Source organism: Parasteatoda tepidariorum, chromosome 1, assembly GCF_982258835.1.
Source record: "Parasteatoda tepidariorum strain Cologne lab strain chromosome 1, Ptep-v5.0, whole genome shotgun sequence".
NCBI classification, from domain to species: domain Eukaryota; kingdom Metazoa; phylum Arthropoda; class Arachnida; order Araneae; family Theridiidae; genus Parasteatoda; species Parasteatoda tepidariorum.
Genome location: NC_141755.1, coordinates 98,911,882 through 98,972,829, shown reverse-complemented (window position 1 = coordinate 98,972,829; position 60,948 = coordinate 98,911,882). Strand labels below are relative to the sequence as shown.

Here is a 60,948-nt window from a genome sequence, read left to right as displayed (position 1 = left end):
AATGAAGCTATAATGGTAAATCGCCTGCTGAATTTATGTTTGAAAATATCAAGCTTTCGATTAAAATCGTCTGCGGTCGCCTAGCAACACTTACTGTTGCCAAGGCCAGAAATATAAATAGCAACCCTCGTATACTATATCGATTATTTTGAAAATGACTTATTCAATTAATGATCAAATTTTCGATTAAAAAAATAAATAAAAGTAAATAAATAGAAAAAATTATAGAAAAACTGAAACTGACCTACTTACATAGGGCATTAGTATTTTGATTAATGAAGAAATAAAAGAAGAAAAATAGCATTGATTTTAACCTTACATTTAGGTTTAAAATTACTTGTAGAACAATAAAAAAAAAATGGAACATGTAGTTTACTTTAATGTTATGGGAAGAAAAACTTGCCAGGGGAGTCGTCACGGATATTGCAATCCCAGTTTTACAAGAATATACTGTAGTTTAAAATTTAGGTAGAACTACATAACAATAAATTAGACTTTTTTAGACAATCAGTATTCCCTTTAAAATAAAACTTTTTAAAATTGAATTTTCAAACAACTATCATGATTGGAAATTTAGGTCGTGCGTAACTCAAGTTTGTTATTCTTATTTTTGAAAAATTATAAAGTTTATTTCTGATTCTTCCTTAAATTTACAAGAAGATGAGAGAAAAAAATATCTAAAATATTTCCTTCTTTGAAATTACCCTTTTTTTCCTGTATCGCATAGATAACAAACATTTCGACAAAAATTAAGGTTGTTGAGATATTTTATGTTTTATAACTGAAATTAATGACAAGAGGAAAATTTCGATTCGAAAAAGCCATAGAAAAATTGTCCTTCGCATTTTTTTATTTTAAATGCGTCGCATTATAATCTATCGATCAATGATGTTTACGTTTTTAAAACAAAGAATTTTATGGAATATTCTAGAAGTATGCCATCGTTACCTGTCTCAGTGATATCTGATTTCTTACCAGAAAATCAATTTTTTTATCCACTTTTTTTCCTTCTTTTCAATTTAACTTGGTTTCAGTTTTAAGAAGGTTTCATTTCACAAAATTCAAATGGTGTTGACACTTGACAGTTTGGGGTTGTTGGAAAATATTAAAACTCGTTTGACAAAATCTTATTAAACGAATTGATAGTGAATGTTTTTTATTTGAGAGCTTTGAATCCAAAGAATAAATTTCACACTTAATTAGATTTAAAGGTAGATTTTTCAAGCTCCGTTCTCGCTTCTCTTACTAACATTGCTTGGCAATCTTTTTTGCTTGCAGCTTACATCTCAATTAAAAACTCTGCAATTAAAAGGGGAGATTTCTGTATCGTGATCTGTGGTAAAATAAACGCCAAGTCTTGGCAACTTCAGGGCAGCGACTCGCGAGAAACTAAACAAAACATCATAGAAATGTGGAAAAGTACCAATTTGAAAGGTATAACTCGCAGCCATCCCCGGGCAAACATCTACATGTTCTTTTTTTTTTGTTTCTTAATTTGCAAGTTTAAAATCCATTTAGCACCTTGGCGATTGTAATTGAATCGGCTTATCATGATACGGAAATATCACCCACAACTTTTTCGTTGTGTTTATCCTGAATTGGTTCCACAGAATTGGTTTCCTATTGTTTTGATATATGATATGAACCTAATAATTTTGCTAGGTAACCAATGTAGCGTCATTGTTAACTTGTTTTTGAACTTAATTGTTTAATACAAAAAAAAAAAATTTAGTTGCTTATTTGCCACTAAATGGATCATTTAGCAATAGTGAGGAAAATTAATTCCTATTACTGCTTTAAACTTTTAGATAGTAATTTTGAATTGATTGCTTTTATGGCATGCTAGGAACGAACAGAATTTTATATAAAATTTATTATAAATGCAAATATAAGTTATTAAAAAGAGAAAAAAAAACTTATTTACCGTTTAATGATTGAGAAACGTTGACTAAATATCTTTATCATGAAATGTTGTTTAATGAGATAATATGACGTGAAAACTTTTTAATATAATTTAAGGGCTAAGCAGTGCCTGGTTTATCATAAGGCCTGAGAGGATCAGGGCCTTCACATTTCTGGGGGTCCCCTAAATGTTACAAATTATTCATTTTTGTGTTTTTCTTAAGATTTGTCTATTAGAGTAATGAGTTAACAAAAATTTAAATATATATAAACTCAAATTTACGTATGTATCGTAATTTATTTGCTTTATAAACAATTTAAAATCGCTTCAATTAAACAACATATAAATTCAGTTTAAAGTAACGACTTTGGGGCCCATGATAGTTCTGTGTCTAGGGCCCCCGCATTTCTAGATCAGGCTCTGCGGCTAAGTCCCTTGTTCGCCCTCGTTCACCAACCCCGATAAATGCTCCGCATTCAATTGTTATTTCTAGCATAATAATACAGTTTTTTCTACGGAAGTTTAAATTGTTTACTTTAAATGTGGGTATCAAAAGAATTGTGTTTACTTCCGCTTGTGCCCCACAAAATACTTAATTTATGATTCAATTAAGATCTGTTAGTGAACAGAAATAATTTTGCTCATTAATCATTTTTTAAAATAACATTTGAAATTAACATTTAAAATTAAAAGTATTTTTTTTTTTTAAATTGGTGAATTCGCAACCGTTGTTTAATAGTTTTGCTTAAGAAAACAGGGTGAACATTAAAAAAAAAATGTGACGAATCAAAATTACATTACATTGTGCATGAAACTGATCGTTAAGTTCTTAATCATTTAACGAATCTCTGTAACGGTAATTTATAGTAGTATATAAATGTAATTTACACCAAAAAATAATAATCGTAAAACGATTCATAAGTTTAGAGACGGATTTAAATTAGTTTATCTTAAAATGCTGCATAATAAGATAGGTAATATTATAGAATTGTGATATAATAAAGAAAAAAAACTTGTAATTTTAAACTCCTCATTTAGAAAACATTCAAAATCAGAAACGTATCAGTAGAATATCAGAATATATTAATGGAATTTTTTTAATTTAGGTTTTCTCTTTTCACTAGCATTTTAATTAAAAAGTTTCATAAAAATAACGAAAATATTAAATAAATAATGGGTAATTAATCAAATTTTAATTTAATTACAAGTTTCGAAAATCGTAAGTGATAAAAGTTTGGGATCCCCTATTATCGATTTGGGAACCAGCTTAAGCAATAAAATAAATACTACTATGGAATTATCTTTAACAATTTTGCTTGTTAATTAACCTTGTTTGTAAGCACTTCCTAAAGGCCACATTCTTATCCGGTCACAGAATTGATATGAAAAAAAATTAAAACTGATAGTTAATTTAGTAAATTTGCTTAACCTTCAAAACGCTCTCTCTGGAATAATAAATAAACACCGGAAATGTTTGGAACTCTTTTTCCAGACGAAGAAGTTTAACTTTATTTTTATAATGTATCTTATCGAATATCGTTCTTTGGAAGTATCATACGTTGACCCGGAAAAGTCAAAAACTACACACAAGAGACCTACTCATCCTTGAAAGATACCCAAATATTTCGTTGTACACAAAAATGAGCGCAGTCACTGAACTTTTCAAAAATTGTTTTCATTATTAGTGTATCGAAAATAGAAAAAAAAAATTTTGTTAACTGCTGTTGTTTGTGTTTATGGTCTACGCATTAAGCTGTGAAGAAAAAGGAAATTTTAACAACTCTTCCTGACCTGACAGTTTTTTCCTACAAATAGAACGATGTTTTCCTCACGACCCCTCTGCGTAATTTCGAATGTGAAGGAAAATTATTGCACGATTATTAACAGCACAGCATGCAAATTTTTTAAAATTACCGTAATCTGGTGTTAAGCCACGCTAAGCTGACCACCACAGCCGAAGTCTTTCCACAGCATTTATAAGCCTCCACATATTTCATATATTGTTTTCTATTTGAAGAAGATTTCGTTTTTTTCTCATCTACTGTTTCGTTTTACACATCCTACAAGAAATTCTCCATGTAAAGTGCTTTGGCAGTAGCCCGTGTTGAAAACTATCCACAAGCAAAGTAGAGTATAAAATAAAAGAATTCTGATGACTCGGGCAGTATTGTGTACTATTACAATGTCATGAAAAAGGAAGATTTCTCCTCCATTAGACAGCAAGGTGGAGGCACGTTAATTGTGTGGGAAGGCTCCAGATCTGATGATAAACCTTACCTGTCCTCTTCCTCAGGCTGCGTGGATGCTACCGATAATTAAAAAATGCTTGAAGATGATTAACTAACATTTGAAGGGAGAATTGTGAACAAAGTCGTATTTTCCAGCAAGATAATATCGTTAAATCTGGGATAAAGATATATTAGCAAATAAAATATAACTTTATAACTTATGATTATTTTTTGCTTATACGAACCAAAGAAATGTGGATTTTTTTCGTTAATTAAGAAACCACATTATGTGATTTTCTCGCCAACGGAAACATATGGAAACAATTTCATTCTCGTTTGATGTTAGATAGAAAAATGAAGGGTTTAGATAATTTTGACCAACTGAAAATATAAATAGTATTTCAACAAGAATTACAGAACTAATAATCAAACTAGCTAACAATTATTCTAATAATTATACAGGCAACTAAACCTTCAGAGCTATTCCCTTTTCTACGTATTTGGAAAAAGTATTAATAAATAACGCTAAAAAAATTTCCGATAATAGAATTTTTGAAGTTGGATTTTAGAAGAAATTTGAGACATTTCAAAAACATCGTGAGAAATAGAAAAATAGTTTAAAATAAAAAAAATCATAATTGTTTTTAATAATAATAATTAATTTTTCTGCTAAAAATAACTAAGTTATAATATAATAAGTTTTCCGTATTGCGCAGTCAAATTTATTTTTAGGTTATATCTGATACTTTCACTGAAAAAAAATTAATTAATGATAAATTACTTTCATGGTTTAGTCTAGAAAGACAATTTAGAATAAATTTATTTTAAGACGCAGTTATTGTTTCGAGAACTAGTGAATCATGACTTAATTAATTATAAAAAGGAACGATTTCAAAAATCATCCGAAGAATACATTTGTCCCGCAGTCATTTTTTTTAAATAATGCAATATTTTATATTTACTTGCAATATTTTTGCATTTCAAATTACAACTTAGCATTATTTAAAAAATTTTAATTTGTTTCTTTAAAATAAAGCTTCACAATTAGTCTTTTAAGGAGAGGTTCACCTCGGATTAAAAAAAATAAATCATAATTTCAACAATGATTTTTGATATAATTTTACAACAAAAAAAATTAAAAAAATAAATTCCAATAAATTATTATTACACATGAATTGATTTTTTCATTAATGTTGAACATTGACATTAACTTTGAAAAAAAATTATATTTTATTTCTTAGAAAATGTGTTTCGCGGAGTCCTAGGGAAGACATTCCCTTCCGTGGAAATGATTTTCCACCAGTAAATCAATTTACTAATGTTTCGAGTATTTTCATGAAATTATGTAATTAAATGGCATAGAAAACAGCAAAATTTTAAATAATGCTGATAACAATAATATTATTAAAAAGCTGTGGATCTGTAAAAAATTTTATTAGTATTTCGAATTTTTCAATTCAAAACAAATTAACCAAATTCAATAATAAGGAAATATGTTTGCCGGATCACTTTTCGTAACATTTATTGCAATTCTTATTCGTCTTCATTTCGACGAAAATTACAATTCAGCTTATTTTATTCGTTTTCAGCTTATTATTTTAGCAAAGCAAAAATTTTATTCTACACATTAAATATTTTAAAAACATGTAGTGTGTAGTCTTTCTTTTTTCAATATGCTCACAAGCAAAAAAAATTTTACTTATAAAATCGGGTCGATCATTTAGAGTGTCACAGCCAAAATAATGAAAAGAATTTAGAAAATTATAATTAGAATAATATTATTTTAACTATTTTTTAATTAAATATGATATTTTGCTTGCTGTTATTTAACTACGTCAGTAGTTATTTAATAACGAAAAATTATTTTCGAATAAACGAACTTTTTTAAAATATATTTTCATTGTATTAGGGTCCGGCACAGATTTGAAAAAATTTCAACAATGATTTTGTATTTAATGAGAAATTTTGTTTTCCATTTCCATATTTTGAACGTGGAAGATTTTATTTACTTGCATGGTTTGTCTTACTCTGATATCTATGTTTTGAACACGTATATTTTGCATGGACAGAATTTTTACACGCTGAGGTGTATGGTCTAGAAATTTTTTGTGGAAGATTTTCTTTAAATTATTCGAAACATTACGATTATAAATTAAAGCGCAAATACCGGAATCATCTTTTCTATACTGGGAATTTTTTCCAATAGGGGTATGATCGTGAAATATTTTGTGGATGATTTTCGTGAAGATTTTCTTTAACCCTTTAATGGGCCCTTTATTTCAAGTAAAGATAAATTAAGGTATTTTTGGAATTGAAATTGTTTTAAGAACAGTAACTGATATATATATAAAAAAAAACTCATTTAGTTTATAAAAATGCCATTTTTTTGGTGGTAAATATATTTAACATGACCTATTAGGAACTTACTGACTTTTATTTTTCTTTATTTATAAAATAAATTCCTTAAATGCTACAAACTTCAAAAGGAATTATGTATTTTATAACTTTTATACTTTTTTAAAAGTGACAAATGGTTACCAATTTTATTCAAACTCACTTCAAGAAAGCTGAAGCTATTGAAAAATGGAAACCTAAATTAAAAGTGGTAAAACGTGGTGGTAAGTATACTTACCACGGCCTTCAAAAGGGTTAAATTATTCGAAATATTATGATTATAAATTAAAGTGCAAATAAGTACAGAAATGGACATACGGAGTATGGACACTGTGTACATGACAACGCGAATTAAAGTTCAGAAATGGACATTAATTTGTCCATTTCTGAACCGTAGCACAAGGTATTCTTTATTTGGATATTATGGTTGCGTGACATGAAACACTTTTTAACAGCTGCATTATTTTTCAATTCTAACTGGTTTTAAACGGCAACTCTAACCAGTTTAAACCGAGTTTTTTTCTTCTTCGCAAATGTGGTTTATAGTGGATTGATTTATACTCTCAGATTCAAGTCGGCAAAGTAGTAAATTCTCATCCCATGTGATACAAATGTGGAAAAATGCATAGATGTGCAAATTAGAGAAAGTCTCTTGTCATCTTTATGCCTCGCTTCATCCTGATCATGAACCCAGGGACTGGGGACACACGGAGTAGTTCTCCGAAATTCCATTTGGGCTTTTTTCTCTCAATGGGAAATAATGGCTCTGTAGTAGAAATTATGGGAAGAAACGGAAAATAATTTATGTTTGTACCATTTACTCAGGTATGAAAAGTTTTATGTCTTCATTGTTTGGACGTCTATGGCGACGATTTCCGCCCATTGTCAAGAATAAAGTGACTTTCACTTTCAAAATGGAAGTCGAGAGTAGATAACTTTTCAGAGCTTCCAACAGGAGAAAAAAAAAAACCCATAAAGGAGAACTTCTCCGTTGAACCAGAATGAATGGATCGCAGATAGGTTTGGTTAACTGAATTGAATTGAATTGAATGTAGGGTTTAGTGGCGCAAGGTCCAGATGAGGACATGCTGCGCCAAACAATACGGTAAAATCATTTAAAAACCTAAGTGCATACAAAATTTAATTGTAACACATTTATAATCTGTTAACTGAATAGAAAGCAGAATTTAAAAAAAAAATTTAATCGGGAGGTTGTCGGACTATGAGCCCAGGGGTCACAACGATTGATTGTTATCCCTCACATAGTATAACACCCCTTTTAAGCAAATTATTTATTTATATTTATTTATAACCGTCTTTGAACAGCAGACCTAATTTTTGGGTTTACGACTACTAATGTTCAACTCCCTGTCCTTGTAATTTTGAACCCAATACAGAAGACAAGGAGACTCCTAAATCAAGTATTGGAAGAAATTTGCTTTCGTGAAGGACTTTTTGATGGAATTAACCAGCATTTGCGTTACATGGAGAGGAAAACCTTTCACGGTTAGCTCGACGGCTGGGGGATTCTGACCCATGATCCGTCTACCACTGATGATATTTTACGTCAGTACTGTGATCGGTGCAAGTCGGATGCGGATTTCGTATCGACAAGCCGTCGCTGGGATTCGAACCCGGTTCACCTCATTGCAAGGCGAACCATCTCTCTCCTGAGCCGTCACGGCTCTAGCAAATGATATTTTGAATTTTGTAACTGTCGTTGAACAGCCGACCCAATTTTGGGGTTTACGGCTACTAATCTTCAACTCCGAATCCTTGTAATTTTGATCCCAATCCAGAAGACAAGGATCCAACTCTTGGATCAAGAGTTGGGAGAAATTTGCTTTCGTGGAGGACTTTTTAATGGAACTAACCCGCATTTGCGTTACATGGAGAGAAAGGCCACGAAAATCTCCCACGATTAGCCTGTTGGCAAAGGGACTCTAACCCATGATCCGTTTACCACTGAGGTTATTTCATGCCAACACTGTGGTCGGTGCAAGCCAGATGCGGATTCGTATCAACCAACCATCGCTGGGATTCGAACCATCTCTCCCCTTAGCCATCACGGCTCTAGAAAATTATATTTTGCAACCGTCGTTGAACAGCCGACTCAATTTTGAGGGTTTACGGCTACTAATGTTCAACTCCGAATCCATGTAATTTTAATCCCAATAAAGAAGACAAGGGAACTCCTGGATCAAGAATTGGGAGACATTTGCCTTCCTGGAGGAGTTATTGATGGAACTAACCAGCATTTGCGTTACACGGAGAGGAAAACCATAAAAAATATCCAACAGTTACCTGACGGCAAGGGGACTCTAACCCATGATTCCTCGACCACTGAGGTTATTTCGCGTCTGCACTGTGGTCTGCAAGCCGGATGCGGATTTCGTATCGACCAGCCATCGCTGGGACTCAAATCCGGTTCACCTCATTGGATGGTAGACGCTCTATAACCTGATCCATCGCGGCTCTAGCAAATTATATGTCAGCTTAAGTTTTGCCCATCTTAAACCAATGTGTCTAGTTACAATATGTTTTGTGATTTTTAATGTCTGAAAAGTTACACGCCTTATCTAAATACTTAAATATTCGTAAAAATTGAAAAGTATTTGTTCTTTTTAACGATTTTCATCTAAGTACGGAAATAGTGGCGATTTTTTAATTTTTTTTTTTTTTAATATTTAATCTATTTTTCTGTAATGCTCGCATTATAAGTCTGTAAATTAAGCGTCTTACTTCGCATGAAAAAAGTGTTTCGCCACTTTTGATCACGAGAAAAAATATTAACTCATTCTTGTTCGTGAAAGCGGTAGTATGTCACTCATGTGTGTATTTTCCTAATAATGTTAGTTTTGCCTTTTGAAAATGTTTTACGAAAAATGCTTATGGAGAAATATAGGAGATTGTGTTCAGGAAAAAGATAAAAACATTGTAATTTTAATGAAAATGAGTGATATTTTATACGTATTGTTGTTTGAATTTAAAGGGATTGGCACATCTGGAGAAGATGCCTATCCAGATTGAATGAATGAAAAGTTAAAAGAGTTTAAAAAGACATAAAAATGCAGAACTAAAAACATAAAAGTTGTAAGAAATTTTGAAACCAACTGCATAGGGGCAGATTTGATGTAAAAACACTGGTAGGGATTGTTAAAAGCACCGACCCATACTATAATTCAACCCAAAAGGAGATAAACAATTTAAAATACAATAATGATTATAAATAAATAAAATGTATTGCATTAAATCCTTTAATCAATGTTTTACAAAATTAAATTTTAAAATTCGATCCTATAAAATTTTTTTTAAAAAATAATAAATAAAGTTTTTTTATTCTCTTCTGAGAGCAAAGAAACACCGAAAACGTTACATATGAAAAATAACTATATAATGCTTATTTTATTGATTCCAACTTTGCCTGAAAAGCTTTCGAGAAATGTAATGTGGTGATTTTATTAATTTAGTTTTGAATTTTTAATAGCCTGATTGTTAACTCGGGCGTTTTTTGAGTGAAAGACAAGTAAGTAGGTAATTAAAATGAGAAGAAAAGGAAATAGTTAATAAAAATATATCTACATATATATATATATATATATATATATATATATATATATATATATATATATATATATATATATATATATATATATATATATATATATATATATATATATATATATATATATATTTGCATTTTCAATCGTTTCGGAATTAGATTATGAGATTTGAAATAAAAATAATTTTTTAAAGACTCAAGTAATATTATCTGATAATTGGGTATAATATGAAAAAAACACAACTACTTCAACTTCGAAAATTTTACTAGGAATAACATTTACCTTTTAGTTTTATTAATAAGCTGAGTTTTAAATATGTTTACTAAAATCATAAACTTAGATAAAACAACAAAATAAATTATTTCAAGAGGAACTAGACTAATACAATTCCAACCTGCAGAGTAGCGACTTATAACAACACACTTCATTTAATGTTTACTTGTTGCTAGAAATCAGGTTCGCAGAAAATGCTGTTTACTAGTTAAATTTAGTAGGAATAACACGACCTGTGACGTAGGCTATAGTATACCCAATTTAGAACACTTTCCTTCTATCAAAACAAGTAATATAAAATTTAAAAAAATTAAAATCAATTCCAACTTACGTCAACGAAGAAAAATTTTATTTTAGCTACTTTTTATTAAATAATTACAATTATTTCTCCCACATAAAACTAAAATTAATTAATTATATTTAATGTATGAATTAATATTTGAAGAAAACTGTATTAACATCAAGTGGCATCCAGTACAAGTTTTCAAATAATGTAAAGTAAGTACTAAAGTAAGTACAATTTCAAATAATGTACTATAAAGTAAGGCTCCTATACTATTTCAGGGGCTCTACTATAAAAGTATATATTTGGTGACGTGGGCCACACGTGCTACCACGTAATGTTCTTTATTCAATTTATCTGACACATCGAATGCAAAATAATTAAATATTTAAATGGGTGCAATAAGCTATTTTTTTGTTCAAATAGAGCTATAAGTTAGAAATGATCACTGATGTTATCTTTAAAATACGTGAAAAACTTGAATCGCTTTTAGTAAAGTTTATAATAATAACTAGAGCCCAGATTTTGATGACCTAAAAAATCTCAACTAATGCCCTTAAAAAGTGCAAAAAATGCCCTTAAAAAGGACAAAAAATGCCCTTAAAAATCCAAAAATTGCGCAAAAAATGCCTTAAATAAAGTAAAAATATTGAATTAAAAAATGTTTTTCTCTTTAAAACTATTATGAGTCATTCAAAAAATATAAAGCAATGCAATACTTGTTCTACGTTCATTAAAGTTTGAAAAATATGTTTTATATCCTAAAATAACAAAAAAAGGAAAATATATTGACACCAAAATATTTTTATTTTGTATAGAAACTTTAATGGATATAACAACTTCCATCTCATAATATTACTAAATATCAGAATTACATTGGATTATTAAATGTTTTTTGATAATTTGAAATGTAAACGAGCGTCTCTTGTCTGAAAGTAAATTTTCATTCCTGCAGAAGCTTCTTTCAACGTCTACTGATGTTATAAGTGCGTACTTGAAAAAGACGGTCTCACTTACTGACAATTCTTCTTCAATTTGAAAAGATTTTGCTTCACCTGTTAATATTCTGTAGATTTTCTTCATTGTTTGGAAGCCAGTGTAATAATGAAAATTGATACAAAATAATAAAAATTGGAAACAATTAACAAAAAACTTTAAAAAATGCATTAAAATGCAAAATACGCCCCAATATTTAAAGAAAAATGCCCTATAAATCTAAAAAAATGCTCCAAAAGACAAAAAAATGTCCAAAAATGCAAAAAAATGCAAATGTCATCAAAATCCGGGCCTTAATAATAACTAACACTTAACCCATCAGAAAATTCCATTTCATTTTTCGCTCATCCCTATTTAATTAATGAATTAATATTTGAAAACAATTGTATTAACATCAAGTGTCATTTACTATAAGTTTAAAAAAAATGTTTTTGAACTTGAGTGGATCAATAAAAAGTAATTTATTAACGATTGAAAATGTGAACAAGATATAGGGAAAATGTGAACTAATAGTAGAAATTGAAAAAAAAATAGCGGTTGATTATTTGATTTCTTTAGTTGTGGAATGAAAGATGGGGATTCATTAAAGCTGCACCAACAAAAGTTGCATTATAAATAATAGTCTGAGAATGTGGGAATAAAGCGTGGGGAAATAATCATTCCTTTCATTGTTCGGGTTTAAGTGAATGAAATGGAAGCGCTAAATTATGTTGTTGCATACAACGAAATTTGATAAGTCTTTCTCACCATTTCATGTAGCTTTCTTTTTTTCCTTTAAAAAATTAAAACACGACTAGAATGCCTCGTTTATCGCTGCAAATTCTAAGTAATATAAAGTTTGGAAAAAGCTAGAGAATGAATACTGAAATAAAATTAACAAGCAATGCATTTAGTCATGATAATTTCAAAGCATTATTTTTTCCCCTGACACTTTTTACAACTACCATACACTTAAAAATTATACTTTTTATATTTAAGTTCATTCGGTTTGTGAATAGAAATATAAAAGAACATGTGGATTATTTTTCACTCACAGAGAGTTCAGTATTAATCGATTCTAATATATATTTTTAGAATTTTCTTCAAAAATGGAATGAAAACTAAAAGTATACGCATCAGGAGTATAGAAACACCTACAATTTTTATCGGGCAATCAAGCAGGTTCCGCTTTCTTCAATAGTGAATTTTCAGTCTCGATTTATTCAATAGTGAGTCAACAGATTTCGTTAGTTTTTTTAACTGTTTTGTCTCAACGAAAATATTGATTTGAGGCCCTCAATATGTATGCTTCGTTATATTCCTTTTGGAAAAAGATTATAAAAAATTATATCAAAGGTGGTCATCACAGAACACCTAATATGTTAGTTACATTTAATGAGTAAGGAATGGAAGATCCCTTTTCGAAAATGAGATTTTTTTTCTCGACCGAGTTGATTTTCGCAACGTATTATGCAAAAGCGTGCTTTTCGCTTTGTTCTATTCAACATTTTCACAATTGGGTATACTATAGCCTACGTCACAGGTTGTGTTATTCCTACTAAATTTAACCCATGAACGGCATTTTCTGCGAGTCTAACTTCAAGCCACAAATAAACAAACGAAGTGTTTGATTGTTTAAATAGCTGCTCGCCAGATTTTATTGCATTATAAAGAAAAGTAATTGATATTCGATTTTTGATTAATAATTGATTTATGTGGATAGTGGCATAGAATTTAGCATTGCGTCATGGTAAATGTTATTCCTACTAAGTGGAAGTAGTTGTGTTTTTTTTATATTATACCCAATTCATTCAACCAGAATCCATTTCGGCTTACCGTCGGTCCATGGGTATGAAAGCGCCAATCATTTTACATGTTTGATGAAATACTTGCGAGTCCGCACGTGCGTCTACTGAGCTGGATTCGGCGAGATTATTGCACTCGCATGTGCAACTCTGCTGCATTTTCCAAGATATTCTCAATTATATACTTCATTTTTCACCCTCTGATATCGAACCGAAAAATCTTTTCATCATTTTCTAATGGCTAATATAATCAAGAAAAAGAGTTCTTTGTCAGAAACCAGTTATTTTATCATGATCATGTAAAGTCTTTGAAAATTATTTTTCCTTTTGTTAATGTAAATAGTGCTTAAAAAGTACTTAAAAGGTGCTTATTTTTTGTTGAAAGATTCGGCTGCGCACTCTGAAAGGCGATTAAAATATACATTTAAAAAATAATAGCTCGAAAGCTATTGAATTTTATTTTAATAAAATTACTATGTTATTTTTAAAAAAATCGTTACCTATTTTAAGCATGCTCTTTATCTGCAATTTTATTCACTCTTGTACGTGGTTGTTTCGGAAGGGGTGGACGGCTGTGCTACCAGAAAATATTTTATCATAAAATGTGTGAAAGATAACGTCACAAAAGTTTCGAAACAGACACATATTCTAATTTTTCTTCTAAGAAGTTATAATGTTTATTGTTCTTGCAGGTGTAACTTAGTGCAATTCAAGGGTAATACATTGCAGCCCATAATCACATTTTCTCTATCAGTTCAACGATCTTTTCTTTCTTAAACACCGTACATGAAATGAATCACCAATTTATCCAAAAATCCAGTCATTCTTATTCATATATAAATATCGCAGGTGTCCTGTAGTTTATTGCTGGACGGACCGAATTTCAAAGGTTTTTAAAATGCCTAGAATAAAACCAAATATCCTAATTTTTTCCCCATTATATTAATATTGTTTAGTTTTAAACAACGAGATCCGAAGGTTTTCTTTTTGTGTAATAAGTATGATAATCTCATCGTAATCTGGATTACTTGGACCCATTTTTTCTAGTTTCGGTTATATTTCCTTTTTTAATATATATGGCAGTTATGAGTACGGTACATCACAATTATTATAATTAGTATGTGACAATTATTACAATATTTTTGTAATTGCTAACAAGGGAAAGAAAATATTAGCGGGTTATCGATAGCAGAATTTAAATTGGGTTACTTGTCCAATACTTATGTTTATTGTATTCTTTGAAATGTAATAAGCAATGGTTGGTAGGTACTTAATTTACATCGCACTAGTGCTGCACAATGAGCTATTGGCGGCGGTCTGGGAAACATCCCTGAAGATGATCCGAAGATATGCCAAGTGCAATAATTGCAATTTTGATCCTCTGCAGATGGCTCCCCTGCTTTGGTAGTCCGGAGATCTGAGCGCGAAGTCAAGCACTTTACGGTAGAACAGTTTAACGAGGACCGATACCGCGCACCCTCGGCCCCTACGCAGGCTGATCAAAGTGATCACCCACCCGCCTACTGACCGCAACCAGTGATGCTTGACATTGGAGGTCTACTGGGAATCGTGTCTTTACGATTCGTCCACTGCGGAACTAGAAAACACTGAATAAATTGGCTACGAAGTTATGTCCTACGGGAAATATGTTTCTTTTTCGGACATTTCGCTGTAGTTATTGCATTGTTAAGGTGACCAGATTTATAAACACCGACTTAAAGAAATATCAACAGAGAGTCCTCGAAAATTTTACTATTTGAAGGCACGCATATATTTATGGTAGATATCAATTTATATGTGCAACGAAGATACGAAGTTTTTTTTTTAATTGATAACTTATATCAGGTGTAGAACCACCTTCATGAAATTTGATATCATTACTAAACAGTTTTTCAATTGCGTACAGTATTCTACATTTGAACGCGTGCTAAGGGACTCAGTACACGAGTATTAAAATCTGTTTATTTTTTGCTGAAATTGTTTAGACGAGTATGGCGTTTTCATCTGTTCGTTTAAGCATGGCGCCTTTTTGCTTTTCGTTTGCATTCTCTGCAAGATAAAATCATCTTGTTAAAAAAAACATGCATTTCTGATTTTCTTTCCTTTTTTTTTTGATATTTCACATAAAAAAGATTATTTTCGGAGAGATTTGAGGACACATGTACAAATTTGGGAACATTTTCTGTCCTGAAAGAGTTTGAAAATATTTAAGGACATTAAATGAAATTCGCTCAAGATTGAAGGCACGTGGTCACTTTATACAGTGTTCTAATAGTTCATTAGAAAAAGCAGACAATCTTTTGTGCCCAGTCAAGATTTGTGTCTAGTCAAAATTCGACTTCACATTAGTGAAAAGTTATAATAAACTAATCAAAGTTGAAAATAGGGTTGGTTTTACAAAGATATGAAAGAAATAAGTATGTAAAAGTTACAAAACATAACCCTAATATTAAGCCTTATTATGAGGGTAACTAAAAGTAATTTAGGCTATTAACACGCGAGCACACGTTTGGTTGAAAATTAGAGCAAAGGTAATTTTGATTGAAATTTTTTTTAATGGCATGAAGAACGATTCGTAACATTTAAAATCTAAAACTTTCTAACCCTATTGTAATTATGTATTGAACATTAAATAAGTTTTGTTTATTTTTTAAGATAAGCTATGTGTAAAACTGTGTCTAGTAAGCATATGCAACTAAAATAGTGACTGTAAATTTGTAGAATACTATTATGGAATAACTTTTCACACCGTTACTATAAAATGTATTGGACTATTTATCGCCTTATTATAATAAACAAAAATAAAGTATGAAATTTTGAGAAAATGAAGTTGAAACTGCAATGGTAATCGAACAAAATGATAAGGTTTAAATTTTTTTCCAATAGAATCGGGAACTAAATACTGATTCAGGGTGCGTAGTCAAATCTCTCCACAAAAAATAAGCACATTTTAAGCACTCAAAAAATATTTTTAAGCACCATATACATTAACAAAATGCAAAATAATTTTCAAAGACTTTACATGATCATCAGAAAATAACTAGTTTCTGACAGGGAACTCCTTTTCTTGATTATATTAGCCATTAGAAAATGATGGAGAGATTTTTCGGTTTGATATCAGAGGATGAAAAATGAAGTATGAAATTGAGAATATCTTGCAAAATGCAGCAGAGTTTGCCAATGAGAGTGCAATAATCTCACCGAACGCAGCTCAGTAGACGCACATGCGGACTCGCAAGTATTTCATCAAACATATAAAATGATTGCGCTTTTATAAGCTGTACGCCGAAATAGATTGAGTTTGAATGAATTGTGAAAAACGTTGAATAGAACAATGTGAAAAGCACGCATTTGCATAATACGTGGCGAAAATCGACATAGAAAAGAAGAAAAAAATCTCATTTTCGAAAAGCGAAAATTAAGCACCTTTTAAAAACACAAAAAGAAAAAAGTATTTTTAAGCGCTTTTGAAAAACGAAAATAAGCACCTTTAAGCACTTTTTAAAAACGCTACACTCCGTGTAGTTAATGCAATAAAGCAGTTTGGAATCTTTCATTTGAATAATTTATAATGTAAATGTGTAATTGTTTATCATCAAGGGTAGCAATCAAATCATTTTTGTAGCTATCAAAGGATTGGCGAGTAAAGCGGTCATAATCCGTAGTACTAAGGAAAAAAATCGTCCTTAGATGTTACTCCCGTAGGACAAAGAAATTTTTTATTTTCTGAGGACATAATAAAAAAATTTATGGGAATAACAAGCACGTTTTCTCACCATTTAATCAGTTGTATAAAACTTTAAATGGATATTTTATTCCAATAATAAAAGAAGAAGCAATTTCTTAAGTGTGTGCAATATCATGGCAGCTGACAATAATAAAATTCAGTCAAAATAAGAAAAGATTTTTTCCCATCAACAAGGGAATCAAATTTGACGTTCGAATTAGAGATGAAACGTGATGCATTTTATAAAGTCATTGATTTGCTAAAGCCAAAGAGAAAAGAAAGCGAAGAAATTCACAAATGAAAATACAGAAAAATACATGCAATAGTTTCTGTACAATAAGCAAAAAAAACTTCCTCTGCGTTTAAACACTAAATGATAGTTGAGAAGTGTGAGGGGGGTTTGGCGGGAACCCCAAGAGGCAAAAGATTAAATTCAGCCAGATTTCCAATTATTGGGATAAAGTGGGATACTAGAAAGATCATTAACTAAATTTTTAAAATTATTTTCTCTTCCATCATTTGGTGATCAGACACTGGGGAATGTTCTTTGCTTATAGAACTGAAACTATAGTATAGTTTGTCTAAAGTAAGAACTCCCCTACCTGTTCGTCCGGACCCGTGTCGGTGACTATAGTAACGAGGTATAACGATTTCAAGTAGAGGTGTGGGGTTATTGTTTGGGACAGGTTTTGGCGCAGATCGCCGAGAGAAAGGGAATCTTTTTCTTCGTTCTATTGTGTTAGCCCTAGAGTGAAGAGAAGTTATCTTCCCTAAAATGCGCTGTTCTTGTTTCCATAGCAGCAGACGACCGCAGATTTTGTGTCGGGGGAGTCCTTATGGTAGACAAACTATACAACCATATCTGCACTTTCATTTTGTGCTTTATTTACGTTTTTTTCCGTTTTGTTTTAGTCTCCAAAGCACAAAGTATACCCTACCTTTTTTAGAATGGGACGGGTATTGTTTTTAATGAAAAAATCCAAATTAAAAGTTATAATTATATTTTATTTATTACTTAATCATTATACTATTGTATAAGGAGGAGGAGGACCTCACTTACTCATAGCTGCTCGTATTGTGAGTCTCGCTTGCAATCGGACTAAATTCTCTGTCTTCTCCCTATTTCCTCTTTTTATGGAGTTTATTTATTTCAAGGGGTCAAACGTGATCTTATCCGAAGGTCGACAAATCAAACATAATCGTGTGACAAATTTCTAGAAAGTTAAAAGTTCAACTGACCATTGTAATTTGATTGCGAGATGAGACCACGGGATCTTAATCAACTGTTTAATTAAGAAAAGATTTAACAAGTTTGACCACGAGAATTGTCACAAGGCAACGTCGTAACAAGATCACTGATTTGCATTGAAAATTAGATAAGAGATAATTACCAAATTCTAGCTAAAAATTATAAAGTAAGATTAATTATAAGATTACGTGTGACATAATGTGGGAGTGAGTAAAAAAAATATCTTTGTTAAAGTTCATTTCAGAAAAAATTATAATTGAATCATGTTTTTTTTTTTTTTAAATTTATTTTCGAAAATCTACTGAATTTTGTCATTGCTCCGAAATATAAAGGCAATTTCATTAATTTTAGCCTTTGTTCCTAAAAAACTGAAGTTTCAAATTGAAAAACGACTTCAGAAATCTATTTACAAAACAAATTGTGTTTTTTTTTCACTAATGGGCAATTCCATGTGTGACGGAATGACATTTTGACTTGCAAAATAACAATTAATTGAAGTTTCTATGTATCTAATTTTAAATAAAATATTTTTTTTTCTCATGATTATCATTATTATTGGCATAATGCGCTTCATAAACTAAAAAAAAACAGGATTTTCTATCTTTTTTACTTTTACGAACTTTTTATTTGCGTGACGGAATGACATTTTGGCAACCAAGCTTTTGGCATGCCGCTTAGAACTGGTAGTTTCTGCGAATTTTGCAGCTATTATTTTTCTGAACTATTTTATACTTTTAGTATAATGTGTAAGCAATGTAAAATGTGAATTTGGAAATTTTACCTCAGGTTGGCTAGCAGTTATTAACATCTATTTGCTGTGACGGAATGACAAAAAGTTTAGTAGAAGAAAGCCTTCATTTAAAAAATGTTTTATTAATATGTAAATGATAAACAGAATGTAACAGATAAACAGGATTAATATTTATGTAAGAATTAGTAAAAATTTCAACAGAATTAGGTTGTCTCTGAAGAGGTTTTATATCTAACTTGCCAATGTCACATCTTATCTTCGTTCTCAGGAAATTTATGCATTATTAAGACATGTGACGGAATGACGTAAAAGAAGTTACTTTTATTTTTTATATTAAACTTAAAATGTTTAAATTTTGTTCTATATGCATATGTTTATCAAAATATTGCAAAAGAAAGATACATTTCTTTTATTTCATAAGTATTTTTCAAGAAAACAATTTGAGCACAAATGTGAACAATTCACTTGTCAGCTATGTGATTACTTTAGAATACTGCCAGATTCAAAAAATTTAAAATTATCAAAAATGAAACGGCAATATGTAGACTTTGGCTATTTTTGAACATATTTTTAAAATTAAAATATGCAATTCATAAAAAATAAAAAAAAATTCACTTAAAAGTTGACACTTCCGTGGAATTGCCCTAATAATTACGACTTTTCAGGTTAGATATTCTTAAGCAGTAAGTATAGTTTCAAATTTGTAGATTAATTTCAATATATTTCTTTGAAAATTATTGACGAATTTTCTGATATTTTAGCATTTGGTGAATCATATCAAATTTACATCATTAAAGATTTTTACTAATTCATATTGGAAATCAAAGGTTGGACCTTCCAGAATAACTTCATTTGTGTTCAATGGTCAGGAACGAAAGTAGTAAAAAAAAATTTTAAAGAACAGATTTTTAACAATTTTTTTTTTATTTATTTAACGTATATAAAAGAAATAAATGAATATCTTAGTTCTCTTCATAAGAAATTTCAGATTAGAATAATTGAAGGGGCAATGTTAATAATAAACCACATTTTCACATTATTTGGGAAAGCACTTCTGCAGTTACACCAGGATATTATTATTGGCTATAAATTCATTGTGTAAAGAGCTGTTATGTATTAGATGTTTGTAACCTACCTATACTAAAACATAAGCAAGAAAACAACAGAGTTGAGTGTCACAAGTGGAAAAATTGATGCTTATTATCACTTAATTGTTCAAATACTAGCCCTTCAATTATTGTGATATTCGCATACCAGGCACCTTTGTAACTCGTGTTCAATTTACTGTAGACTTACAATATTTTCTAGTCTTTTTAAAAAAAATTTAAGTTAAAAAAAATTTGTATATTGTGTCGTGAATAGTTCTGATTGATTTGAGAATGAAAACGATACAAACCAACGATAAGGTCGGTGGGGTTTTAAAAAAAAAACAAAATCCGTTTAAGAAAACTTTATTGAGATGATTAGAAAGATCCTCCAATTTGCACGTAGGATTCAGATCGTTTATTTATGTTTTTGAAACTCCCTATATCGATCTTTTATTTTAATAACGTTTTTTCATTATTTTAATTTTAACGGAGTGGCCCTCAAAATGTTACTTTTTCCATTCGCTCTTGAAATTACACATTCTTTTACATCTGTAAATTGTTTTAATTTATATTGACAACATTTGAAATGCATTGAATTGTTTAAATTCTAAGAGTAAAATTAAGATGCTATAGGTCATATGCTAATTTAATAATTTTGTAAACAGCCATTTTTTTTTTAATCCTATCAGCCTCTCTCAGAAGCCAGTGTTTCCCAAAGTATGGTACGCGTACCCCCAAGGGTACGGGAACAGTTTAGCAGGGGCACACTTTCTTATGCGAAATATCTTGCAACGAAAATTTCAAAAAAAAAATTTTTTGCCATGAAAATTTACGATTACGTATTTTTCTATTGGCTATTTTTTTTCAGAGTTAACAGTTAATAATTAGTGGTGTCAACAGCCAGTTGTGAATTTTAATTTTTGAGCAATTTTTTTACAGCAATATAATACATTCATTTTTTTTTTTTATTTATTAGTGGTACGCACCGTTACGAAAAGGTTAGAAAGGGTACACCAAAGTCATAAGTTTGGGAAACACTGCTTTAGGTCATTAGGAAAATACATCATTCATTGCTAAACGTTTCTTAATTAGCCTAAAGGCAAATAAGCCTTATTGCAATATGCCTAAAAACATCAAGATGTAAAAAAAATATGCAAAATGTACAGAGCCAGATTATACAGTTGACTTACCATCAATATAGGTTTGGATTATTTCCTCTCTACAATTATTTGTTTGAAATTTTGTATTCAAATAAATGTGTTGATAACTTTAAAATAACGACAAATATTTAACTATAACTTAATATTTATTCACACAAAGAAAAACAATAACACTATTTACATCATGCTTACTTACATATTTACAAGTGATTTCAAATCACATAAAATCAAAGACTGCATTACTTTTCATCAGACTAGGCATTAGGAAAACTTAAAATTGCAGCACTTACTCCAATTTTTGCAATATAATAACTAACAGAATATATTCGTCATCGAAAATTAATTGGCCACTAAATAATTAAGTATATAATAATTATATTCATTGATCAACATGCAATTTGCATAACTTTATAAGTTGAGCTTGGCAAGTGATATGATTAGAACTGTTACGAACACTATGATTTAAGATTAAATGAAATTTACATAGATAATAAATAAATTAATGATGGTAGAACAATAGGAAGCACTTTGAGGTATATTAAACTGTACAGTTTCTCAACTACATTTCAAAAAATGATGATTTTAAAATATTATAAATATATCAACAACATTTAACGTCATTATTAATACTAGTAAAAATACTTAACATACATATGGCAATATGTATCACAGAAAAATTAATGCCTTTAATATAAACATCTAATATTTAGTTCTATTGATTTTACAAGATTGCTTTATACTCATTCAATGAAAGATATTTTAATTATCATTAATCAATAATGTATAATTAATTTTAAATACAACAATCAATGCAATGAGCTTTTTTATTGAAGAGATTCTTTTTAATACGGCAATGTAATGGGATTAATTAATTTGTTTAATTATTTTTTTAAATTTAATTCATAAAAATTTAATTTATATTTTGAAATAATGACTTAAAATTAATTATGAATTAATTCTATTTCAGTCGTTAAGTTAAATTACTTATAAAATAAATACTCATTGCAGTTTTAATTTGCATTTTGAAATCATGGTGTGCAATTAATTTAATTTTAATGAATTTATATTAGGTGTCAAAAATTTTTTTTACCAATTGATTTGTGAAAGCGTCAAACAAATAAGTAATGAACGTCATGTTAAAAGAAAAAAAAAGTTAAACATATTGTGAACTAACACCAGTTAGTTTACTGATCTAGATATTGTTAGGTTTGAAGTAATAATTATAGCTTAATAAAACATTTTAAGGTGTTAATTGTCATAAATGATACAATAAGACTTATACACATTTAAGAAACATTATTTGCCATAAATGGAGTAGTAAGACTTAAACATACATTTGAGACATGCTAATTATCATATAAATAATATAGGTATTACAAAAAGTGACTGATTATTCAAGATGACTTTGGTTGGCATTATTAACGATGCAAGATTTGATGGTTTTTCACTGCTGAAGAATAAATTAAGCGCTTATTTGGCGATATTTTTCCAGTAATCACGTAATGAGTGGAATATCGTCTGATTCATTACTTCTTGCATCATCAAAGAACAAGTCCTCATCAGAATAGGATGAAGCAGTCTCTTCACCATTAGAGTTCAGCGACGTACTGAGCATCCTAAACCTCGAAAACAGTTCCTCGTCTTCTGGAGACGATGACAAAGAAGATGCTTCTGAACTGCTGTACATGTACAGATCGTCGTAGCTGGAAGGCGTTCCGACATCAAGATCATCTTCAAGATCGTCCTCGTCTATGACACCGAGTTTTGGGGCGATTTTGGACATTTCTATGGGAGGTCGGAAGTTGATGCTACCTCGGTAGAGGAGGAGTTTTCGTCGAGGCATCGATGGGCAATCGTAGACAGCATTGGCAAGAGATAACCTCGCTTTTTGTCTGTTAAGCTGTAAAGGAAACAAAAGAAAATGTCGTAAGAAATATGTGATGAATTGCAACCATGATTTAGCCTTAAATTATCTTCCTTCGGTAGACAGACAGTTTAAGATAACTTTTTTACAATTATCGAACAAAAATCGGTTTAACATTGAATCATAAAATCTGCACCTTGGACGACACTAAGATAAATTGAACTATGTTACCCTTTATGTTTGATAGTCTCATATAACTAATTTTAAGAAGTACGATGATGTTCAACTAAGCATCATATTATGGTTGCGACAAATTTGAACCATATTATGTAATGTATAACATTTTGTTATAAAATGGAATTAAGCAATTGCCTAAATTAAAATAAAAGCGTATAGAACGTAGCTCGTGTAAGTAAGCGTTTGGAACAAAGTTTAATATGATTAAATAGTTGTACATCTGAAATTATAGAATTTTTCAATTAACTTCCATCGAATTTATTTTTAAACCAATTTTTATCTCCACACATGAAAAACAAAACTTCATTCAAATTCATAGTGTACTTTCTAAAAGATCTATTCAAATATATCATATACTTCCTAAAAATCTCCATTTAATAAAATTCAAACTTGTTGAAAATCGCATTAAAAATACACTCGATATACTTTCTCTGCTCCGACGATTACGGGAGTGTTCAATAAACAAAACGGCATGCAAAACGTTGACCTTCGTTATCCTTGAGCCTGTACGGGAAGAAACACTTGTTCCTCTTTTAATTTTATTTCTTCCAGATCAATTGCTTAACCATAACTCTACCGATCTAGGACACGTGTTCGTCCTTAATCAAAATCAACTCCTACTCGAACAGGTTATTAATCCTCCACAAGTTCTGTTTTTGCTGCTGGAATTCGAATTCCAAAGATACCTGACGCCAGGAATATTAAAACGATTATTTTTTTTCATTTGCTTGTTTTCTTTTACGCAATTCATTCGAAATGAATGAAGTTAATAACATAGAAGTATTAAGAGAGGCGCCAGCATGGCGGGAACGATTTTGCCTTCACTTCCATTTTTTTCTTATTCTTTTAAAGGGTTGATTAAATTCTTATCAATAATATTTATTACAAGGTTTAATGACAGACGATTTATTAATATTTATAATTCACAGAGGAATTTAAACGTATGCAGTGCTATATGTTTGTAATCGGCTTTTATGGAACTTTTAATTTTAATAAATTTATATAATTATGAATTAAATTTTAACGAGGTGATATATATTAGTTAAAATTTATTTTATAATTGTATAATTTTATTAAAGAAACACTCTTTTTGAAAAGTGAACAAATATTTGCTTAATTATCGAGATTTCAAGAGGAATATATTATTTCATTTAAGGTAACTAATTTTCATTTCTTACAAAAACGTGAATTCTTAATTAATAATCATAAGATAATAAATCTTAGCGTATACACTTAATTAAATACGTGGTTTTAATTATCTGATAATATGAAAGCTGATAAATTAATATTACATGATCACTTTACATTATTTGAAAGTATTATAAGTAAGAAAATTTTTTAGTTCTAAGTTATAAGAGGACTATATGATATTAATTTGAAAAGAAATAAATTACAATCCTTCATTTTAGTAAGAAATTTTTACTTCTTACTCAACAAAAATAATAACAATAAGTCATGAATTCTAACATATTAAAATTTAATAATTAAAATGTATATTTATTTTCTAAGTAAAAAATGAAGTTAATTTCCTTAATAATTAATGTTATATAACATATCAATAATACGTTAAAAAATACATAATATATTCTCTTTCACACTAAAATTAATATTTATTCTCAAATAAACAAGAGTTATTTTAATACAGGAATTAAATAAATTAAATTGACTTTCTTATCTATAAAGATATTAGTAATTATTAATATATATATAAAACTATTATTGTCTTTTGAAAAAGTACTGTTATTTATTAAAAACAATATGCAAAAAATGCCTACATTATAGTAAATTATTTAGTTTCACTAATTCTGTCACAAAAATTTCATAATGAAATTATGCGCAGAAGTGGTTTATAAAAAACTGAAAATGTTTAGGTTAAATGATCATAGGCGTTTCTTTGAATAAGCACTACCCCTGTAAAAGTGTTTCACTGCATGCACTAGTTCACCGCCGTGAAATAACTGACCGATGATATGGAGTGGGGAGTTTTTATTTTTTGCGGAATATTTACTTTTAATAAAAACTTGAATAATACTAAAACCCTTTATTTTTATTTACTTCATTCAAATATGAATTAATTTTTAGAGTAGGGAGGAACAGAAATTTAAATAATTTTCTATTTAACTGTACTGATTGTAAATTTCAGACACATTATGAAATCGTTCATAATTTATTATGTAAAATCATATTTAATATAATAAGAATATTAATGCATAATAAGAAATTTAAATCACTTAAACAACTTTAAATGAACCCATTTTTGAGCCAATTTCTAACTTATAATAATTAAAGCTATTTTAAATATACAATCTACTTAAATATTTAGTTGATGAAATAAATATTTAAGAAATCGTTCATTTGTTTACAAATATTTAACATCAAATATAAGAAATTACGAAGAAATGAATCTATGTTAATGTCGGTGAAATGTAACATCTTAAATACCAACTTAAATGACATTTGTACCACATAAAGCAAATAATTAAATCCTTATTTACATTTAAAAAAAAAAATTTACGTAACATTTCAGTTAAGTATTATTTTCAAGTACACATTAGTAAATTAAGTTTTTTTTTTAAATATTAGTAGAAATTTAATGTTTAAGTTATAAATACGAATTAAATTACAATAATAAATACAAACAATAACTTCATACAATAAACAATTAAAATGCAAACGATAACTCACCTTTTCGCGCCTAAATTCTTGCAGAGCAAGGGCCAATCTTTCTTTCAATTGCTCAGTCAATTCCTTGGCATTTTCAACTTTTAAGCACAAAGCTGCATGACATCTTAACTCCTGCTTCATCTTCGGTCTTTCATGCCTGTAAATCCAACAAAAAAGTCCAGGATATTCAGCTGGAGCTTCACAGTGTGAGATCCTGTAAGCCCAATATTCAGTCACTCCAAAGTTTTTCGTGACGGCCTTAATTCCAGAACTGCAAATGGTCAGTTCCATGGGGGTCTGGACTTTAGCCGGATTGCTGGTGTAAGCTTTCCACAGGGTGGACAATGGCTTGTCAGTACATCCTTCCCCTTTAGCGTAGGAAGTGAGGATATTACCCAGATAAAGGACTTTGAAAGTTGGGTCGTATTCGGTGATGCTAACGGATCTTTTTTTCCAAAATTTCAAAAACGCCTTCGATGGCAGGGGAATAGTCATTGGCATAGTCAACATCAAGGAGCTGATTTTGTTTGTGATCCTGCTCAAGAGAAAGAATATTCCAAACTTCCTTCGAATCTTTTTCCAAAAAATCGTCTGAAGACGCGAACTCCGAATTCACCGATTTCCGCTCACAGGAAAAACCGTTACACCTTCTAGAACGTTCCTCGATATACAAGGGTGCTCTCTCTTTAGCGATGTGCACCGGTTATTATGAATTCGAATTGCGATTTAAATTGTAAACAAATACTAACTCTTGTTTGTTTATGTTACAAGTTTGTTTGTAACGATGATTATTTAGAACACAGATAGCTTCAATACACGTCTATCAAGTTCGGTTGACACAGAAGAAATGAGCTAAATGATGATTATTCTGCTATACATTGAAGATCTTCAGCGTGTGACCTATAACGTAAGTGACGTCACAGCCGGCGAGTTCCTCCCATTGGAGAATGGTGTGGGCACGGCGCCAAAGAGAGAGGATTGCCATTCCTCTCTAGTTATCTTCCGGTCCAGGAAAAAGACTGAAAAAAAATTGGCGCCGTTCGTCTCGCCTATCGGTGATCCGTCCGTCTCTTTTTAGTTTTACTGCGAAAAGAAATCGAACTTTTTTGTTTCTTTTTTTATTTCATAATAAATATTATAACCATCAGTGAAGAAGAAAAAATTCTGGATATCGTCTGCGTCTATAGAATTTTTTTTCAATTTTTTCGCCTGCAGTTTCCAATCCAGTTTTATTTATTTATTTATTTAATTTCTCGTATGTTAGCAGATGAGATTTCATTATTATTATCTGTAAATTGAATTTATTTGAAACTCTATTCCAAATTATTTATAATTTTTTTTTATTAATCTGATGTACAGGCTCCCCACGGTCCTTAAAAACTGCTTAATTTTTATTTTGGAAAATAAGGACCCTTAAAAGTACTTATTTTTGGTACGAGGTTCTTGAAATTCCTTAATTTTCAATATCGCCAGACAAGTATAATATGCGCGAACACTGTTCGCGGAAAATTTTTACTATAACTGAAAAATAAATAAAAAATCCTCTTCTTCAAATAAAGCTTGTCTTTTACAGGGAATACTTGAGAAAAGAAGTCATTATTACGCCTTTTCCTACGAATGCAAACTCGATTTAAAATTACATTCGCGTGATTTATGATCACTCATCGCGATTCTTATTTACGCAATTTAAGATCACGAATTTTCATTATTTTTTTAAATAAAGATATAATAATAAATAAATCAATAATTGACACTGTCACTGGGAGTCTATGTATAGTTGATGATAAACAATCATACTATTGTTAAGGTCCTTAATTTATCAAAAATATCCTTAACTTCAAAAAAAAAAAAAAAAGAAGTCCTTAAGCTTTTCTTTGTTAAAAAAGTGGGAAATAGTTTTTATTATTTTTTATGAGTTTTGATTCAATTATTCATTTTATATTTTTCACGAGTTTATTTATTTATTTCAAATTTCATGACATAAATATACTTATAATCAAGTATGAGAATTATAGTTGCCTTAGATATTCAACCAAAAACATTCAAAAGGGAATAATATAGTGATGAGAGTAATTTTAAGCCATTTTACTCTGACAAAATAAAATATTTTTAAAAAATCTTTAAATTAAAAAATGTTACTCTGTCAAAGGAGAGAAATAATAAATTTTTTTAAATATTATTTTGGCAACTTTTTTAAATTTCTATGGTAGGCCTTTTTACATCTTTAAGCAGAAGTTCAGTTTTTAGAATTTAATTTTTCACAGTAAAAAATTATAAAACGTTTATTTTTTTATTTTAATCCCTTTTTTTTGTGCCTATCGATAATTCTTTTCTTGTAGTTATAGTTATTTATATTGTTAACATGGGGCTTCAGTCTAGTAAAGAAACCTTACATGTGCAAATAGCTGTTAAGTCTGAGTGTTGTGAGGATTTTTTTTTTTCTTTCATTTCCTCTTTAACTATTTATGTATATACTTAAAACTGTTAAGTTTAATCCCAGTGAAAATTTTATACTATTGAAAAAAGTTATTTCCGTAATAATTTCATTATGTTAGTACATCAAATAAAATGAATTTTCTAAAATCATATCTAGTAATTCCGAAGAACCTGGTGATCAATCCAAAGTTGGTCAAAATCATTTTCTTTATGTGTAAGTTATCGTCGAGCCCCCAGTTTGAAAAGTGAAATAAATAAATGAATGAAATAAAAAATTTTTTTAGCATTTTAATGAATAAAACTATTTAATTCAGTTCAGTTAGTCACATCAGGACTCGTTTTTAAACGTAATTTTTACCATTTTCCGTAAAATAATAACTTATATGTAACCAGCAGTTTTTTTTTCTTACCGTACTCTGTTAAAATTGGAATTTTTACCCCGACTTTAGTTAGTATAATTTTTTATTCGCGAAAAGAATTCTCAAAACCCTTAATCCTAATCCCTAATCAAAATCTTAATCCTTAACTATACCGCTTGGCGAAACATTTTTCCCAAATAAAGCGCTCTAATTCTTTACTTCAAAAATATGATTTAAAATAATTTTAAATTCATCGACTTACGAATATTTTAAACGTAGTGTGTAGAAAATATCTGGCAGTCATGCAGTGAAGATTTAATCATTGATAACAATTTTAAGAACGAAATTTCAATTGATTTGTAATTTTTTTAAACGTGATTGACGTGTTAATTACATCATTATTTTTTAACTGAAAAAATTTCATAACAAGTCAGAACAATCGAAAAATGTTTTAAGATTCAGTAATATTATTTACAATAATCGACAAGGTTTCCTTAGAAAGTAAATGTACGGATTTTTTATGGAAGTTGCCCTGTAATCTGTTATAAAAAAAGTTGCACAATTCAGACATTTTATCAAAAAGTACATTTCATAAATCATTTACAAAATATTTTTTTCTTATCGAATTTTAAAATTACTTATTATAAGAAACAACGAGAAAAAAATTTCAATAGTTTCAATTTATATCATTATTAGAGAAGGAAATCGTATCGAAACTTTAAACGCGTTTAAAATCATTCATTTTTTTCCCACTGGTATTGAAAAATGAAGTTTAAGCTACAGTATATAATTTTGCGACAAAAATTATGTTTAAATAATTTTTTTTTTCTGTTTAAAATAGGAATAAAAAAAAAATACAGAGCAAAGTTACAAAAAATAACAATGCGTTTATAAGAATGTTAAATACTTTAGATTAAGAGTTAATAATAGAGGATTTAAATTATAAATTGCTAGTTTAAAATTCAAATTCATAATATTTAAGTAAACTAAATTCCTAACAAGTGAACTGTGTCTAACCAATAATTACGACAAATTTATATTACCCAAACGTCATTTTAACGAAAAAATGATAATTATCCGTTTTCTATTGCAATTATTCGTTATTATTAATAACTTGGCTCTAAAAATAATTCGCGCCACGGAAGAGTTTTCCCCCATACCCTCCAATACATCCCCCCCCCCCTACTCTTGTCTCCCAATTTATCCCAGAATAGCTAGGGGGGAAGATGGAAAAGGCTGGGGGATTCTAAAAAGAAAACGATTGAAGGCGCACATACATCGCCAAGAAATCGATCGTCTGATTTGGCGGGAAACTGTAGGCGTTTGGTAACCTGCTTTAGAATGGAGGCACGTGGCCCAGTAAATGCCCGTACTTTACGCTACTCGTACGCCCTTGGATGGAGAGGGGGGGATAATAAGTGGGGGGGAAGGAGATCACAAATGTCAACATAAGATGCTGAGAAAAGGAGAAAGAAGGGGGGGAGGTGGAGTTTGAATGGATTTTCATCAATATTTCATCATGGCAGGTTTTTTTTTTTAATTGGACTAAGAAATAAAACGGGTTCATGATGATTTACGCAATTTATAAAATAACTGGTGATTAATATTTTTTTTTGCTGGCGTCTGCGAGGCGAGGGGGAAGCAGGTGATATATTGAGAATAGTGGACAGACGTTTTGTAGATGTAGACAATTTATATAACGTTATCTTTTTAGAATGAAGATGAATGTGTCTGCCCCTGTTCGGATTATTTATTCGTTGTTAACATATGTATTTTTAAATGAGCTATTATTGATTGATGTCACCTAATTATTTCCAACGATACCCAAACTCTAAAACCTAATAATCACATAATGTATAAAAGAAGAAAGTAATGTACTTTCAAAGAGGCACAATGTGCTATGGTTCTAGAGTCCTATGCGTGCCTATTTATTGGGAATTTTAAAAAATTATCAGTTTGGATATTTAAATATGTTGTTATTAATATTCCCTCGTTGAGCAGCTTCCGCCTCTTGTTGAAAACCTTCTAATTAATTAAAAAGATGAATTAAGAATTGATTGATAGACAATCTAATAATAAATTAATCTATCATAGATATCATTAAATCCAATAATAAATCTATGATGTATAGAACATTTTAAAGTTTATTTTACGTTATTCAGGATACAGTTGGTTATATTCAAATATATAACAATCTGTCATCGTGTAATCATAATAATGATCATTATTATGATATCACGAGTTAATTAACATATTTATTAATTAATAATGCATGAATTAATTAATATGAATTAATAATCATCAACAGCTTAAAAGTTTGCTAGGATATAGCTTTTATTTTGCTCACTGCCTTTTATTTAACTGCTACCTCCACAAAATGTTTCAAATTTTTTAATAACGGGGTCTATCCTCAAAATTTGTAGAACGAAAAACAGGCGCGTTCATGTAGAGAAAATACGTTTTTTTATTTCTGATTTCACACATTTGAATATCGTCTGCATTAAATAATTAACATAATCAAGGCCTAGTTTTTGAAACATTACGAAGGAATTCTAGTTAGTAATCCGATCATTAGTTCACAAGTTATCTAGGTCCCGCAGTGGACTGATCGTTAAGACACGGTTCCCAGCAGATCACCGAAGTCAAGCATCACTGGCTACGGTCAGTGTGCGGGTGGGTGACCACTTGGATCAGTCTGCGTAGAGACCGAGGGTGTGCGGTATTGGTCTTCGTTAAACTGTGCTACCGTAAAGTGTTCGACTTTGCGCGCAGGTCGTCGGGCTACCAAAGCGGGGATGCCATCCCTTCCGCAGAGGATCAAAATTGTGATGGCATGTCTTCGGATCATCCTCCGGGATGTTGCCCAGACCGTCGCCAATAGCCCATTGTGCAGCTCTAGTGCGACGGAAAGTAACAACAACAACACAAGTTATCTAGAACGTTTTATGCTTATAGTTGCGCACTAAATATTATTTTACTTAATTATATTGCTTTGCTTAAATATTATTTTACTTATACCAACTTTATAATTATTATAATTGAAGTCTTCACATCACACAAATCTCAAAAACACACTTTCCGAAATAAATGTTTATTTGCTTACAAACATTGTTCTTTCATAATAAATAAATAACAATGCGGTTAGCCAGGTTCATTGTGTACCATCAAACATTCGCCCCACGCATTTCGCGCAATAGGTCTCATTCATTACATCTTTTTCTACTTGTCTCTCCTCAATTGCGGAATTCAACACCGCCACGGTCGCTGTGTTCGAGTTAAAACCGCTCCAATGCGGTTATTCTCTGTTGCGTTATTTGTTTACTTTTTTTTCTTCTTCTTCTTCACACTCCTGACGAAACTCTTTTTTTTTTTTTTACACAGTTTCTTCAAACATTTCGCTTTTAAGTTCCAAAGAATTCGTTTTTATGAGCTAGACCAGTGATTCTCAACCTTTTTTGGGGGGCGGCACACTTTTAACAATTTCGAAATTTGACGGCACACAATGAAAAAAATCAGTTTAAAAGTTGTTTACATACCTATAATACACTGTGTTAAATAGTTTGTGATAATAATTTTGAATGTGAAATAAAATAATATGCACTACAAAAGCACGTTTATTAAGGGATTAATTATTTCGTTCGACTAATTTTTTATTAGTTAGTAACAGGTATTTTTTTTTACTAGTTATTAATTGTTAGCTTGTTTTCTATAGATATTAACTGTTATTTTTTTGTGATTTCTTGTCAACTAGTTTTTTTGCTAATCATTAATTGTTAGCTTATTTTTTTGTTAGTTATCCTTTGTTAATTTGTTTTTATAACTTTTAATCTCATAGCATACTTTAATGATTAGCTTTTATTTAAGTTGTAAAGTCAATATTTAGCTTACTTTCCTTTGTTGATTAATAATTTAAATAATCACTAAATTTCCTACTTATTTCAATATTTTTTAAAATTGTCAAAGACAATTTAAACCCTTTCTTCTTATTTTAACTTATTTTAAGATTGCCAGAGGCAAGACAATCGCCGACAAAGATGTTCAAACGGTTAAGGCGTGAAAAAATTATAAAATGTGTACATATATATATAATATTTTATATATATACAGTTTTCTTTAATTTAAATTTTACTCGTAATAAAAAAAGCATTATAATTTTTATTTTATCATTTCTAATATTTGGCGGCACAATTTTAGAATTTGGTGGAACACAAAAGTGCCGCGGCACAGTGGTTGAGAATCACTGAGCTAGACATTAATTCCATCGAGTCGCTAATGTCAATTGGGCACGTCATGATCGATCTTTTCGTATCTCTATTTCGAGCGTTTTTTTAGTAATTTTAGTTTTTCTGTTGGTATGGAAAAAATATTAAAAGAGAAAAGAGTTTCGAAATTTGGAACTGGTTTTGGGGAGAGGGTCCTGAATAAAGCTATGTAATGACAAAGTCGAGTATCGATATTATCAAATCGATAGCTAAATATCGATATTACAAATATCACAGTAACCGTAGTCACGTTACATAGTGAAGGAGACGAATATTGATTAGACGATTATTTTCAACGATAGAGATCATAAACGACAGTTTTAAATAATGTATATATGATAATAAGAGGTCAAGTAGTGGGTAGTGGGTTCTATCCCCGCTGGCAGAAGACTCTCCGTGTAGTAAATGGTGACTGGTGCACGTTAAACCTGTCGAGTCACAAGGTCCTCCATATTCCCACAAGAAATCATACTTCTGGGGGTCCTGATGCGGGAGTTTCCTTGTCTACCGGATCGGGTTGAAAATTACAAGGCTACGGAGTTGAACATAAGTAGTCGTAAACCCTTCATGCTTTCATTAAAAGGGAAACAAAAGAAGGAAACGAAAATAAGTGTGAAAAGAAATGTAATCGAAAGAATTATTTTATTCAATTCCTAGAATTAGTTCACACTCTCCCTCCATCTTTTTCAAATTTTCAGTCGTTAATAAAATACTTTTTACTAGGAGGCTCGGCCCCCTGCTTGCTAACGCTCGCCAACCCCCGAGAATTGCTACGCAATCCTATGTGGTTCACGCCGTGAACCATGGCTCGCTGCGCTCGCTCGCCAATGAACACAATGTTCTAGCACAAAGACATAATATATTATCATCAAAGACATAGTATTTTATCATCCAAGACACAGTATTGTACTTATGTAGAAGAATTCTACCAATGTTCTTATCGGCTTTTAAAAAAGTATATTAGCTATTTAGATTGTACATGGTGAAAAAATCAAAACATTAGCTAAATAAGAAACATATTAGCAAAATAAATTATCAAATATTGCTTCACTAATATTCTGCATTTTAAAGCGTGAAAATTCAATGCGTAAATAAACGCGAAATATAAAAAAAAAATTCAATGCATTCAATACAAACATTTAAACGTTTTTTAGACGTTTAGGTAGCTCCCAGTAGAAAAATATCAATTCAACAGCGGCCTTTTAAAGCATTCTCACTTCAATTAATTAATTAATTCCTAATTGAGTTTAAATTAAATATTGTCATGTTTTCAGTGCATGAATCTGAATTGAACAACCTGATAATGCTCACTCTGGTTATTGTTATCTGGTTGCTCACTACGTGCTCTTGCGCGCCGAATCCAATCAATTAAAAATGAAAACTGTTGCCAGCGCGAGAAAAGAAATATCATCGGTTTTATTGATACATACATACATACGTACGTATTAGCGTTTTATATAATAAGATAGATTCATCCATTCAAATTCAAAATTTTTTTTTTTTTTTTGAACTTGTAGTGGATGACAGTTGATGTTAATACAGTTTTTTTTTCAAATACTAATTCATTTATTAAATTCAATTAATTAATTTTCATTTTATGGGGGAAAAATTTTAATTATTTAATAAAAAGTAACTAAAATAAGATTTTTCTTTGTTAACCTAAGTAGGCTTGACTTAAAATTTTTTTAAAATATATTACTTGTTTCAGTATTGAAACGAATATTTTGATGCTAATTACTGATTGTCTGTGAATCGTTCTATTCACGGTTGGGAAGTAGAACCTTTTCTCTGGATATGACGAAGGAGTTGGCGTAGTAACCTTGCTAATTCCAAAAGCTTATTATTTGCTTTATTGTACTCAATACAAAATTAAAGCATGACATGTTTTAGATGAGGGTCGGTAGCTTTTCAGAGCCGTAGGCTACGGAAATATGCATCAGCAGGTGAATATTAATTTCGGGTAACTACTGTTACAACTTCCGTTGTTGTGACAAATATATATTTTTGGATATAAGGTACTTTTTCTTGCTTCACTTTATAAAATTGTTTATAAATAAAATTCAGGTAAAAGAAACTTTTGTGCATTAGATCCAAAACTAGAAAAAGAATTGGTTTGTTGTGTATATTTCGTAAACGGAAAAGAAAAAGAACACCGGGGGGAAAAATCACTGGAAAAAATCCTCCTGTAATCTATTCAATTGAGCCCGAAATTTATGCAACAGTAATTAGATTGTAAATTGAATGTTAAACTAAAAGATTAAATAACATTCAAGAATTAATTTCAAGCTTGCGGAAAGCATTTTTTTACAATTCATTCTTTTTAAATAAATGATTAAGATTCTTCCGAAGCTGAAAATTTTCTAAATCCCAAAAATTGTACTTATTGTGTGCGATTATTGATTATTTTATTGTTGAGCACCCGACCCATTTTTTTACTAATCCGGGGAGGGGTACGACTACTAATGTTCAACTCCATAGCCTTGCAATTTTGAGCCCAATCCAGAAGACTAGGGAAATCCTGGATCAAGTATTAGGAGTAATTTTGCCTTCGTGGAGGACTTTTTGATGGAACTAACAAGCATTTGCATTACATGGAGAGGAAGACCACTAGAACCTTCCACGGATAGCCTGACGGTAAAGAGACCCATGATCCATCTACCACTGAGTATATTTCAGCACTGTGGTCGGTGCAAGCCGGATGCGGATTCGCGGATCGACCAGCCGTCGCTCGGATTCGAACCCGGTTCACCTCATTGGAAAGTGAACGCTCTATCCCCTGTTTCTTGATTATTTTATCTTATATTTTTTTATATCCGTCATTGAACAGCCGACCCAGGTTTTGGGTTTACGACTACTAATGTTCAACTCCGTAGCCTTGTCATTTGGAACCAATCCAGAAGACAAGGAAACTCCTGGATCGGTACACCCAGAGATATGATTTGTTATGGGAACATGGAGGACTTCGTGACTCGACAGATTTAACGTGCATCAGTCACCATTTACTACAAGGGGAGTCTTCAGCCAACGGGGATCGAACTCACGACCTCTTGGACACGGACCCAGTGCCCTACCAACCAGGCTATCCCGGCCCCGATTTGTTGATTATTGAAATATTGTATTGTACGCTAATAGTGTTTTGCAACAAGAGATTATCACTCTGTGCCAACAAATTTATTACAAGATTGAACAGCCCCCTTTCTCTGAGAAATCATTATAAATTGATACATTAAATATATAACAATACTATTACGGGAAATATACAGTTATTAAAAAATATTTTGAGTTTCTTTTGGAAAACTTTAAATTAATCCATGAAGAATAATTACATTTTTTAAAAAATATGTAATTATGTCATCGGAATAAAATATAGGTTCATATTAAATGATGAGACTTTCTGTAGTTAGAGTCAATTGAAGCGAAACAATTATTAAATGAATAAAAAATAACACCGACTGGACGAAAGATCATAAAATAGGAATTTTCGAAAACCAGATGGTATTTGTCAACACGTTTTCATTTGTGTAGCTAACAAGTCACATATCGCCCAATGCTTTGTCTTTTTATTTCTATTTTAACTAAAACAGCTAATCCATTTATTTTAAACTTTCATAGCTAAATTAGTTAGCTTTTAGTGACATTTATTTTCATTCGGCAAAAATGAAAAAAAATATTAATTTATACTTTTGTATTTATTTTATGGTTATTATAAAAAAATTATTAATTTATATTTATATTAAAAATTTTAAAAGAAATGTTTAACTTTTTTAAACTTTCTGATTTGGTGAGATTTTTTCACCACATTTTAATTAATGAATAATTCTTTATTTTCACAAATTTTTGCCAAACAATATAATGGTGTAAATTTTAAAATATTTAAAGAAAATAATAATATAAAATAAAAGAAAAAAACTTTAAAAACTACGTTTTCCAACCAAGAGAAAAAAATAATTATAATTTTTTCTATTTTTTATTTAATCTGACTTAAACAAAATATAGGTTAGAAGCATAACTTCAATATTGATAGATTTCGTCAGGGATTTTCGAAGGTGATGTATTTTTGTTTAAAGTCTGACAAAAATAAAATTAATTTCCCTTTCATAGTCTTTTCTTAAAACGTAGCTTTTCAAATAGACTAAATTGAAGAAATTAATTTTACCTTTTGAAAAACGTAGTTTTCCATACAAACAAAAAAGTTTATTTATTTATTTGCTTTTTCCCTTTTCTAATTTCACGATCATTTATTCAATTTATTGATCTTTATTTTTAGCTTTGCGTCTAATACTAGTTATATTATACTTGTTATAGTATACTTTTAGTTTATTTTGTCGCAAAGTGGTCAATATTTTGATTGACCATTAAAAATAGCAATAAATTTTGCTTGCATCGATCAGGAAACGATCAAAACGTATTCTCATCCAGCATAGAGCTCCAGAAGAGATTTGAAAGCACTAGTTAATCAGAAAGTTGTCAAAATTTTGGTAGCAAGATTCGACCCATACAAAAATGAAAGCTAGCTAATAAAAATGTAAGAAAAATTGGATCACGCAGGCTCTTCCTTATTTTTTAAAAAATAAATAAATAAATAAATAAAAAGAACGAGTATTTTCGTCCTATTGCAAATTTTGCGACAATACCTCTTACGTACTCATAATTGCCATAAAAATTTTTATTCGCAAAAAAAAAGTGCTATGACGAAAGAGTATTCGAAAAACAGTCAAAAACATCGAACAGTTTTAAAATTTGACGTTACACTTTTAATTACTTATAGAGTGCTTTTGTGACGTTTTTTTAATGGCAGTGTATTTGTAAGAAGTATAATAAAATATTGCTTACTACTGTTTCAATAAAATCCATTTTTCAACGATTTTACTTGCATTAGATTTTATTTATAGCAATGCTTATGTATGCAAAACAATATTTATGTATATAAACTTTCAATTGAATGTCTGTCTCGTAAAGGTTTGTGACAACAGTACATGTGTTTTTGAACGGTACGATACAATATCGACCACCTGCGTTTTTCCAGCTGTTCACTTTGGCATTTGGCAGAAGATGAAAATTTCATAGCACTTTCGTAATCTGAAGACAGCTGTCGTGCTCTAACATAAAATGTTTTTTATTTATGTGAAATTGGCAACTATTATTTTCATTCAAAATTAATGACAGATTTTTTTTTTATGAATAAAGCCAGTACAATTTTATTCTTTTATTTATTCATAATGCCAACGTACTTGTCATTGTTTCCTACCAGTGATCGGGAAAACTGCATATTTTTTGTACTTCACTACAGCTACTTTGTTATAAATGTAGTTAATTACAACTACAGTACAGTACCCGTTATCCGGAAATCAGAAAACCGGAAGACCAAAAAACCGGAACAAAATTCGATAAATTTTCCCGCCATTTAAAAAAAAAAAAAATTTTTTTCCTCATAAGATTTTAGGACTTTTCTTTCTTTTTTGAAAGATGTTTACCTTACCATCATTTTGGAAATAATCATTAATGTATTACTTCATCGTTTTTTCTTCTTCTTAAGATTTTTTCCAAATATATATATATTTTTTTTAGTTGGATTTAACAATAAAAAAACGGCTTTTTGAAGCGATTCAGAAAACCGGAAAAATCAGTTATCCGGAATAGCGATGGTCCCGATCGTTCCGGATAATCGGTTCCCTACTGTACTTAAATGCAGTGACTACAAACTACTTCGGAATTTAGTCAGTTACTTAAAAGGAGACGAACTTTGCTGGGGAACTTAATTTACAACTATGTTTAAAATGGTTTTGAATAAGAAATTAGCTTACAAATCTTGATGATGATGATTACATTAAATATAAGGGAATAATTTCGAAATATTTGTTCCTGTTTACATGAGTCAATTTGTTATACCAAAACACTTTTTGTTTTTAAAATTTGTTCTTTTAACAATAATTTTTTTGCCTTTTTCGACAGCGAATTTAGGAAATACGAAAATACCAAATACAGTCGAAACCCGGTTTAACGAACCCCTTTTTACCGAATTTTGCAATTTAACGAATTTCATGAAGTAGATTTATAAGAAACAATGAATAAGCGACTCTGACACAGAAGTCGGTGATAATTAAGGCCCGGATTTTGATGACATTTGCATTTTTATGCATTTTTGGACATTTTTTTGTCTTTTAGAGCATTTTTTTAGATTTATAGGGCATTTTTCTTTAAATTTTGGGGCGTATTTTGCATTTTTTAAAGTTTTTTGTTAATTTTTTCCAATTTTTACTATTTTTTTATCAATTTTCATTATTACACTGGCGTCCAAACAATGAAGAAAATCTATAGAATATTAACAGGTGAAGCAAAATCTTTTCAAATTGAAGAAGAATTGTCAGTAAGTGAGACCGTCTTTTTCAAGTACGCACCTATAACATCAGTAGACGTTGAAAGAAGCTGCTGCAGGAATGAAAATTTACTTTCAGACAAGAGACGCTCGCTTACATTTCAAATTATCAAGAAACATTTAATAATCCAATGTAATTCTGATATTTAGTAATATTATGAGATGGAAGTTGTTATATCCATTAAAGTTTCGATACAAAATAAAAATATTTTGGTGTCAATATATTTTCCTTTTTTGTTATTAAGGATATAAAACATATTTTTTAAACTTTAATGAACGTAGAACGTTGCATTGCTTTATATTTTTTAAATGACTCATAATAATTTTAAAGTAAGAAATCAAGCAAACCTTACTCAGGAAATGCTTTAAAATTAATCAGCGCGTAATTATTCGCTGTATTTTTAACTTCCTGCTCAAAAAGTGTAAGATTTCTATTCATTTTGTGTACTTGCTTATTAGAGATGTTCGGATATTCATAAGGATAGTCAATTGTTTGTTATTTTTCCCCCGATACTACGAATTATCCTCGATTTAGCGAATAATATTTTCGGTCCCTATGACTTCGTTATATCGGGGTCCAACCGGGCTAATTCGAAAAATTAGTTGCGTTAGAACCGTGTTTTTTTTCTAAACTAACGTTAAAAGTAGTTGCCCAGAATCGCTACAAACTACTGTTTTTTGGTATAAAACTACTCACTACACTACAAACTACGTAAAAAATAGCGACTACAGTAGTTTTACTACTTAAAGTGCCCTACTTCTGACCACCACTGTTTCCTACTAATCATTCTAAAGCATTTGAAATACGCATAAGAATGAGTTGCTAAGGTGACGTGCTAAAGGGGTATCAGCCCCCCCCCCCCCAGAGTTGGGCGTCGATTACAGTAATCCAGTGTTTCCCAAAACTTATGACTTTTGTGTACCCTTTCTAAATTTTTGTTACACTATGTACAACTAATAAAAAAATTATTGTATTTTTACTACAAAAAAAATCACTAAAGTTAAAAATCACAACTGGTTGTTGACGCCACTAATTATTAACTGCTAACTCTGCAAAAAATAGACAATAGAAGGATGCGTAATGATAAATTTTCATGGCCAGCTTTGTTTTTAAAAAATTTTGTTTGAAATTTTCGTTTGTTGCAAGATATTTCGCTTAAGAACGCGTACCCCCGCTAAACTGTTCCCGTACCCCTAGTACCACACTTTGGGAAACACTGCAGTAATCGATTACAACTGTAATTCATTACATATAATTACTGCTATGTAATAAATTACTTGAATCACGATTATAGGTAATCGCGATTACAAGTAATAATTATTTTTGATTGCATCAGAGTAGAGCAAAAATGTAATCAATTACTTGCAATCATGATTGCAAATTTTGATAACAACTGTAATCATGGTTACAATACTCAATTACTGTAATCAATTACTAGTAATCATGATTACAAACATTCATAATTTTGATTACAACTGAAATCGTGATTACATAACCAATTACTGTTATCAATTACTTGTAATCGTGATTACAAGTAATCAAAATATACGATTACATGTAAACATGATTGCATGTGATTATCATGATTGCTGTAATCGACTATTCTAATCACGATATTCTAGTCTTACAATGATATCCTCTAGATAATGAAGCATGAAGATAAAAAAAAAAAGTTTTTTTTTTCTATTTTACTTAGCCGTCAAATTAATTAAATTTTAGTTGAAATACCTTTTAGATAATTCTGCATAGAATTGTAGTCTTTTTTTTTCTTCTTCTAGTTATGGAAACATTTGCAATCAGGTTGCTAAATTTATTTTAATTTTTTTGCTCAAAACTAAATTTAGGATAATGGATAATCCAGCTGTAATCATGATTACAGCTGTAATCAAAATTAGGTTATATAGTAATCATGATAATAAGTAATTGAAATCTATTACAAAAAAAGTAATCTATTACATTTCTGCCCAACTCTGCACCACCAACCCACATGCATCCATTCTAAGGTAGAATCCTGCTCAATTGTCGTGGAACAATTATCAATTTTACTGAGATTTAAACGAGTATTAAAATTTCTTTAAAGGCATGCATTAAAACTCACACCACAATTTATTCAATAACTTTAACAATATATTCATGTATTTGAGTGCAAACAGATCACGTAGGAAATCACACGAATATGTCCACACTAAAACAATATATTGGAAATTCCACAGTTTTCAATCGATATCTAGCTATCCCTTAGCATAATTTTCACTGTGTAGAAAATCTAGTTCTATACTGGTTTGATATTTTGAGCCATATTTTCATGCAAAATGTGCTGCAACATTTCAAAGCACGTTAAATTGACGCAATAGTTCAAATCAAATTGAATCGTGGTATTTATTACACGTAATAAATTTTAACAAAATTTATTTGCACGAAAATAGGATTCAACCTGGCACCATATAAGATGCTTCAGCAAATCCGCACTATTTGATGGTCCGAAATTTTTTATTGTGTTCATGAACAGGCTGAGAGTGAAGTTAAACTGTAAAGAATGGCATATTGTATTTAATAAAATTGCTGATTCGAAGTTTCTTTATTAGCTGTCATTTTTGCCGTTAGCACTCTGCCAACAACTACTAGTCGTGTTCACAAAAAACTCTCCAAATATTCGCCTGAGTTTTTCTTTTTCTTTCCTTTTTTTTTTTTTTTTGTGATACCTTTTAACTATAGTTATCTTATAATGAAAACTTCTAGTTAATGGAGCATGAAGATAAAAAAGTTTTTTTCTTTTTGCTTCGCCGTCAAATTTATTAAATTTTAGTTGAAATACATTTTAGATATTAATTATGCATAGAATTTTATCATAGGTTTTCTATCATAAGTTAATTGTGCATGGAATTTTTTTTTCTTCCTTTCTTGCTGGGATAGATATTTGCTTTCAATTCTTTTGTTTGATTATTGCATAAAAATACTTTCTACTATAAAGTAATTACGCTTTCCTTCCTTTTTTGCTTTAGTATGAAGACATTTGCTTTCAATTTGCTTACTTGATTTATGCATAAAAAGTATTTAATACCATAAGTTTATAATGCATGGTGTTTTTTTCTCCTTTGCCTTTGATATGAAGATACTTGCAATCAATTTGCTTCTTGATTGTTACATAAAAAATGTTCTATATCATAAGTAAATTACACATGGTGTTTTTTCCTCCTTTGCCTTGGGAATTGATATATTTGTAATCAATTTGCTTCTTGATTATTGTATAAAAAATATTTTATATGAATAGTTAATTACGCATGGCACTTTTTTCCTTCTTTGCCTTGGCTTTGCTATGAATTTACTTGCTTGATTATTGCACAAAAAATATTTCATATCGTAAGTTAATTACGCATGGCATTTTTTTTTCTTTTTTGCTTGGGTATGAAGATATTTGCTTTCTATGTGATTGCTTGATTATTGCATTAAAAATATTTTATATGAATAGTTAATTACGCATGGCACTTTTTTCCTTCTTTGCCTTGGGTACGAAGATATTTGCTATCTAATAGTTATTGCTTTGTATAAATTACGGAAATATAAAAGTAACTACCATAGATACATGGTATTTTTTCCATTTGTCTTTGCCTGGTTATGGTGATATTTGCATTAAAATAAAGAGCGTGTTTTTATTGGTTCATTCAAAAATTTTGATTCTTATTTTACACAAAGAATAAGCATTGTTTCTTTCTAACGACAAATTCCTAGTTTTGGTTGTGATTACATTTTAACGTTTCACTAATTAACAAAGGCGATAAAACTATGTAAATAAATGCATAATTTCTTTTTTTTTTAAAAAAACCAGTAATTCATTGAATTTATTCAAGTTAGCTTCCTACTTAAAATCACCTAAAACAAACGACACTTGTTAGGGTTATTTATGATAAGGAAGTGAATGTTCTATTAGAAAACTTTTTCAACGAAAAATCACAGAAATGAATATTTAAGATCGAGGCTATAATTTCATCAATTCAGAATCGTTGTATTAGTTCGTCATAAGATGGGCGATATGAAAGGCACATAAATTGTTCTTAAAGATTGCGCAACGACACTGACAACCCTCTGAGCAAATTCTTCAAGTGGAGCAGTTTGCGCAACATGTCAAAATCGCCATAAATCTTCTGGGGAGGGAGTTTCATGGATTAATGAAACCCATATATCAATTTGCAGTGGCGGACATAAGTCTGTTTCAGATATCTCAGTGGCGAAGAAGACTGTCTGGCGTCGTGTTTGGTGGCCGCGCTGTTTGAACAGACAGAATGGCAGCTGGTCACTCAAGACCTCGTGGTGGCAAGAAGCGCACATTGACTTTGAAATGACCTTGTGTGGATGCGGTTCTAGCCGGTTGCTTCAGGGAAGTGAAACCCGAACACTCGAACATTCCACTCAATAACGTCTTTGATGGAATTGAAGGAGGAATATTTCTGATGAAGTGACTGACTTGTTAAGGGGTTAAAGAGTTAAGAGTGCTCTTGAACGTTTGTTTGTAAATTCATGTTTGAACTTTTTCAATAGCTCTTCATTGAAACCTACAAGATACAGCATTCCCCACCCCCTCCTAAAATAAGTCTAGTTAGTCTAATTAAATTACATTGAAGGAATTTAAAGTCGTAATAATGGAATATTCTTTTAAATTTTTACTTTGTAAGCCCATTCGAGAGTGGGGAAAAAATGCAATTTTCTGTCCCCATGCAAATTTGAGATAATATATTTGAATTAATAAAGATAATATATTGATATCATGCATTGAGATAATATATTTGAATTAATAAAGATAATATATTGATATCATGCATTGAGATAATATATTCATACATTGAATAAATTTATATTGATATATTGAATATATAATATATTCAAATATCATATATTTATATGATATATGAGCGTTAAAATAAAAGTCAGAACTTTTAAAACACAACTTCCAGTTCAGAATATCAGTAATATCACCTTCTAGGAATTACATAAAATTCTGCGGTTTTTTTATTTTTTTTTTTTTTTATTTTCTTTTAAACATATGAAGTGTATAGCTAGCTGTGTATTTTTTATTTTTCATTTTTCAATTGAACGCAAACGAACGTAGGACACTACCTGCACGACTGAATTCTGTATCTAACCTAATTACAATACCTACTAGAAATACCAACAAAATACCTTTTCAGGTAACGTCTTCTTATCAGTCATTTTCCTGTTCAGAAAATTTTTTTATAACTAATTTGTCTAAGATTAGAGAAAAGATTTAAGAAATTTTTTTTGAACAATATTTTTATTAACTCGCTGCCCCATATCTAATATCATGTCAGAGATCGTTAAAATGTAGTTTTGGGTTAAAAGAAAAATTATAAATGTCTCTGACTATCGAAAAAAAAAGTGGATATTGCGTAACCATGGAAATGAATTGAAACAAAGAATACAGCTATAAAATAAAATATGTTAATACGATTGCTAAAGAGTACATAATCTGTTTAATATTGGGTTAGTAGTCCTTATTCCATAAACTGTATCGTATTAATTATAACAGTTATAATGCCCGTAAATTTGAAGCACGTAAATAATAAAGTGTTTGTACAGAGCGTAAAGAGGGAAAAAATCGTCATATTGTTTAAAATAACAATCGAATTTTCACCTACTACTAGAGTGTAATAATCTTTTAATGGTTGGAGTGCCTAACCTTAACGATAATCTAACCCCGACAATATTTTAACTTACGAAATCAAACATAAGAACATGTTTTCTCTAAATAAATATGCCTTGCTTTTTATGAATTGGGATTTTTTGACCCATTAAATATGGGTGGTAGCCGTTTGTCAGAGAAATTTGGTCCCACTAGTTTAGGCAAATAGCAGTCAAATGTTTGAGCTCTACAATGAAATTTTTTTTCTCCATATTTCGCTGTATCTTAAGAACTAATGAAGCGTATCAAAATGTTTTTTTTTTGTTAATTTAATTTTAAAATACGTTTTAAAATACGTCATCAAAGTAATAAGTTACTGTGATGCGTAACAGATCGTCACGATTTGTTGCTATATTTTGCTTTATCACTTACTTTCAGTGATGTAATCCCTGATCCGAATTCAATCTCGGCCGGAAGGAGGGGGTAGGGATGTAAAGCCACATTCAATTACGTAGAGATCATTATGTAGCAAACTATAAATAAAGCTTATGCAATTTATTATGACTAAGGATATGTTTGCTTATAAGTGTAGAAAGCTGAAACTCAAACTTTGTTGAGACACGTACTAACTGGATGAAATTTTCGAACGGAATGTGTTTTTGTTTTAATTTGATTTGAGCGATACGTTCGACTGTCAGAAAAAAAAAAAACATTTTGTTTCCACTTTAATGTGTAATCTAGAAAAAAGAAATTGAATTCTAACGAAGCGTGCTTCCGCATCTGGTAAATGCGTAAGATTATAGTATTGAACGTTTACTATTTTTGAGAAATTATAAATTATGTTGATATACAGTCCCTTGCCAAATTATTAAACGCACTATAAGATTCGAACGCATCTTTTCTTTCGTTTCGGGCTCAGTTCGTCCCCTGACTCAATTTTCTTTCTTTTTTTTTTTTTTTTTGCTTCGTACGCTGACTTCAGAAATCTTCAATCATCGTGATATTTCGCTGTTTGAAAATATTTTAGCATTCAGAGGGTTTCCAATGAGGCGAACCCGGTTCAAATCCCAGTCGATACGAATTCCGCATCCGGCTTGCACCGACCACAGTGCTGACGTGAAATATCCTCAGTGGTAGACGGATCATGGGTTAGAGTCCCCTTGCCGTCAGGCTAACCGTGGGAGGCTCTCGTGGTCTTCCTCTCCATGTAACGCAAATGTGGGCTAGCTCCATCAAAAAGTCAGCCACGAAGGCAAAATTTCTCCCAAAACTCGATCTAGGAGTTCCCTTGTCTTCTGGATTGGGTTCGCAATTAAAAAGCTACGGAGTTGAACATTAGTAGACGAAAACCCATAAAATTGGGTCGGCTGCTCAACGCCGGTTATAAAATAAAATAAAATTTTCTACATGGTGAAAGATCGCCCATGTTGAAAATGTTCCTATTTATTATTTCGCAACACTGCACAGAAATTAAATAAATAACTGCTTAGTATAAAACTGCGAAACAAATAAACGCAGAGCATAAAGTCACAGAAACACGTCCGTAACTGACGCATGCGACAACGCGACTGAAACAGGTTTGCACTTGTTCGTGTATCAATTGTTTAACATTGTGATGCAATACATTAAAAATAACCACAAATAGGAAGTACATAAAAAAAATTTCCTGAATGAAAACCCATTAAATGTTATGTTTAAACATAAAAGTATTGCAATATAAAGGTAAATATAAACTCGTGGAAAACATGTAATTATTAAAAAAATAATAATTTAGCCAGGGAGTAATTGACTGATAATATAAAGTCCCGTTTGCTATTCCATACCCGTAATATTATTTAAATGCTTATCAGAAAGTTCGATTTTTCATTTATTATTATATTCCTTGAAAATTACTTCGGAATTAACTGTCAAATATTTTTGACCTTTCAAAAGCTTTCTTTGATGTTTCATCGCATCCAAAGTGAAATATATTGAATTTCCTTTGTGTGACTTGACCTCCTAGGTTCGAGAACCTTTTGCGATCAGTGTGCCAGTTAAATTAAAAATTCTTCATTTTCGAGTGTGCCACTTGTTAATTTTCTTCTTAAAAAATAATCTCTATTTTGATTTTTAAACTGTAGAATTACATTGCGTAATAAATGTTTACCGATTAGTTATTTACTTGCTTCAAATGGAAATCGAGTAAACAGCATTTTGAAAATATTTCAGATTAAAATTAAATTAAAGTAAAATATCTTAAAACGGTCTTCCTTTGTTATAAGCAATAAAATAAAACTGAGATAATTATTATTAGATATTTCTAAACACAACATTGAACTATAATCAAAAAGTTCGTAAAATATGGAATAGTTATTCACCTTTATCGACCAAAAATATCAGTACCGAGAAATTAATTAAATTAAATAAATAATGAATCTATATATTATAAAACGCTAATACGTACGTATGTATGTATGTATCAATAAAACCGATGATATTTCTTTTCTCGCGCTGGCAACAGTTTTCATTTTTAATTGATTGCATTCGGCGCCCAAGAGCACGTAGTGAGCAACCAGATAACAATAACCAGAGTGAGCATTATCAGGTTGTTCAATTCAGATTCATGCACTAAAAACATGACACTATTTAATTTAAACTCAATTAGGAATTAATTAATTGAAGTGAGAATGCTTTAAAAGGCCGCTGTTGAATTGATATTTTTCTACTGGGAGCTACCTAAACGTCTAAAAAACGTTTAAGTGTTTGTATTGAATGCATTGAATTTTTTTTTTATATTTCGCGTTTATTTACGCATTGAATTTTCACGCTTTAAAATGCCGAATATTAGTGAAGCAATATTTGATAATTTATTTTGCTTATATGTTTCTTATTTAGCTAATGTTTTGATTTTTTCACCATGTACAATCTAAATAGCTAATATACTTTTTTAAAAGTCAATAAGAACATTGGTAGAATTCTTCTACATAAGTACAATACTATGTCTTTGATGATAAAATACTATGTCTTTGATGATAATATATTATGTCTTTGTGCTAGAACATTGTGTTCATTGGCGAGCGAGCGCAGCGTGCCATGGTTCACGGCGTGAACCACATAGGATTGTGTAGCAATTCTTGGGGAATGGCGAGCGTTAGCGAGCAGGGGGCGAAGCCTCCTAGTAATTAATTAATTGGCTACAAATTGAATACCAGGTTTTGAAAATCATAACTGGTTAAAAATAAATCTTTGATTTCGGAACTCTTATCAACCTGCCGGGGAACTCTAAGGTTCCGCTGAACACTATTAGGGAACAGCGGCCCGACACTGATGTATTTTTTAAAATTTAATAGGCTATTGCTCGATCTACACTTGTCCAGTATTCTCTACTCAGGTGGGTTTTTTTTTTTAATAAATAAATAAGTTTTAGTGTTATTGCTTAATATTGCTACAGTGATATTTTTCCTAATCGAATACTAATGATAATAAACAAATTAGCCGGTTAAAGTAAAGTTTGCATTTCATAAAAACATTGATTCATTGAATAAAGAAAATGTTATTTGTATTATCATTATTGGTTTCAATTCAGTAATACTTTATTTCAACAAAGGTAGATACTTTATTTATTCACTTAAAAATCATTAAAAATGACATTTAAACGCAGAGTGTCCCAAATTAGACCGACACTTTAAAAAAAAAAATCATTACAATAAAGTAGATAGGTAAGTAGGTACTTTATTTATGCCACACTAGAGCTGCACAATGGGCTATTGGCGACGGTCTGGAGAACGTCCTTGGGGATGATCCGAAAGCATATGCCATCGCAATTTTGATCCTCTGTAGAAAGGATGGCTCCCCTGCTTTGGTAGTCCGACGACCTGCGAGCGAAATCGAGCACTTTACGGCGGAACAGTTTAATAAGGACTGAAATGGCACACCCTCGGTCCATTCGCAGGCTTATCAAAGTGGTCCCAACCGCTTACTGACCGCAGCCAGTGATGCTTGATTTCGATGTTCTACTGGGAAATTAATTTCCAAATTTATCCCAAATTAATATTAAAGGTAGGTACTTTATTTTCGTCGCAGTAGAACTGCAAAACGAGATATTGGTGACGGTCTGGGAGCATCCCAGAGGATGATCCGAAGACATGCTGTAGCAATTTTGATCCTCTGAAGAGGGGGTGGCTCCCCCTGCTTTGGTAGCCCGACGACCTGAGCGTGAAATCGAGCACTTTACGGTAGAGCAGTTTAGCGAGAACCGATACCGCGTACCCTCAGTCCCTACGCAGGCTGATCAAAGTGGTCACCCACCCGCTTGCTGACCGCAGCCAGTGATGTTTGACTTCGGTGTTCTACGGAGAACCGTGTCTTTCTTTGCGGGACTTATTTCAATTAAGGAAGCGGTGAAAAAAATTAAGCGCCGTTTCTTTCTTAATGATTTTCCTATTTCAACTTCGTTTAAAAGCATTTGTCATTGTGTATACACAATACCGGCCTTTAACGGCCAATACCGTTGTCGGAAGAATGCATATACGAAGTCTAAAAAAAATAATTGCTAATTGTAAATAAAGTATTTGACATTTCAAATGGATGCAGCGCTCTAATGGGTTAAACAAAACAAAAAATAAAAATAATTTCCCACCAGAAGGTCGCATTTAATGATTATTTCCCCCCCTTAAATGTTAACAAACCACGCGTAAGCGACTAATTTCAGGGAAACCATTTCCTCGGATGTCAGAATTGATCCCATGTAAACCTTATAGTGAAAGGGAAACAAATCGAGTTTAAAGATTAGTTTTTTTTCTTTCACGGCCAAGAGAAGATTAGTGAGTGACATTAGATGAAGGCCAGATTTGCTTAACAACAAACACACCCCCTCAGTTTCGTGACAAAACAGGAATTTCAGTTTTAAATCGCAACTGTTAAGTGGTTTATTAGTGTGGTAATATAGCCTTCCAGATGATATTGATAATATAGCGTGTGTCACTGCATTGAAAAATCTTGCTTATCTACTGAAATGATGTTATTATTGCTAAATATTGTGAATTTTCATAATCAAAAAGCGATCCAGAATTTTGAGCCGGTTTTTATCAATGTAGTTGGTATTTTCTTATCAACTGCAATTCATTTATTTCCTTCAACAATAAAAATTAATAATAATAAATAAAAAATAAATAAATCAATCAATTTTATAACTTAATAGACAATGCACACAATTTTTCTAAAAGTTTAATAGGGATAACAAAAATAAGTAAATAAATAATTTAAAATAAATACATTTTATTATTTAATTAATTTATATAATTCAATTTTCATGATTTAATTTAATAGCTGTCAAAGAGTATTGAAGGAACACCAAAATAAATTAATAAGTTATTACAAATAAATACATTTCATTATTTCATTGGCAGTGCATAGAATTTTCATGATTTAATTTAATAGCTGCAGAAAGTTCAGATGAATAACTAAAATAAATAGGCAATTAAAAATACATTCTTATTATACAAAAGGCAAAGCATAAATTTTTAAGATTTAATTAAAAAATTATTTTAGAGATTCAACAAAAATAAATAAATATATGAGTAAAAATAAATACTTTTCATTATTTAAAAGACAATGCATACAATTTTCCTGATTTAAATTAATAGCCTTCTAAAAGTTTTAGAAAGACAACAAAAATTCGCAAATAAAGAAGTAAAAATAAGAACATTTCATAAATATTAGATTTTACAGTAAGCAATGGTAGATAAATTCTCCATGATTGATTTAATAATGGTATAAAATTTTCTGAAGGACTAGAAAAATGAATTAATAACTAAGTAAAAATAAATTTTATAACTAGAAGCATTCGATCTTCATGATTTAATTTCATAACTGTCTAAAATTTTCAGAGGTGCAACAAAAATATGTGAGTAAAAATATATTTTATAATTATTTGATCTTATTACTAGACAATAAATATGATTTTCATTTAATAGCGGTCTAACAGTTTCAGAGGAACACGAAAATAAATAAATAAGTAAGTAAATTTTATAACGTAGAATACAATGCGTAGGATTTTGGCGATAATATCGTAAAAAATTCAGCTTGTAGTGATCAGAAAGCGATTTGAATATGCAATGTCATTCAGAACTACGTTCAACTTAAAAATTGAATAGTCGGAATTTTAATTGTCGGTAAATTCCTTTGGCGACAATTTTACAACAATTTCTGCTTGTAAGTGGTCATAATAAAATGATTGAAACTTGCATTGTCATCAAACACACAAGAGATTTCAGTGCTCTATAAAAGATTAATAATAATTTACTTGATAAAAATTTTGCGTAGATTGATATTTTTATACAAAACTGTTTTACGACTTATAATAGTCAAACGTATTATAAAATTATTTTTTACGCAATCTACCTAATCACTGGTTTTAAAAGTGGTGGCAAATCTGGTAGTTCTGATATTTTATTTCTTATCCTTCAGTCCAGACGTATAACATAAATCTAAGCATTAAAAGAAATAGTAAATAAATGATTTATGTTTATTGCATGGATATATCAATGATGGTCGTTTCCTGAGTTATTGGGTCAATCTGAGAAGCAAAAAACTCATAAACTATGAGAGAGAGATTGCTATTCATGATAGAAAGTACGTACATTTTATTCATGTACTTGGAATATTCCTAATTGATACATACGGGCCTTCAGTTCTAGAAAAGACATCATTAAGTGCATCTGTCGTAGATTAATCATTAAATATATTTTATAAACGAGCAGCCGACCCAGTTTTGGGTTTACGATTATCGGTTTTCAACTTCGCAGCCTTGTAATTTTGATCTCAATCCAGAAGACAAGGGAACTCCTGGATCAAGCGTTGAGAGAATTTATACCAGGAAGTTTTCAAATAATTTATTTTAGGAAGTTTTCAACGAGATTGTGTGCAATTGGCGAAGTCTTATTGTAAAAAGCCTTTTTTTTTAACGTTTTGTTACACTACGCCAACCGAATACATTCTGATTTAGTAATTCCTTACACATTTCCTAGTAAACTAAAGAGCATATGGGCCGGTTTTAATACATTTAAAAATAACAGGTAGATTCGAAAATACTGTACATTAGAAAATACATTGGCCCATAGTAAATGTGGTGGGTATTATTATAGTGTTGGTGCAAATCAAAATACAGGTGCCATTTGTAAAGAGCCAAGTTTTTTCAATTTATTTTAAATAATATTGTCTGAGCCCTTTCGGTGGTGGCTCAGAAAATAGAGCTTTCGTTTCCCAATGAGGTGAACCGGGTTCGAATCCCAGCGATGGCTAGTCGATACGAATTCCGCACCTGGCTTGTATCGACCACGTAAAATATCCTCAGTGGTTGACTAATCATGGGTTAGAATCCCCTTGCCTTCAGGCTAATCATGGGTGTTCTTCGTGGTTTTCCTCTCCATGTAACGCGAATGCGGGTTAGTTTCATCAAAAAATCCTCCTCTAAGGCATATTTCTCCCAATACTTGATCCAAAAGTTCTCTTGTTTTCTGGATTGGGATCAAAATTTCAAGGCTACAGAGTTGAACATTAGTAGTCGTAAACCCAAAAAATTGGGTTGGCTGTGCAACAACGCGGTTATGAAATAAAATAAAATTAGGCCATATCCAACATTGTCTAAAAATGTATTCCTTATTATGTATAATAATTAATCTATTTATATAAATTACTTATTTCTTCCCAAAAAATTGTCAAATTATTTCGAAATTTGTAAGCACTTATATGTATAAATCAACTACACCGTGTATCTAGCTTTCGGTTTTATATTTTCAAGTCCGACTTAGTTGTGGCTTTTCGAAATGTTCAAAAGAAGAGTTTGTTTTGTTTCTTATTCGTTAACTAATTTGCGATTAGCAAATATTTTGTTAAAGAAACATTTTATGTATAACCTGAAAATGAGCAAACTAATAAAAAAATTTTAAATCTCTCAACTATTTAAAAAACAAAAGTTTTAAAATTTATTTGTAAACATTATTAGTCATCTTTAATTGAAACAAATATAGTTTTATAGGTAGAAAAGAAATTTCCATTTTCAACAATGACTAATAAATAATGTTCATAGATTTTTCAAATGTTTATTTTTCATTATTCAAAACAGCACGTGTAAAAATTATTACATTTTAAAAAGTCAAATTTTTTTTTGAACAAGGTTTTAACAATCGTATTACTAAAAAAAGAAATGCACTAAGTAAAAATGAAATTGATTAAGGCACGGACGATAAACTAACGCCTTTATTGCGCAACTATTTATCAAATGAAAGAAATTTCGAAACATTTCCAGATAACCCTGTGATATTTTATAAAAGTATTGATTATTTCCAATAAAAGTCAATCAATGTTATCTATCATTTCGTATGTTTTAAATCAAATCTTGTTTGAATTAGTTTTATTTTCAATTATGTTTATTAAAGATTAGTCACTTTTTCACACCTCTTCTCAGTTTAAAATTAGAAAGTTTTTTCATCAACTAAGCAACATGAGGGAAGCGATAAAACATCTGATATGCCCACATAAATATTTAGATTAAAATATCAAAACGAAGCAGCGTCTTTGAAAAAGAAACCTTCTCGAATATTCCACGCTTTTTACAACGTGATACCATATATTTATAGATAGTGATTAAGCTTAATGATTTAGCCCTTAAAATGCATCTTCATAAAAAAAATGAGAACACCTGATAAAATTAAGATGCCAAATCAATTGGCAAAAGGCAGTTTCTTTTCGTTCATTAGATACCCGTGACACGTAATTCAACGCCAATAACCAATAAATGTCAATGGAAAAGGAATTGGATGAAAGCGAGTTCTAAGCTCGCCAAATCTCAACCTTGACACTATTCTTAAGTGACATAGGATCGTCCTTTAGAAGGACTGTTCGTTTGCATTCAGGAAGAAGCGATGCAAAAAAGAATTTCAGAAAAGAATTTATGTAAGATAGAAGGTAATCTGGCAACTTGTTACTCTATATGCCAGTTCTTTTTTTAAGGAATTTGGAAAGGCGTAAAAAAACCTGTACCAATGTGTTGGATAATATTATGCGCATAATTATGAAGGTTTCTACGATAACGACTGCATATTTTTCCTTTTCAAGACATCTCGAGCGTTTTGAATTGTTGGTACACCAACTATGATGCCCTCCAAAAGTCAAGGGACATGTCTTTTTTAATATGTTACATAGTGGTATTGACATTCAAGCCTTAAGTTATGGTAATCTAAGATTACTTACTCTTTTCAATTCTAAGGAAGTTTTAGAATATTAAGTAAGAAACATTTACAGCACAAATAATGATATAACTTAATAAAATAATTATTCTTTTTTTTTAACTTTATTATTTTCATTGAAATTTTCATTTCATGAGGATCAAGCTCGCTTTGTTCAAAAAAGTTACCCCCCCCCCAAATTGAAAAAAAAAATACTAATTTTTTTAATAGTTTACTAAAAAAATAAATATTTTAAAAATTATTTAAGGGGGCATAAGGTAGACTGGAAAAATCGATTTTTTTTTCTCCATCTAATTATGTTCTTCACTGCCTCAAGAATCATAATCCAAAAGATTAAAACGAAATTCGTCATAGTTTGATTGCAAACATTAATAATGTTGAAGCGCGCTTCAATAGGTTTAACCAAAGATTGTATTTGCCAAAGTTTCTAAAAAAAACGCATTACATTTATTATTTAAAGATTTTGAATACTTGAATTATTTGTGTATTGTTCTATTGTTCATTATGAAAAAAATATATGAGAAGACTAGCATTAAAAACCCCAGTTTTTTTTTCAAAAAAATTTTTTTTATAAAAAAAATAGTGCGTGGAGTCTCTCCGCGCGGAAGAAGTTAAACTTCGCAACCTACGACGTTAATTGTAGAAGAATCAGCAGTCGTAAAAGGATCACTAGTTCTATTCAACGACTCTTTTTCCTGCTCCGCTCGCGTCCGTGCTCTGTAATCACGGTAATATTGTGCATTTTTCCCTCGTGGACCTCTTGAACCAGTGGAAGTGCTTGTGGTTGCCTCGTCGTCTCGCTCTGGAATATGTATTTGCATTAATAATGTATGTGAATGCGTCATAATGTAATTTCAGAAGAGAAAACCTAACAATCAATTGATATTCACAAGAGACCTACCTTGACATAACCTTAAATCCGTCGCATTGTCCGTGGGATTGTTTTCACTCATTTTTAACAATTGTTATCCACTAAATTTGAAAATAAAAAATACTACCCTATTAAATTATATGTGTATCAAAACAAACTAAAAAAATATTTATAGAAAAACAATACTTTTATTATTTTTATGCGAGTTTGAACCAAAACAAAATGGAAATGAATGAGGGAAAACTGGATCCTTCCACGAGATTTCCCAGCCAATAAAAATGTAGCGTTAAACGTTTAACGCAACCTTGTTGGAGGTCAGTGTGCGGGTGGGTGACCACTTGGATCAGTCTACGTAGGGATAACTTCAAAAATTAATTGAGGTGGGGGGGATCTGAGTCTATGACCCTCCCCAGGAAAAATTTCTGGATCCGCCCCTGCTTGGGGTTATCGCTACACACATTGAGTATCCTTATTTGCTAAGAAGGAAATGAACAGTCTTTGGGTAAAGAACCAGATAAATGTCTATTGCACGATGTCTATTGCATCAAAATGTCCATTGCATCAATCGAAATTACCGCAAGCGCATGAGAGTTTGGACGGGAACCATTCTTCCCCAGGCACGTGGACAAAAACTGTTTTTCTCTAGTCGACACATCTTCATTGAGTAATAACTCTAGGAGAGAACCGATTTTTCACTTTATTGGTTTGTCAAAACTTATAGTAATCCTCAAAATACAGCAGAGTAGGGTGATCGAATCGTGATTTTTGTGAAAAATGGGCATAAACCGTTCTTTCCACTTGGTCTTTATTGGAACCCCATCACAATACTGGATGTGCAGGGCGCAAAATAAATAAATAAATAAAAAAAAAGCGGAACATCCTGAATAACTTCTGTTTGAGTGATCAGATTTTCACGTACTGAGACTCAATCTTAATGGTTCGAGGGGATACTCTCAAATATGCTAATTAATTAGTTCAGACGATATATTAAGCTATGAAATCAGATACAAAAACGTTTTCACTTATAATATTTTTTTTCGATCGATTGGGATTTCTGATCCTCCAGTTATGGAGAATGAGGGAATCTGAGAAATATATATAGTTTCTATACTTCAGGCAGGAGAGCGATCGAAAATTTGAAGGCCTTAGTGCTAATTTTACGCTTTGCGTGTCTCGTTTTTTTTTTAAGTGAATTGGAAATATTTTGCTGACGATTAGGAAACTCATTTTTCCAAAGATAATTTTTAAAAATTATTTATTATTTGAAATATATTTTTATTTGTTTTAAATTTGATAATCTGATCATTAGGATCAAAAGTTATTCATGGTGTTCTTCACATTATGCCACTGTAATGTCCGTATCTAACTTGTCCCCTCTGTTCTTCAACTTGACTGGAGTAAGTTGACGAGTTGTAATTAGCACACAAGCCTGCGATGAATAAATTAAAATAAAAAATAGAATTTTTTTTATCTACACGTCATAATTAAGAAATATTTTCTATACGCATCCAATATCCTACCAGCAAAAATTGTTTTGCTATCTTGAGATATGCGCGCATTTAATCTAAATTTAAAAAAAAAAGTTTGCTAAAAACATATAAATGAAGTTTGATAATAAATAATAACTTACTGTTTTTCCGATTTATATACACTTTACAAATACTATCACTGAATAATAAATAAGCGGAACTTTTGAAAAGGTTTCACGAAGGACTAATTTATACTGTTGTTTGAATCCATTTGAGTCATAGAAATGGCTATAGCAAGCACTACGATGAGTTCCAAAATTCTTTTACGAAGTGTCATTAAAAAAAATGGAAATTAAAGGAAGCAGAAGAAAAAAAACTGAAGATCACAGATGTAAAAAAATATTATAATAGCTACCGAAAGTGGGACATTGGAAATCTACCAGAAACATTGAAGTAAAGGTGAACATTCTTAAAAATAAAAAGTTTTGCTAGTTTCATTTTTATGAAACGGAAAAAGAAAATGCTTTGTAAACGACCCAATGTCCTATAATTAAGTGAATTTGATGTTTTATTATGCACTAATTAACATTTTAAACATTTCAGCAATCACAAATGGAATTAAAAAAGGCTAAACCGAATGTTGTTTGATAACTTTAACTTGAATTTGTATGGATTTTTTCCCAAAATGCACGAAAGATTGGTGTTTTGTTCTATTTATGCTTAACTGTTCGTAAAAAAAAGTGACAACATATAGTTTGGGGTTATTAAATGTGGGGCGGAACTTGAATAAGTCATTCATTTTCGTTGTAGAGTAATATTTTGAACTGTTTGTCATTTTGTGGGTGTTTTATGTTCCAATTTAGTCAACCAGACCATGTGATTTAACTCCTTTTCACTATTTATCTGTGTTTTCTTCTTCTTTTTTTTAAGCCTGATGTTTACGTATCAATACGCCCATGATTGGGTGTAAATTGTGGGCATATATTAAATAAGACGTTGATAAACCAAAAATTATGATTAAATTTTGCCCAGCCGGAACTTTTTAAGAGGAAGAATTTATAAAATTTTCAATAATTAATTTCTGTAAAAAAAATTTCAAATAAACGTTGGTTTACTTTTTTATAGAAAATAAATAAGTGTTTATCACTGGTAATAAAATTACATAACATACCACGTGAGATATATGTACCGTTTTGAAAGGAAAAAAAAAAGTTGAACTAGTTAAAGTGGCTAGTTAAATGGCTATTGCTTATACAATCCTATAAAATTGTAACAGGTGTGTCTTCCATCGGAAACTAAGGAAATAAAGAAATAAAACAGTCGACAAATTTTTTGGCAATTATCCAAACACTGGCTTAAGGTATTTAAAAAACGACGCCCATCCAATCAGCTGCCTTTTCTTGCAGACGATAAAAAAAGAACGCGATGGGGATAGAAAAGGATGGGGGTTATCGTTTGAAGATTTGAACCCAGGATGGAAGTTGATCTTGACATCTGGGTATCCCTAGATGGCCATGAAAAAAGGAAAGCCTCAAGGCTTGTTTTTTTTTTCTTTCGCTCATCTGACTTTATGTAGATAGGTCAACAAACAATCAATGACCGCAACATCGATATATTTCTGGGTTCATATTAGAGCTTAACTAGTACCTAGATACGTAAAATCTGATTCTGAAGAGCGTTAAATTAAATATGTATCTCATATAACAGCGTATGTTGATATATGCCATATATTGATAATGGATGTTGAAAAAAATTATCATATTAAATATATCATGCTATGAACTTGACATTATTCCCGATTGCTCTTGCTAAAATTAAGACACTTGTATAAGCGTTATCACTTGCACTACTGGCATTACGACTTGTTGGCATATATCGGAATGCCAGAATTTAAAAATATATTCGAGATACAAAAAAATGCATTGTAATTTTTCAAGCAGATCGCTTTAAGGGAACTTTCCCTCATGCTTCGCTGTTTATTGAATTCTTGCCATGTGGAAGCAATCCAATTGAAATTGGAGGGTTGAATCAAAATTTAAAATTTTATCAGCTCTGTGAGTCAAAAGATAAGTTTTTTAAAAAAAATGAAGGAGAAAAGAAATGCATTTCAAAAACTAGTTAGTTATATATGAAAACAATTAATAAAAAATTCTTTTTAATAAAAAATTTATAGTCTCACTCAAATTTTCCATAATTTTTACGTGAATAAATTGCTTTTTAAACATTTTTCTGCTAAAGTTTTAAATTAAATTATTATGCAATTGGGTACTTGCACTAAAAGAAGAAGACCTCCCTTACCCACACATGTGACCTATCACGTCAGCGCCAGCTAATTTTTATCATCAAAATGGAGTATTAAAGTCAAACTAAGTTACTCTACATACGTTAGAATGTTAATTAATGGTAAGTTAATTATATACAACAGCGTATCGCACATAGAATTAGTTGAAATATAATTCTTTCTACTTCTTTTACTTGACTTAGATTTATTATTTGTTTATGTTCTTTATTGAAACCGTGATATATTTTTGTTTTGTGTAGCTGGAAACTTCCATACCTAATTAGTTCGTTTATGTTCCTCGTGGCTTCGTGCCTGTCTTTGGGTTAAGTTTCTGTTTATCGAAAGAATTGAAGTCTTAGTGAAAGAATTTAGAATATGTCACTTAAAAGAATTGATACTTGGCGGGCTTGGCTTACTCGAAATAGAATGGAAAGAACAGTTCCTAATGTAAACAAATGTCACGTTTCAACAACCAATCAGGATCGAGCTACCCACACTGCGTCACTTGCAGGTATCCATTCAGCTAACAATATACATGTCCCTCAATTAATTATATTTTGTTACAAATATATGTAGATGTAAGGAACAAATCTTGAACTCTGGCCCGGAAATTTTAGCCTCACGGTAGATAATTTTATTTATTTTTATTTTTAAAAAAGGTAACATTTTTAATTATAACTCGTATCCTTAAGTTCTAAGTTAAAAATTAATCCAAATTGTCATACGACTAATAAATAAATTTAGTTTTCTAGTTGAGTCCCATTAGCATATGAGTAGAATTTCAAGTTTCTTGATCGAATTTGTAGTGAAATTTTTGCCATAAAATTAAAAGGCCCAAAATAATTTGTATAGCCTAAGTATAAGTGGTCTTTATTGTTTAATACGCATTTAATCAGATTTGCTGCTGTTAATTTTGTGTGTTTGATAGATCTACAAATAACAGCGGTTTCATATAAACAATACGTTCTAAAAAAGCAACTTTCTAGGTTTTCTTTAAATTTTTCTTATAATCCTCTTCATAATTGAAATGCAAAATTCTCTTTGATTTCTGAAATCGACCCAAACCATTATTCTTACCAACACAAAGTTTTATTAAAAATGGACCTATCATTTATTCAAAAATTATGCTGGAATTATTATTATAAGGCATGTTTTGACACTCCAAACATGTAGTATTAATACAATTTGCTTAAAAAACTACCAATGGTAGACAAATCGCGGGTTAGAGTTCCCTTGCCGTCAGGCTAACCGTGGGAGGTTTTCTTGGTTTTTCACTCCATATAACGCAAAAGGCGGGTTGCCACGCCCCCGACTCCTGTAATTTATTGCTTCTCAAGCATCAGTTTTTTTCCTTAAAAATGACTTTAACAAAGAGCATTTTGTTAATAAAATGTTTAATTATTGTAATTTTAAGTAAGAACGTTTTGTTAATCGCAACGAAATAAATGATTTCTGGATTTGAAAAATAATTAACTTTGCATGTAAAAAAAGAAAAATGTAAACTTTAGAATATAGATTGAATGCTCAAAAAATAAATAAATTATGATACGTAATTTTGCTTTTAACGAGACTTAAATCATTATAAGAGTTTGAATTGGAAACAGTTTCTCGTTTTCGAATTAAGTTATTCATATTTTTAAAAAATTTTAAAGTAAGTTCTAAGTTTTATGTTTGGCAACATCTATTCTTTGTTATTTTTGACATCAAACTTAAATAAAAATACCTCGACAAATAAATATATTTTACTTTCAACAATGGATAATTTGTCATTATTTAAACAAAGTGAGAAAAATTTTGCAAAAAAAAACATTTGAAATAGCAATAACTTTCGCAGAAATAAGAATTTCGAAAAAATCTCACTTTAAAA

The 60,948-nt window shown here is 30.5% G+C and overlaps 1 protein-coding gene across 1 annotated transcript; it reads right to left on the bottom strand.

Moving 5' to 3' along the window:
- Positions 1-21,526: 21,526 nt before the first annotated feature.
- LOC107442388 (protein FAM43A) lies at positions 21,527-27,089 on the bottom strand. Its single transcript, XM_016055945.4, has 2 exons — positions 26,186-27,089; positions 21,527-23,299 (listed from the first exon to the last, which is right to left on the bottom strand). The coding sequence occupies exons 1-2, from the start codon at positions 26,672-26,674 to the stop codon at positions 22,895-22,897; spliced, it is 894 nt and encodes a 297-aa protein (XP_015911431.1). The 5' UTR covers positions 26,675-27,089; the 3' UTR covers positions 21,527-22,894.
- Between the last annotated feature and the right edge of the window lie 33,859 nt (positions 27,090-60,948).

What these genes read in the sequence shown, in the direction of transcription:
- LOC107442388 (XM_016055945.4), bottom strand. Translation starts at nt 26,674, where the DNA reads ATGTTGACTATGCCAATGACTATTCCCCTGCCATCGAAGGCGTTTTTG. An exon ending in AAGAATTTAGGCGCGAAAAG is followed by an intron (nt 23,300 to 26,185) that starts GTGAGTTATCGT and finishes TTTCCTTTACAG; the next exon opens with CTTAACAGACAAAAAGCGAG.